We start from the raw sequence: 72,089 nt of genomic DNA on the forward strand, positions 1-72,089 counted from the left end.
GATATTTTTCCTGCAAAAAGAATACCCAAGTGAAGCGAGAATAATCATCCACAATAACTAGACAGTACTTACTCCCGCCGATGCTTATGTAAGCGATCGAGCCGAATAGGTCCATGTGTAGGAGCTCCAGTGGCCTGTCACTAGTCATGATGTTCTTGTGTGGATGATGATATCCAACTTGCTTTCCTGCTTGGCATGCACTACAAATTCTGTCTTTCTCAAAATGAACATTTGTTAGTCCCAAAATGTGCTCTCCCTTTAGAAGCTTATGAAGATTCTTCATCCCAACGTGGGCTAGTCGGCGATGCCAGAGCCAACCCATATTAGTCTTAGCAATTAAGCATGTGTCGAGTTCAGCTCTATCAAAATCTACCAAGTATAGCTGACCCTCTAACACACCCTTAAATGCTATTGAATCATCACTTCTTCTAAAGACAGTGACACCTACATCAGTAAAGAGACAGTTGTAGCCCATTTGACATAATTGAGATACAGAAAGCAAATTGTAATCTAAAGAATCTACAAGAAAAACATTGGAAATAGTATGGTCAGGTGATATAGCAATTTTACCCAATTCTTTGACCAAACCTTGATTTCCATCCCCGAATGTGATAGCTCGTTGGGGATCTTGGTTTTTCTCATATGAGGAGAACATCTTCTTCTCCCCTGTCATGTGGTTTGTGCAACCGCTGTCGAGTATCCAACTTGAGCCCCCGGATGCATAAACCTACAAAACAATTTTAGTTCTTGACTTTAGGTACCCAAATGGTTTTGGGTCCTTTGGCATTAGAAACAAGAACTTTGGGTACCCAAACACAAGTCTTGGAGCCCTTGTGTTCGCCCCCAACAAACTTGGCAACTACTTTGCCGGATTTGTTAGTCAAAACATAAGATGCATCAAAAGTTTTAAATGAAATGCTATGATCATTTGATGCAATAGGAGTTTTTTTTCTAGGCAATTTGGCACGGGTTGGTTGCCTAGAGCTAGATGTCTCACCCTTATACATAAAAGCATGGTTAGGGCCAGAGTGAGACTTCCTAGAATGAGTTCTTCTAATTTTGCTCTCGGGATAACCGGCAGGGTACAAAATGTAACCCTCGTTATCCTGAGGCATGGGAGCCTTGCCCTTAACAAAGTTAGACAAGTTCTTAGGAGGGGCATTAAGTTTGACATTGTCTCCCCTTTGGAAGCCAATGCCATCCTTGATGTCAGGGCGTCTCCCATTATAGAGCATACTTCTAGCAAATTTAAACTTTTCATTTTCTAAGTTATGCTCGGCAATTTTAGCATCTAACATTGCTATATGATCATTTTGTTGTTTAATTAAAGCCATGTGATCATGAATAGCATTGATATCAACATCTCTACATCTAGTGCAAATAGAAGTGTGCTCAACAGTAGATGTAGAGGATTTGCAAGAATTAAGTTCAACAATCTTAGCACGCAAAATATCATTGTTATCTCTAAGATTGGAAATTGTAACATTGCAAACATCAAGATCTTTAGCCTTAGCAATCAAATTTTCATTTTCTACTCTAAGGCTAGCAAGAGAATCGTTCAATTCCTTAATCTTAGCAAGCAAATCATCATTATCATTTCTAAGATTGGGAATTGAAGCATCACAAACATGAGAATCAACCTTAGCAATTAATCTAGCATTTTCATTTCTAAGGTTATCAATAATCTCACGGCAGGTGCTTAGCTCACTAGACAATTTTTCACATTTTTCAACTTGTAGAGCATAAGCATTTTTGACCTTAACATGCTTTTTGTTTTCCTTAATAAGGAAGTCCTCTTGAGAGTCCAAGAGATCATCCTTCTCATGAATAGCACTAATCAATTCATTTAATTTTTCCTTTTGTTGCATGTTTAGGTCGGCAAAAAGGGTACGCAAATTATTTTCCTCATCACTAGCATTATCATCACTAGAGGATTCATATTTAGTGGAGGATTTAGATTTAACCTTCTTCCTTTTGTCGTCCTTTGCCATGAGGCACTTGTGGCCGACGTTGGGGAAGAGGAGTCCCTTGGTGACGGCGATGTTGGCGGCGTCCTCGTCGTCAGAGGATGAGTCGGTGGAGCTCTCGTCCGAGTCCCACTCCCGGCAAACATGGGCATTGCCGCCCTTCTTCTTGTAGTACCTCTTCTTTTCTCTCCTCTTTCCCTTCTTGTCGTTGCCCCTGTCACTGTCACTAGATATAGGACATTTTGCAATGAAATGACCGGGCTTACCACACTTGTAGCAAACCTTCTTGGAACGGGATTTGTAGTCCTTCCCCTTCCGTTGCTTGAGGATTTGGCAAAAGCTTTTGATGATTAAAGCCATCTCCTCATTGTCAAGCTTGGAGGCGTCAATTGGTTGTCTACTCGGTGTAGACTCCTCCTTCTTCTCCTCCGTCGCCTTAAATGCCACCGGTTGTGCTTCGGACGTGGAGGGTTCGTCAAGCTCGTTGATCTTCTTTGAGCCCTTGATCATACATTCAAAGCTCACAAAATTCCTGATAACTTCCTCGGGGGTCATTAGTGTGTATCTAGGATTCCACGAATTAATTGAACTTGAGTGGGGTTAAGGAAAATGAGAGATCTTAGAATAACCTTAACCACCTCGTGGTCATCCCATTTCTTGCTCCCGAGGTTGCGTACTTGGTTCACCAAGGTTTTGAGCCGGTTGTACATATCTTGTGGCTCCTCCCCTTGGCGAAGACGGAAGCGACCGAGCTCCCCCTCGATCGTTTCCCGCTTGGTGATCTTGGTGAGTTCATCACCCTCGTGCGCGGTCTTGAGTAGGTCCCAAATCTCCTTTGCATTCTTCAACCCTTGCACCTTGTTGTATTCCTCCTTGCTTAGAGAGGCAAGGAGTATGGTTGTAGCTTGAGAGTTGAAGTGCTCGATTTGGGCCACTTCGTCTGTATCGTAGTCTTCATCCCCTACGGATGGTACCTGTGCTCCAAACTCAACAACATTCCATATACTTTTGTGGAGTGAGGTTAGATGAGATTTCATTAAATCACTCCACCTAGCATAATCTTCGCCATCAAAGGTTGGCGGTTTGTGAAAGTCGCCTAGAGGGGGGGTGGATAGGCGAACCTGAAAATTAAAACTTTATCCCCCTACTAGATCCCTTGATTAGTGGTTAGAACAAGATATATAATTACCGGAGTATAAAAACTAAGTCCTTGCTTGCAAAGAGTATTGCTTTCAAATAATGCGGAATTGATAAATCAACACTACTAATAAGCTTATGAGATTAAGGCAAGAAGGCTTAGGCAAGAAGAGCAATAACACAAGTTCTCTCTTGCAATGTGTTGCCTCACTAAATGAGAATCTAACTTAAGGCAACACCAAATAAGTTTAGCAAAGAATAGTGCAAGTAAAAACTTAGAAAGGGAGAGAACAAACAAATCACAAGAATAAGCACACAAGACACGGGTGATTTGTTTTACCGAGGTTCAGCCCTCGAAGGCCTAGTCCCCGTTGAGGAGTCCACTCAAGGACGGGTCTTTTTCAACCCTTTCCCTCTCTTCACCGATCACATAAGGATCGGCGAGCTCTTCTTCTTCTCAAGGATCACTCTCGATCCCACAAGGACCACCACACTCTTTGGTGTCTCTTGCTAGCTTTTACAAGCCTCCAAAACTTTGGAGGAAGTTCGATGGGAGTCAATACTCCACGCGCAAATGAACACAAGGATGAAGCACACACTATCTCTCAATGTATCTCACAAGGCACTAGGGCTAAACTCAATTGAGTAGCTCTCAATTGCTCGCTCTCTCTTTTGTGGCACTTGTGTTGGTTGTAGTGGGCTAGATCTTGTGTATAGGATGTATCAATGAATATAGGTGGTTGGGAGGGCTTGAGTATGTCAACTAGATGACTTGGAATGTTGCTTGGACTCCCACACTTTGAAGTGGCCGGTTGGGGTGGTATTTATAGCCACCAACCACATTTGTAGCCGTTGGAGAACCTGCTGGCGATGGGCGCACCGGACATGTCCGGTGCGCCAGCCACGTCATCCTATCCGTTGAGATTGGAGCTGGTCGACCGTTGGAGGCTTTGTCCTCATGTGGCACCGGACAGTCCGGTGCAGCACCGGACAGTCCGGTGCCCCTCTGACTTCTGCTCTGACACTCTGAATTCAACTGTACACTTTGCAGAGTCGACCGTTGCGCGTAGATGACCGTTGCTCCGCTGGCACACCGGACAGTCCGGTGCACACCGGACAGTCCGGTGAATTTTAGCGGAGCGACCTCCCACTTTCCCGAAGCTGGCCAGTTCAGAGCTGCTTCACTCTGGAGCACCGGACACTGTCCGGTGGTGCACCGGACAGTCCGGTGAATTATAGTGGGCTGCGCCTGAGAAACCCGAAGGTGGAGAGTTTGAAGGCAATCCTCCCTGGTGCACCGGACACTGTCCGGTGGCACACCGGACAGTCCGGTGCGCCATACCAGGGAGCACTTCGGTTTCTCTTTGCTCCTTTCTTTTGAACCTTGTCTTGTTCTTTTTATTGGTTTTGAGTTGAATCTTTGGCACCTGTAGAACATGTAATCTAGAGCAAACTAATTAGTCCAATTGTTTGTGTTGGACATTCAACCACCAAAATCATTTAGGAAAAGGTTTAAAGCCTATTTCCCTTTCAATCTCCCCCTTTTTGGTGATTGATGCCAACACAAACCAAAGCAAATATATAAGAGAATAATTGAACTAGTTTGCATAGGATAGGTGCAAAGATTGCTTGGAATTAAACCAATATTTATTTCATAAAATATGCATGTATGCTTTTCTTTGTTTTTGACATTTTGGACCATGCTTGCACCTCAAGTTTTGTTTTTGCAAATGTTTTGGAAATTCTTTTTCAAAGTCTTTTGTAAATAGTCAAAGGTAAATGAATCATAAGATTTGGAAATTTCTCCCCTTGTTTCAAATGCTTTTCCTTTGACTAAACAAAACTCCCCCTAGATTAAATCCTCCTCTTAGAGTTCAAGAGGGTTTGACTAAACAAAACTCCCCCTTTTGAACACAATAAGATACCAATTTGAAATTTTCAATTGAACTCATTTTAAAATTAGGGTGGTGGTGCGGTCCTTTTGCTTTGGGCTAATACTCTCTCCCCCTTTGGCATGAATCGCCAAAAACGGAGTCATCAGAGCCCATTCTATAAGTTGTCTTCCCCTTTGGTAAATAATATATGAGTGAAAGATTATACCAATGTGGAGAGATAGTATGGAGTGATGGCGAAGGGTAGATAATACCAATAGAGTTGAGTGGAAGCCTTGTCTTCGCCGAAGACTCCATTTCCCTTTCAATCTACGACTTAGCATAGTAATATACTTGGAAACATATTAGTCGTAGTCATGGTACGGGAATAATAGGATATATGCATTTGTACCAAAATGAAAGAGATATGATCAAGAGATATGTCAATTAAGCATGATCATAGTTCTATATAATATAGATTTCTCCCCCTAAATATGTGCCTTGAGAGGAATACATATTTTGGCCTTAAATGCCAAGTGCACATAATTAGGTTAATGAGAATAAGTCTATATCATAGAGAAAGTGAAGTGCATTGTGTCATAGTATATGTGTGATGCTCAAGACAATTTATGCACTTATGAAAGCATGTTGCAAACATTTTAAGCATTTTCCTTTAAAGATTTCAAAGAGACTTAAGGACCATCCACCTTTGGAACAAAGGTAGCTTATCCTCGTTACAAGGTTAAGCTTTAAGCTCTTTGACAATAGAACCACTTCATCTAGTTTTAGCAAAGATGCAATAATGCATGAGTGAAATTTTAAGAGGTTAAACTAGGTATGAAGCAGAGATAAATGCAAAGGACATGCTTTCTCTTCCTTTTATACAAGATATGCAAAGAGTGTATATAAGAGGAAGATTTTAGGTACATATGTGAATGATAGGAATAAGTTTTACCCGTTTTGTACCTTTACTTGTAGACGCTCTCTTCATTGTGCTTTTGTCCTTAGTCTTGTTTGCTTAAGACATATGCTCAATGACAATGTGTGAAAATATTTTGCACAAGAGAGAGTTCTTACAACTAGTGATCCTTTTCTAAGTCATGGTTAACATATATTAAGTGGATCACAAATTGTATAAATGAATCATGAATTCTCCTTTTAACTTAGTGCATATCAAGAGAGGTATCGATTGGAAAGAATATGAGGCACTAAGTGTCATTTGATGTTATTCTATGATCAAACAAACAATGGATGCGATCAAGAGAGTAACATATAGGAATTAAGCTTAATATAGGAGAATCCAATAAGCATGCTACTTTAGAAATGAGAGCAACAATCCTTGATAAAAGCAACATTATTTTAACAAGATGGATTGATGTGTAGTAGCATACTTCATGAGAAACACTATTCTCATGCAAGAGACTATATGAAATTACTAAGATAAAGCAATAGTCTCAACATAATCAAAATATAAGAATGAACTCCCCCTAAAGATATGCATCAAGAAATTGAAAGAATTGATTTTGATGCATTCACCTTTAAAGACACAAAGAGAGACCCATTACACACCTTGATCGAGGCTTATAAAATTTGCAATAATCAACTTAAGCCTAGTAATTCCATAATGAAAAGGATTTGGAATGCTTACAACCACACCATCGATTGTTGTGAAGACCTTATTGTCCAAGTAGGTGTTATTGTCCTTGATGTTCTTCCTTTTTCATTTGAGTGTCCTCCCTTTGTAGTTGTCTCTTTTTCCTTCCAAGCTCATTGAAAATACTCAAGAGAGATGTTAATAGCACAAGGGAGCATATGATGAAAGATGATTATTTTAGATAATTAACATACATGATTCATCATCCACAAGTCACACAGACAAGAAGTAAAATCCTTAACATTTGTGCTCAAACATAGGATTTTGCTTCTTCATATTGAATTTTATTAATTATTACTTAAAAGCAAGTCAATATGAGAACATTTATAGCAAAGGTATGAAATAGATTCTAATGGATAAGTGCATTTATGAGAATGTGATTGAATGCACATCAAGACAAATTTAGTACTCCAAAGAATCTATTTTTCAAGAATGATAATTTAGAGAGAATAACCATTGAAGGGAACTATATTAAAGAGATGAGTTCCCATACCTTTGCTTTTACCTTTCTTCCTTTTTGGTGAAGAGTACCTTTTGAGGCTTGTGGCTTTAACCTTGCACTTTCTCTCTTGTAGATTTTCATAAGTAGACTCAAGAGAAATGTTAAAAGCAGCACAAGCACTAGTTTCCCTTTTTGTAATCATTTTGATAAGGAATGAAAAGTGGATTACTAAAGCATGGAAACTTTATAATATGAACTAGATTATTCCAATAAGTATGCTAAGTGTTAACTCATAAAACAAGCATGGTTAAATTCTTGATATTATGGGAATAAATCTAATCCATAACATGGAGAGCGATAAATGAAGAAGAATCCTATCCAATTTAAGCAATAAAACATACAACATAAATTATTGGATTGATTTTTCTTGACATGATAAATTACGCATCCCCAAAGAGAAATTTATTCCTATAAGTGAGACTACTTAAGTTACTTAGATAAAAACATTAGTCTCACTTTTCTAGTTATAGAGAGAATTTTCCTTTTATAAGTGTCCTAAGTATTTGAATTCCTTACATGACACTTTATTCTTTTAAGAATATGAAATATCTCTCTATATCTAGAACAAGGCAATAATAGAATAATTAGTGTAAACCTTGCCATGGGAAATAGCAACAATTTTAAAGCATGTAGATTGTCATAATATGGAAATGAAGAATATGCAATCTACCATATGGGAGGAATTTCTTCAAAGAATGGTGACATAAATTTAAAAGCATCTTAAGTGCTTCCTTTTTCTATGTGACTACACAAGACACATAAGAAATGATAATTCAAGATACTTGCACTTAAAAGCATAAGTGTTACCATCCTTTGACAGTCCTCCATGTTGTAGGCCTTGATTTTCCGCACATGATGATTCTTCAATTCCTACAACATCAATATCTTCCCCGAGATGATATGGGTTTTGGATACAATAAATTGAAGTAACCTTGGGTCAATCTTGAATATGTAGATCATTTGAAGATTGATAGCTCGAGTTGATAAGAATTGAATTAACTCCCTCAAGCGCCCCAAGGCTTGATACCATCTCCTTCTCCTACAAAGCTTGTCAAGCATATTTTGGTACCCATCGCTTGATGGGTCCGTTAAGGTTAGTAAACAAAGATCTAGGAACCCAAATGTCCTTTGCGCTAGCGCTTGGTAAACTCGTTACCTTTCTAGCACAAGTTACAATCTTGGGTTGCCTAGTTATATATGAATCAAATGACAAGTTAGGAGTGGGATTTTTACCAATGGGACAATCTTTGCATTGATGTCCCTTCTTCCGGCATGTGTAGCATAGGCGTTTTCCAAGTTTTGAAGATTTCTTCTTTCCTTGTTTGTTGCTTGCTACATGGTTAGTAAAAACTTTCTTTTCTAACATCATGCCTTTTTGTTTTAAATAGGGACAAGATTTAACTAAGTGTCCCTTCTTTGAGCATTTAAAACAAAGTCTATTATCCTTGTTAATAATCAAGCCATTTTTAATGTAGGGACATGACCTAATCAAGTGTCCCTCTTCAAAGCATTCACTACACTTCTTATTTTTCTTAGTGTGAAGTGTGGCTTGATTATTACCTTGGATGTTACCTTTTGTGGAGGCGAGGTTGAGGCTTTTGGAGGAGGTATTGAATTTCATCTTTTGTTTCTTCCTCTTGGCAATCCTCAAGTCCTTGACATTTTCTTAAAGGGATGTAGTGCACGCCACGGTTGTTCCCGTCTCAAGCTTCTTCACCATGTGATCACGGTTATCTTGAGAAGGTCGAGCAATGCACTTCCCTTTAAGTTGTGTCAAGCTCATCTTTAGCCTCTCATTTTCTTCTTTGAGCTTTTGATAGGTATCATCATTTGTTCCTACAAATTCTAGCTCAAAAGAAGATTTGCTTGTCGACGGACAACAAGCATTAGCACATGGTAATATAGTATCAATATGAACACATGTGCAAGAGTGAGGTTGTTGGAATTTTAAGTTTTCTATCACAACCTCATGAGCAATGTTTAATATGATATGATCATCCATAAGATTTTCATGAGAGCATAGGAGCATATCATATTTTCCTTGAAAAGCTAGATTTTCAACTTTTAGCTTTTCTACTTGGTCCTTAAGCAAGGTATTCCCATTTACTAATTGAGCGATACAATGTAAAGCGTTATCTTGCTCAATTGAAATAGTTTCATACCTTTGAACCAAATCAACATGAGAGCACTTTAGCTCCTCATGTTCTTTAGTCAACTCGTCAAAGTGTAGCATTTTCATGGAGAGAATATCTTCTAGCCTTTGACGAGCTTCGCTTTGCTCTCTCGCTCTTTCTAGAAGATTGAGTATGACCGCCTTATCTTCTTGGCTTAGGCGAGCGTAGAGTTGCACAACACTCCTTTCTTCCTCCTCATCCTCATTTGTGCTTCCGCTATCATTTTCATTAGCCACACAACACATGTGGGAATCAAAATGGAAAGACAAACCTTTTGGAGAGGTGGATTCATCGTTTGGTCTCCATCGTTCATTTTCCTCTTCCTCCTTGCAAGGGTTAGTATCACAAGTACCAAAGGAAGTAGAAGCACAAAATGGACTATCATAATAGGACTCATCAAATTTGCTTCTAATTCTAGTCCAAATATCATGCGCATCATGGATTGATTCGTCATAATTTGATATGAAGGCACGATAATCTTCTTTACTAAGAGAATTAGTCAAGATGTCAAAAGCTAGATAGTTTAAGCGATAACATCTTTGATCCTCCTCGGAATTAATTTCTCCATTGAAATTAGAGGAAAAAATACTCTTGTCTATAATTTGTTCTAATCGTGGATCTATGGTCCTAAAAGCATTTATCACACTAGCGGACCATGAGTCATAATTAGAACAATCATCAAATAATATTTCAAGAGTTACCTCCTTTTGAGTTACGTTCGATGGAGGAGTCTTCTTGTTCTTTTGGGATCTTCTACGAGCCATCACTTCGAGTTGTTAGACTCAAGATGAAGTGCCTAGCTCTGATACCAATTGAAAGTCGCCTAGAGGGGGGGTGGATAGGCGAACCTGAAAATTAAAACTTTATCCCCCTACTAGATCCCTTGATTAGTGGTTAGAACAAGATATATAATTACCGGAGTATAAAAACTAAGTCCTTGCTTGCAAAGAGTATTGCTTTCAAATAATGCGGAATTGATAAATCAACACTACTAATAAGCTTATGAGATTAAGGCAAGAAGGCTTAGGCAAGAAGAGCAATAACACAAGTTCTCTCTTGCAATGTGTTGCCTCACTAAATGAGAATCTAACTTAAGGCAACACCAAATAAGTTTAGCAAAGAATAGTGCAAGTAAAAACTTAGAAAGGGAGAGAACAAACAAATCACAAGAATAAGCACACAAGACACGGGTGATTTGTTTTACCGAGGTTCAGCCCTCGAAGGCCTAGTCCCCGTTGAGGAGTCCACTCAAGGACGGGTCTTTTTCAACCCTTTCCCTCTCTTCACCGATCACACAAGGATCGGCGAGCTCTTCTTCTTCTCAAGGATCACTCTCGATCCCACAAGGACCACCACACTCTTTGGTGTCTCTTGCTAGCTTTTACAAGCCTCCAAAACTTTGGAGGAAGTTCGATGGGAGTCAATACTCCACGCGCAAATGAACACAAGGATGAAGCACACACTATCTCTCAATGTATCTCACAAGGCACTAGGGCTAAACTCAATTGAGTAGCTCTCAATTGCTCGCTCTCTCTTTTGTGGCACTTGTGTTGGTTGTAGTGGGCTAGATCTTGTGTATAGGATGTATCAATGAATATAGGTGGTTGGGAGGGCTTGAGTATGTCAACTAGATGACTTGGAATGTTGCTTGGACTCCCACACTTTGAAGTGGCCGGTTGGGGTGGTATTTATAGCCACCAACCACATTTGTAGCCGTTGGAGAACCTGCTGGCGATGGGCGCACCGGACAGTCTGGTGCACACCGGACATGTCCGGTGCGCCAGCCACGTCATCCTATCCGTTGAGATTGGAGCTGGTCGACCGTTGGAGGCTTTGTCCTCATGTGGCACCGGACAGTCCGGTGCAGCACCGGACAGTCCGGTGCCCCTCTGACTTCTGCTCTGACACTCTGAATTCAACTGTACACTTTGCAGAGTCGACCGTTGCGCGTAGATGACCGTTGCTCCGCTGGCACACCGGACAGTCCGGTGCACACCGGACAGTCCGGTGAATTTTAGCGGAGCGACCTCCCACTTTCCCGAAGCTGGCCAGTTCAGAGCTGCTTCACTCTGGAGCACCGGACACTGTCCGGTGGTGCACCGGACAGTCCGGTGAATTATAGTGGGCTGCGCCTGAGAAACCCGAAGGTGGAGAGTTTGAAGGCAATCCTCCCTGGTGCACCGGACACTGTCCGGTGGCACACCGGACAGTCCGGTGCGCCATACCAGGGAGCACTTCGGTTTCTCTTTGCTCCTTTCTTTTGAACCTTGTCTTGTTCTTTTTATTGGTTTTGAGTTGAATCTTTGGCACCTGTAGAACATGTAATCTAGAGCAAACTAATTAGTCCAATTGTTTGTGTTGGACATTCAACCACCAAAATCATTTAGGAAAAGGTTTAAAGCCTATTTCCCTTTCAGTTTGCCTAATGGAACGGAAAGCAATGGAGTAGGCCTAATGTACGAGGACGGCGCATCGGAGTCGGAGGTCGATGTTGATGAAGTGTCGGTCTCGTAGTAGACCACTTTCCTCATCCTCTTGTGCTTGTCGCCTTTCCGATGCGACTTGTGAGAAGAAGATTTTTCCTTTTTTTCTTTGTGGTGAGAAGAGGAAGATCTTTTCTCCTTCCGTTTGGAGGAGTCCTTCTTCTTCTCCTTCCTCTTGGTGCGGGACTCTTCCGATGAAGTGCTCCCTTGGCTCGTAGTGGGCTTGTCGTCGGTCTCCATCTCCCTCTTGGTGTGATCTCCCGACATCACTTCGAGCGGTTAGGCTCTAATGAAGCACCGGGCTCTGATACCAATTGATAGTCGCCTAGAGGGGGGTGAATAGGGCGAAACTGAAATTCTCAAAAATAATCACAACTACAAGTCGGGTTAGCGTTAGAAATATAATAGAGTCCACGAGAGAGAGTGCAAAACAAATCGCAAGCGAATAATGAAGTGAGACACGCGGATTTGTTTTACCGAGGTTCGGTTCTCTCAAACCTACTCCCCGTTGAGGAGGCCACAAAGGCCGGGTCTCTTTCAACCCTTACCCTCTCTCAAACGGTCCCTCGGACCGAATGAGCTTTCTCTTCTCAATCACTTGGAACACAAAGTTCCCACAAGGACCACCACAAGTTTGGTGTCTCTTGCCTCAATTACAAGTGAGTTTGATCGCAATGAAAGAATCAAGAAAGAAGAAAGCAATCCAAGCGCAAGAGCTCAAATGAACACTACAAATCACTCTCTCTAGTCACTAAGGCTTTGTGTGGAGTTGTGAGAGGATTTGATCTCTTTTGGTGTGCTTTGTAATGAATGCTAGCTCTTGTATAGTGGTTGGAAGCTGGAAAACTTGGATGCAATGAATGGTGGGTGGTTGGGGGTATTTATAGCCCCAACCACCAAACTAGCCGTTTGGTGAGGCTGTCTGTTCGATGGCGCACCGGACAGTCCGGTGCACACCGGACATGTCCGGTGCGACAGCCACGTCACCAAAGCCGTTGGGTTCCGACCGTTGGAGTTCTGACTTCTGGGCCCGCCTTGATGTCCGGTGGCGCACCGGACATGTACTGTAGAGTGTCCGGTGCGCCAGTATGGGCGTGCCTGACCTCTGCGCACGCAGCGCGCGCATTTAATGCGTCGCAGGTAGCCGTTGGCGCCGAAATAGCCGTTGCCCCGCTGTTACACCGGACAGTCCGGTGTACACCGGACAGTCCGGTGAATTATAGCGGAGCAGCTGAGATGAATTCCCGAGGCTGGCGAGTTCCGGAGGCCGCTCTTCCTTGGAGCACCGGACATGTCCGGTGTACACCGGATAGTCCGGTGAATTATAGCGGAGTTGCCTCTGGAATTTCCCGAAGGTGACGAGTTTGAAGTCGGGGTACTCTGGTGCACCGGACATGTCCGGTGGCACACCGGACAGTCCGGTACGCCAGACCAGAGGTGCCTTCGGTTGTCCCTTTGCTCTTTGGTTGAACCCAATACTTTGTCTTTTTATTGGCTGAGTGTGAACCTTTAGCACCTGTATAATCTTATGCACTAGAGCAAACTAGTTAGTCCAAATATTTGTGTTGGGCAATTCAACCACCAAAAATAATTAGGGACTAGGTGCAAGCCTAATTCCCTTTCAAGGATGCCCAATCAATCAATGATGAAATTTTGTTAGCTCATAGTTCAACGCTTAGTTAATAAATTTCTTTCTTTATTTGATTGTTTGTTTGTATCGAGCTATCATCATCTTTTTAGTAGGCAATTATGAGCACAACACTTATCATGTTATTAGTTTTTTTAGTTGTCCTAACAATTCTTTGGGTTCTGTATGGCAGGAATAGAAGGGGACCCTATTAACAGTTCTTCTGGAATAGAAGCGGGAGTAGTATTGTCTGTGTTATAGTGGACCCGATTTCGTCCAGTGGTGTTGCCAGTATTTAGAAGCATGTGCAATGTAATGAATCTGGGCAGATGTTGCGTGTGTCTTTTGTACTCTTTGCTTTACATGTGAAATGTAATGAAGTTGTAGGACAATATAAATTAGGTTGCATAAAGGGGTCCTTGTCCATTGCACGCCAGTAATATGAAGGGTTTGCTATCTGACTGCTTAGAGTCAAATGTCTGTGCAATTGGAAATGAAGTCACACGCAGTGCATCGCTCCCACACAAGTGTGGATTAGAATGTGGATTCTAGCGCGCTAGAACAAAGAGGTCAGACTTATTTTGAACTCATATCTTTCTTTGCCTTTTAGTTAAGATAAGATATAATATTTGTTCTTACCATCCTGGTGAAGCTTCTCACTTCACCAAATGAAGATGTCCTTAAACAAGCATGTTAGGAAACAAATTATCACAATTTGAATTGCACACATATTTCATGTTATTAGTGTGAATTTGTGAGATATTGATGTTGATAATATATATGTTGTTCGTTTTCCTGTAATCATTATGCACTAACATTTATAGAATAACTTATATGACGTCGCAACGCACGGGCACATATAAGTTATAGTGGTATTATATGTAACCGTTGCAATGCATAGGCACTCACCTAGTCCTCAATATGCCCATCAGAAAGTCCACTACACAATGTAACTTACATGTCTTCACTTATTCTGATGCTCATCTTTACATACGTACCTCTACTCATATTTTTATTCTAGGTCTCGTCGGAGGTCGCAAAAAATAGGAATTTTAACGCGGTCGGAACCGATTTTCAAATTAGAAAACAATTTTGGGATTTTAATCAGATTATCCTTATCGGAGAAATGGTCCTGGGTGCCTAGACCCATCGGTCAATGAGCGCGCTAAGTAAAGAGCCCTGGTCGCTGGGACCGTTAGTGGATCGGAATAGGCAGATACGCTAGTCCTGGAAGGACCCGCCCCCTGGTCAAACCTCGCGGTACCAAGCCTAGGACCGAGCGTGGCGAAGCCAGGCAAGGGAGGACGGGCGTGTCGGAAGGGAACCACTCGAGTGGATCGATCCCCGTGCTCGGCCTCGGACTGACCCCGCCATAAATGGCTGGCCGCATTAACCACGCCTGGGCACCTAGCCATAGCGTGGCCGTCGGTCCGCTTCCCACTCATGACCTACGAACCCATCGGTCCACATAGCACCACTTATGACCTACGATCCCTCGGACTGTGGCGCATTAATAGCCCGCTCGCCCTCGGATTGTGGCGCACTTATGGCCTATCGGACTAGACTTGCAGACCTCTCGCATGGCACTATACGACGGACTACACCGAGCCCCAGGCTACGGAAGCCAGGGGTCGGCGTAGCCGGAATGATGGTGTCTAGGACCATCGTCGCCCCCATGATAAATATGCGGCAGCCATGGACCCAGCGAGTACGCATGGACTCACCCGAGGTAAAACACTGGTTTTACCCTTGTCTTACGGCTCCTTCCAAGGGGACACCCTCCGAAGCCCAGAACGTGCACAATAAATTTACTTGTCAAAGCGAGGTACGAATCATCGATAGATGACACGCCAAATAGAGGACTTGCGCGTTCCACGGCGAGATTCTCCAAGCTCCGGATGGTTGGACATGATGGTGAAATAGCATGGACTCTCGTAGCAACCGAACGCTTCGAGAACTCTAGCAATGACCTCGACAACAAAGAAACGATGAATAGAGCCCCATAAATCCCGACTCCCCTGACGAACGAGTCGCTTGACATCATTTTTCTGTTTTTTAAGAAAAAAGACATACTTGCAAATATGTTGATTACTTTTACCTTTTATCAAGAGCAGTATAATAATTGACAAATTGACGTGATTTGCGGTGCGCATGAGAAAGGCTATGCTTAGTTGTCTTGCTCTAACCGCTCATCTAGCCTCACTAAGCAAATGCTAGTATTGCCAACGTAGACTACCTCACCCTGCAAAGCCATAAAAAATCCTGTTTTCACGGCAGACAAGAGAGAACCAAATGACAGCCACTGTTTAACTCCTTGTTGAGCTAGACGACGCGAGGGTGAAGTTGGAAGGTACTCGAAACCCGAATAGTCGATGGGTTTTATTTGATATGTAGACGAGTATGAGATAGTTTCTATATTCACGAATATATTATTGGACAACAACCTCTACCCGTTGGATAGATGGATACGAGTACGGATGGGTACTATCCATACCCACACACCCGTGGATAAAATATACTAGTATCATTTCATTATTATTATCTAATAAAGTTAGTTAAAATAGAACCCTTCTTTTGCTATTGTTTATTTTATCTATCAAATTATGTAATCGTATATGTTGGATCTTTTATGGGCTTGACCCATTTATTGAATAAACTCTATGGTATGTAATGGTGGAGAATACCAATAGTACCATATTGGAAGTCCAGGGGTCTTTTGGCTTGACTTATATGGTGGGAATTATTCCACTTAATTTGAGAAGTCAAGAAATGGACAAGGGTGTGCCACACGCGCGCGCCGCCGCCGGTCGGGCCGGGCCGGGCGTGGCGTGGCGCTTTTTGAGCAAATTTTAACTCATTGTATTCCATATGGAATAAGAGGAGAAGAAAAGCATTCCACGACCCCCGAGGGGCCCTCTCAAAAAGGGAACTATTCCTTAAATTTACTTTTTTTATTTATTTTTATTCGTTTTTTGAACCCCAACAAAAGTGGATTCAAAGTTACTTCAATTATCCTTTTCTTTTAAGTTCTTCTTGTAAAGTTCCATGCTTGCTGTTTGGTCAAGAAAATTAGACCTAATCCAACAAACAAGACAAGGATTGATTACGAATCTTGATTCTTCAAAGAATATATTCCGTTTCTTTCATAACGGATTATCCGCTATTCGATTTTCTATTTATTAGATATTATTTTATGCGGCGTGGCGTGGCAGGGCAGGCAGGCAGGCAGGCGGTTGCCTGTCTCTTCGTCAGCTGCATGCGAGACTCTTGTCCTTCAGCTTCCCTCTGCGAGAGGTTAAGTAGAGGAGAACCCCTGGCACTTGGTACACGAGAACAGAACCATTTCAGAGTCACAGTCCAGCCGCAAGTGAGGGTGCTCGGGGGATCGGCAATTAGGTTTTTGGGGAGCGTCTACGCGACTGCCCAACGTCCGTCGTTGTCTTCTTCACTGGTTCCTGGCGTCTTCATCTGGTACGGATAGCAAGAGAAGTTGGACAAGGATCAGGATCCTCGGAGCACATGAGAGAGTATGATCAATTCAGTTCGTTACTGTTTTACATTCTGCATATTATTTATATTCATCTCTATTGTTTCGTATGTAGCTCTGTTTTGTCATATTATAATAGGTTATATCTGTCTGTTATAATTTTACAGTCATTCTGTTTATTTTGCTATCTGTTTATTTTCAGTTGTTCCGTAATAATTCATGAACCATGTTTATATACTTATTATATTTATATGATTCATATGCTTTATGTTCTCTTGATCCATATTGGTATGGGTCAATTTGAGATCATGATTTCTATGTTTAATTATCTTTTATATTTCATCATCATAATGTTAATTTATGAAATTAAAATGATATGAAAAATGCCTATAATTCTAACAATATATTTTGTTATATTTTAACTTAAACTTATTTTTGTGCATTTATTTGACATTTTTTTAGATCGTATTTTTAGAAGTTGAGATTTTTTTAGCGGGTACGGGTTACTTAATGGGTAAAATTACCCACGCCGGTACAAATATTGATGATATTTTATACGGCAAATATATATAGTTAACCTGACGGATATGATTTCTTATAATAGATATGAGCACGGGGTATGAAATGCTATAACAGTTGCCATCTTTAGATAGATAGCAAACGTGTGGTATCCGCATAGTCCCTTTCGTGGCCGCCAATCTTTCCCGTAGACCGACTAGACACTTGCTTGACCTCGTCTAAAACAAGGGAAGGAAAGAAAAAAACCAGAAACCAGTCTGGCTTACACGCGGGCCTCACGGATGGACGGTCCCACTGTCATTGAGAATCGCAAGTAAGTTTCTCGTCCCAGCCCAAGTCTCTTGTTCATAGACTTGGATCCGTGACGGTCCCACTGTCACGGATGCCCTTGTTCACTCGACTAGGATTCTAAAGTCTAATTTAAATAATCTGATCAAATAACTGTAATACATATAAATATAGCTTGGAGCAAATCTTTCAGCCACCCGATCCCCAACCGCCCGGCCCGACATTCCCTCCAACCGCCGCTGCGGCTGCGCCGCCCACCGCCGACAGGCGACAGCATCGACAGGCGCAGCAGTCAACAGGAACCGAGCCATGGCGAGCGCGGATCTGCTGCGGAGGGAGGAGGAGTTCTACTCCTCCCTGTTTGATTCCGCCAAAGGTAACGCTAACGCCCTTCCCGCCGCTCCCGCGGATGGCGATGCGGGTTTCGCCCCCCTTGGCCCTTGCTGAAACTGTGGCCTGTGGAAGCAGGCGATGGCGCCAGGTCGCGCTCACAGCTGATCGAGAGGAAGATCGAGGCCCTGGAGGACATGGCCACCAGGGTGAGGATGCTCGTCTTTGCCTTCTGTACCTCTTGCCACACTTTTTCTTTCTTTTTTTCTTCTCTGGTGCATGGTCGAGTCAAGAATTTCCCTGCATCTCCTTTGATGACAAACGAAAACAAAAACTAGGATCACGCAAAACTGCACCCATTAAGTTTTGCAGGCTTCAATGTGATGGAATGTAACACGAAACAATTTGTGCTGTCTATGCTAGGGGTCGTCCGTCTGTTGATGGGGGTTTACACATTTGCAATGTTTTTGTATACACAGGTCAGTAACCGGAGATCGCGGAAGTGGTTTAACGACCGTTTGCTGATTGAACTCGTCCCGCGTCTTTACGTTGAAGAGATCAAAGGCCTATTCGCTCCTCCGCCGTGGGGTAAACACCAGATGCCGCTCTGGTTTACTGAATGCGATTTCACTAACCTGGCAATAATCTTCGCTGTCGTACCTACATCGTTTTAGATTGATTCATTCATGTATACATGTGCTAGAAAAGATCCACAGTTTGTTGTCAGAAACATAGATATGTATTCTCTTGTAACCATGCCCTTTTTAAAACATTCATAATTGACTACAGCGCTGAATTTTTTTTTGGAGTCAGGATATTCTCATTGTACTTTCACTATTTGTTGCAGAACTGTTACATTGCTTCATGCAATGGTGTACCAGAAAAGCTATAAACTATGTTGACATTTGATAGAAACATAGAGACTATCTTCTCTTAAGCGTGCCCATTCTGAACTTCCGCAAGGATTACAATCCTAAAATTTTGTTTAGCCGAAGCTTATGTTTGCTGCTCTTCAATCATCAATTATATGTTTTCATCAAATTCTTGTGCGGAAGTGCTCTTCCATTAATCAATGGGCATCACATGCATGGTATTTCCCTGTGTATGCTTTGGAAAAGCTCATGTCTTCTATATTATAATGATTATGCAGGTGAGCAAGTGCCCTTGTCAGCATTCTACAGGGCAAATGTTGGTGAATGGGATTCCTTCAGGAGCATTGACATGGATGCTGAGGTAGGTAGATGTTAATATGCCTGTCTTCCTAGCCACATTTTGTTCTTCATTGTCCACAGTATAATTTAGTGAGTGAAATGTAGTGATGTACAACAAGACAGGAGATTTGTACATCATGGTGCATTAGTTTATGGATCGGTCGTACTTACAAGTTTTCTTTCTTATTTGTAGGCAAGATTGATGCAGCATATGAAAAAATCATTGGAAAAACCCAGGAATCATGTCGATGAAGGGGAATCGATTGCGCTGAATGCTTGGCATCGAATAGATCGACACACTAGAGAAGCAATAAAGAGAAATTTCCTTCCTGATCTGCTTGGAATATATGAAGTACTGCCTTCTTTTCTCAAGTTTTTTTTTTTTTGAGACAACCTTCTTTCCTCAAGTTTTGACCTCTATTTACCGAAATGATTATAATGGATCATGGCTAATTAGTTTTTCTTGTAAAGAAGACATCAGAGTTCTTTGATTATGTATCTGTATGTATGTATGTATCTACTATCTAAGAACATGTAGATAATTTATTGGCACTACATCGAGTTTTCTTTCCCTCTTATTAGAAGTACGATCTTCTTAATTTCATTTATGCCACTTGTACCAGCTTCTCAGTTCCTCACGTCACCTTGCTTCTGCCTTTTTCATGTTTGCAGGAACGCGTTAGGGCCTTCATTGAAGACGCTAGTGACAAAGATGCTCTTGTGCTGAATGTTCAGGACCCATTTCAGAGACTACTGCTCCACGGTGTTTGTGAGGTGAGTATGCTGCCAAGCCGAAGAAAATCCAACAGCTTCATCTGGGAGACCATGGTTTCCCGCTTAAGAAAAGCTGCAGTGCTGATCATGGCTTCGTCTGTATGCAGTTCTACAACGTGAGCTCGACAACCACCAGCAGTGTGAGAGAAGATGGGAGGCCTTGGAAGGCAACCACCATCAAGAAGAGGCAGGGCACCGGCGTTCCCTCTAGAATCACACTAGTTAGCTTTCTGAGAATGAAGAAGAATGGATCGCAGTAACGTTAGTTAGCGTTCAAGAATACAACAAAATTGCTTTAGATTCCGTTTAGGCTGTTGCAAGACAAGTGAGTGGTCACTGGCAATGTGTTCTTATATCGCATCAGCCTGCTGGCTACGGTTTGGAACTTCCTGACAGAAAGTAGAAACTTCCGGTTCTACAATCTTTGTGCGGGAACTTACCTCAACACATCGCAAATGAGTCATTTTCTTCGATACAACCCGATAATTCAACTAATTAACTCATCCCAACTCGCGCCATAGCTAGAGATTCAACTATAATAACTTGCCCCAACTCGCGCCATAACCATTGGGTTAAACCCATTACCTAAACCCATGTAAGACCTTTGAAAGATTTTATGTACACTAGAGTGGATTCGTTAGTGTGTTTGGATTGAAACAAACACCGAAACATTTCACTAGCTGATTCATGAATGGGTTTAAATTGTCTAGATATCTAAAGCCGGATCCACATGTGAGCCTCACTTTAGAAGTCAGACCCTAAAATTAAAGCCTCAAGTTTAAACCTTAATTTTTTCACAAAATCAATTGAATTTTGTTGGAAATAGCTAAGAATAATAATATACTAATTTGCGTGTGACAGTGTAGCTAGATCTACGTGTAGACCCTACCTTAGAAGTCGGACCCTAAAATTAAAACATCGTGTTCACACTTTAAAATTGTCACAAAATTAATAGATTTTTTGGAAATAAGTAACCATGATAAACCTGCTAATTTACATGTAACAATGTAGCTAGTTCCACGTGTAGGTCTCATCTTAGAAGCCAAACACTAAAAATAAAACATCACGTTCACACTTTAAAAATTTCACAAAATTATATATTTTTTGGAAATGAGTAAGAACGATAATATGCTAATTTGTGTGTAGCAGTGTAACTGGATCCATATGTAGGTCCTACCTTAGAAGTCGGGTCCTAACATTAAAATCTACTGTTCACACCTTAAAATCTTTACAAAATCAATTAAACTTTGTTAGAAATAGCAAAGAACCAAAGAATGATAATCGACTAATTTGTGTGAAAAGATGTAGCTAGAACCACAACTCCACTTTAAAAAACACGACCTTAAAATCAAAACCTTGCATTTGCTTCTTAAATTTTTTACGAAATTAACCAAGGTTTATTAGAAATGCCTTAGTTTGACATTCAATTAAACTGTATGAAATCTAAAAGATCCACACATAGACCATAGCTTAAAAGCTGTGCTCGGTTACAATTCTAGCATGGGGTGAGGGGCATATCTGATAACCCATTTCAACCGACTTCTTAGCAAACCTGCACAAATCCGTCTCATTTGGCTCTAAAATATATTTCCACCCATCCAAACAACACATGTATTGATACCCACACATAAAACCCATTACAATCCAAGCCATTAGTAGGCCTATGGGGATCTGGTGTGGAACTATTTTAGGAAATAAATTTAGACATTTTTGTTTTGTTTTGATGAAAGCTAGTAATGTTTAATAGAGTAAGTTATAGAAGTTTGACCGAACACGAATGATTTGCGAAAGGAATGGGCCAGTATTGTCACTTAAACAACGTTACAAAACTGCTAGAAGTGTAGTAGTAGTTTTACATTGTTGAAGGTAAACACAACAAATCCAAATCCTTTGAGGATTATTGTTATTATTTATAACTCTGCTACAAGTAGATTGTTTATGTACATCTGGATCGAGCAGAGGGCAACATTTTTTCACACATGGCTCCACTAGAGACGGAGGCAACATTTTTATGAGTAACTTTTCGAGCAACTAGATTCCTAGATAGTCAAGCTGCCACAAAAATCTAGATATCGAGAGCTTGTGTGCGGAAGAAGACGAAGGATTCTACACGGTTTAGGGTTTAGAAAGCGACGGATTCCTCGTATAGCGACGAATTCTACGTTCGCAATGATTTAGATGATTTTCAAAGAAGCGTGTTAAAAAGAGAAGCGCCGCCAGAAACTGAAACCGATTCTGACAGAAAAAATCTAGCCAGAAGCAAAAACAAACAAGCCCTAGTCGCATGTTGTATTATTTTTATAAATATTGTGTTATAGTTGTTGCACAACCCAACAGCTAAGCTAAAAGGCTTAGCTAGATATCTTAAACACCGGTAAAAAGCACCTTGATACCTGGTTTAAATACTCTCGTATTCATCTCAACACATGTGGCCTGAGATGAATATGAGTGTCCAAACAAGATCTAGAGGTGGAGGCTAGGGAGTATTTATAACACGCTCAAACAAAACTAGTTGTTGCCCTGCTACATACACATGCTGGACTGGTCCTGTATGCACCGTAGTTCCTGTTAGCTACGGAAAAGTTCCCACCCTGAAAATGTTGGCAAAATGTATCAATCTAATTGAGGTACCACTGCTCGAAAATTCCTTAAACCAATCCAGTATCGCCACCCACAACAAACTCTGTTAAAATCTCGTGGCACTCTCAAAAACCTCGTATGGATTGAACTTCAGCACTTATAGACAATCATGTTGCATCTCTCTTAATAGTACGGCATACCTATCAGCTCAAGTTTAGATGAAAACTGAATTCAAATCTCTTGAGTTATACTCCATTGATCAACGCCATAACTTTCAATCTTCATCATACAGGATGCCAACATATTCATCTTGATTGTAGCTTGAGCATAGCCATCTTGATCATGTGATTTGATCCAATTCAATCCATATGAATTAATCTAATGGCATGAAATCAGTTTCTTCAAATGATCCAACAATGATTTAATCCTCCTCACAATATAACTTCTTCTAACTTGAATAGTGAAAAACTAAATGCAAGCACTTTCTTCTTCACCACAACCATGTCCTTCGTTTCTATATGCCCAAGCCGTCGCTTTTCCTTTATCTTCACTTGGTCCCCACGGAAGCCATTTCCTTGCTACCATCACCCTTTCAAGCCATTCCAAGTCATATGAGTTTTTAATCGATATTAATCATACATTGAAATCCATATAGTGAAAACCATTTTCATCAATATTGATTTTCTTGAGCGAGCTCTCTAAATAAGACCATTACATATGCAAGACATCATGTCTCCTATAACCAACTCAAATATACTTACTCTCATTTGACACTTAAATATCCCATGATATACAAGCCATTTCATTTGCATTGATATCTTTTGCTTCAACTAGATTGTCTTCACAATAATAAATCAGTTTGGCTTTTCATTTCACCATAATCTAAAACATCATTAAGGTTGCCTTTATAATTGAACCTTTGATATACATTAAATGATACAAACATCTCATATTAAGTGTATGTAATATAATCAGTTACCTGTTCAACACTTAACAAACTTATTAGTCCTTTAATTGTGTTATTATTCAATCATCTAAAACCAACTAAATAGCTAGATGCACTTGCATAAGATAACTTTTTAATCCTTTTCACCCAACTTTTGACTTGTTTTGACCATTTTGCACATGTGTTCATTTGAATTATCACCTCATTCTCTGGAAGCTCAATATACCTGGAAGCTCAGTAGCTCTGGCACCCAGTGGCGGAGGGTGACTTTTAGATTTCATATTTCCTAGCACCAATACAGGTCTCATCCTCATTGTTGCCCGGCAATGGGTGAGATATTGCGGCTGAGCAGCTGCCATAATTGTCCACAGTTTACTGTATTTCTACAAGGGTCTGCACTTGAGAACTCTACTACTGAGTACAAAAGGCTAGGTAGGCATGGTGACAAAATAGACCACATATCTGTGTATAGTGAATTCCTTTTCAGGACCATTAGGTTCACTCCATGGAAAATGATTTGGCAGTCTTGGCCCCTCTAAAGGCGCAAGATTTTCATTTGGTTTAAGGTCGTGAATTACTGTTGGACTGCTGATAGGCTATCAAAGCTGGAACACTACCACATCCAACAGCATGTCCACTTTGTGATAAGCCCCAAAAATCATTAACTATATGCTGATTTCATGCGTGGTCACAATTCACAAGGGAAGTCTAGTGGTTCACTGTTTTTCAGAAATTTGGTTTGCATACACCTCCCACCAGAACAGGATGTTAATTCTTTCTCAGGATCGTGAAATGAAGGGTTTAGGCAAGGAGCACCAGGGAGGCATCAACACTTTTGCTCATTTTCGGCGTTTGGGAAATCTGTAAACACCACCGTAACAATGGCATTTTTAACAATGTTAGCACTAGTGCGGCCTCAGTTGTGCAGATGGTGGAGGGAACCCTTTGGTATTCATCTGGATCCTCCAGCGTCCGAACCCTCTTCTAGGGTCAGTGTTTTTAATATTGGTTGTTTCTTTTGCTCATGTGTAGCGCACATGTAACAGTAGTCCTAGAGTGCATGAGTTCTGGGTGTGTTGTGTCTGTGGGGTTGTAGCATTTGGTACTCTTTCTTCCTAATGAAAATAACAGGCACCTCTCCAGCATCGTTCGAGGAAAAAAATACATGGGATACACTTGATAGAACATCACAGGAAGTCAATAATAATGATCATTCATGGATCATCACATCATACTATTGGGACACTTCAACAGATAATAGCACATAAAGGTCACATTGTTTATGCAGTCAAAATGAGAAGAAAGCATCTGCATAAGCATTGTTTGCACTTTTTGGCTACATAGTTCTTATAACGCTTAGATAATACCAGCTAACCTGGCATCTCATTTTGCATCCCAATCCTTCAGCTTCTTACTTCCCTTTGGTTTAGCAATAGGTGCATTCATGCCTGCCATTTTTGCATTATACTTTGCTCGCAGAGGCCCATTTGTTGACCATCTGGAAAACAAGCCATTAAAAAATTATTCAGACTCAGTACAGATGTTTTCATGTTAGAAAAGAACAAAATACAGCACCCTAAAAAGTGTTTGAAGCAATTCAATTGACACATACTACCTCATTTCTCGAATATTTGTCGTCCGCTAGTTCATTTTTGAACTAAAACGTGACAAATAAAAAAGAACGGAGGGAGTATGTACTAAGCTTTGAGGTTTTGACAAATTAGCAGATCAAAGAACTGCAGTCAAATTCTGCCTCAAAAGCTACAATGGCTACGTCAGGGCCTCCATTGGACTTCCTATTTAAAAGCATCATTTTTCTTTTGCCTTGAGAGTCAAACTAGAAATGAAAGCACTTGCAAGAAAATTAAACAAGCCAACTGAATAATATCACGAGAGTAAATAATGATGCAACAGGCATGTGTACTTACGGTGCATTCCAATCTGTAGTGTCTTCATTAACAAGATGCGTCCATTTCGTCCTGCCGCTGCGCCCGAAATGTTTAACTTGCATGACCTTGGGCAGGATGCTCTTATCCATCTTATCTTCTCCAGTGGGCTCAGAGAAATCACGGGTGTAGATATCCTCTTTACCCGCTGACTGGATAACATCATCAGCACCTTCCTGGAAGAAGGCGCCTTTGTGGTAATACTTCTGCATAAACTTCCACTTCTGTTTCGTCTGACGAAGCGGCTTCGGATTCTTCCGCTCCCATTCGCGACGCTCCTCCTCGGTCATATTCCTGACTTTCTCGATCTCCTCCTTCTCCTTCAACCTCGCATCTCTTTCCTCCCTGTCCCTCTTAATCCTTGCTATTTCTCTGTTTTTCCACGACTCGTACTCCTCTGCTTCGTTCAACTCGTCGTCTGTATCGACATCCTCGATGTTGGCCTCTTCGTTCAGTGCCTTCTCGATGTGCTCCTCCTTTCTAATCTCTTCGACCACAATCTGTCTAGTCTCGATCTTCCTAGCCTCCAGCCTCTTCTTGACCAGCTCCTCAAGCTGCCGTTCCTCCTCCTCCAGCCGTTCGCGCTCCGCGATGGTGTCTCTCTGTGACTTTGGTATGAAAACGGGCTTCACCATGGCCATTCCCATCTGCTCATCCTCAGAGTCTGTCTCGTACTCAGATTCCTCCTCAGACTCCTCGGCCTCCACCGGTTCCTCCTCTTCCTGAGGAAGCAGCTCTTCCTGCTCCCTCAGCAGCTGCCTTGCCCTTATTCTCCTCCTCCTCTCCTCTTGGGCCTCCTCATCCTCCTCGTCGGCGTCAGCCTCCTGCCTCTCGTTCTCCTCCTCCGCGGTTGACACGATCTCCGCCTGCCGTATGCGGCGGTGATCCGCCCTCAGCTCCTCCTTATTCTCCGCGCGGGTCTCCGCGAGCCGGCGGAGCCGGCGGTCATCCTTGGCGGGAACATCGCCGTCCTCGTCCCTGGGGAACGCCTTGTCGAGGGAGACCCGTGCCGTCCTGAGGTCGACGTCCTCATCGACGTCATCGGCCCACTCAGGCGCCTTCCCCGGCCAGTACCGTTTGACCTTGGTCTGACCAATCTTTCCACGGAGCTTGTCGCGCACCGCGATGGCCGCGTCGCTCACGCCGGCCGCCACGGACATGGCTGCAGCTGCTCACCGGTTCTCCACCCACTGCGTTCCGGTCAGCCTGCAGAATTGCACAAAATCTCGTGATGCGGCACAGGAGCTGGGGCGGATCCACAATGGCACTTGGGTGCGTCTATCTGGGTCAGATTCCAATTCGGACAGGAGACCAAGGGTGGGGGGTGCTCGGTTCCGGACGGCGGAAAGGGACAGTAAGGAACGGGGATGAAAGGGGAAGGGACGAGGCGTACCTGGTGGAAACTCGTCGCCGCCGAAGACCTGGGAAGTGATAACGGGCCGCGCCGCTCGCCCAGCCGTCGCCGCCAGGAGAGAAGGGCACGAGCGAGAACCGGAGAAGAAGGAGGCCACGGGAGATTTTATTATTATTATTATTATTAAAAATGTTATTTGTTTAGTCGGTGAACGGGGAGAAGAAGAGCAAAGCTAAGCCGAACCGGAACGGGCCCAAGTTTACGGGCTGTCCGAAACTTTCCACAAAATACAGCAGCCCAACAGGCCAGCCCACGGAAATATGTTTAGAAGGAAGAATATGTTTAGAAGGAAGAAGACAAAAATAGCTGCGACAACCACACATTTGCCGCATTAAAAAATACATTCGACACAAGCTTTTCCAAACTTGTAGAGTAGTGGCCAAAACCAAACAGTAGCCACACACACATGCTACTCAGTTTGCCGGTGTATGCAGATGCTTTGAAATATTTTGCCACGAAATGTTTGTTTCCTTATCTAACTTGCCACATTTTATCTAACTTTTTTTTATTAAGATTAGTTCTTCAATTTGGATGGTTAAACTTAAGCAAAGTGTGACGTAGTTAGCCACGAACCAAATAGACCCTTAAATCTCTTGGTCGGAGGACCGAGGAGACCATGAAGCTGCCAGAATGCATGGCGAGTGGTTGTCTCTAGTGAAAGGCCTATGCGTTCGGTTCTTCGGTTCGGTTCCTCGGTTTTTATAAAATTCATTATCAAGAAATTAGAATCGAAATACACCAACAAGTCAGATAGAGTCCAGAATTTCAGTTTTTGGTTCGGTCACTGTTGGTCACTTGTTCTCAAATGTTGTGAATCAAGAACAAGGCAACACAATTGTTAAAGATTAGGGACCTTCGTCTTCTGAAGCATTGTCTTCATATGGGCATAATGGTCATTAGACGAAGGTCAAGAAGAACATACCTTCATTATTTAACACACAAATAGGAATACATAAAGATGAAGACAGAGACTGTGTCTCATTAATTCATTTATATTTATATTTCATAGAACATCTATGAATATAAACAGGATTAACGTTACATTGATACCTTCGGCTTGCTCGAAGGTGTGGATGCGGGAGAGTGAATACAATCTAGCGTGAACAGTACGGTGCTACTGTTCATCTATTTATATGCATGGGACGCAGCCCAGACGAAATTACATTCATGTCCCTGACATTTATCTATTACCATAACACCAAATATTAAGGACTGAGTAGTCTTTGTCCCCTTTTCAGTCATCATCATACTTGGTCTTCATCATTACACCAAAACCGAAGCTCCTCGGTTTCAGCTTCGTCGTCCATTCTTATGACCTTCAGGTTTCATCTTCGCCTTGCTATGTGTCGGCGTTTCGAGACCGGGGGGTCCCTAGGCCGACGAGTGAATGTCGCCGCGTGCCCCAGCCCAGATGGGTCGAGCGCGCGGCCGAGCGCGAAGGGGGGAAGCGAGGTGGCCGGAGACCAGCGTGAGAGAGGTGGGAATCCCGCGGCCTTCGTGTTCGTCCCGCGCCCAGGTCGGGTGCGCTTGCAGTAGGGGGTTACAAGCGTCCACGCGGGAGAGGGAGCGAGCGGCCTCACGCGAGCGCCTGTCTCGTCCTCGTCCCCGCGCGGCCAACCCTCTCTAAGAGGGCCCTGGTCCTTCCTTTTATAGGCGTAAGGAGAGGATCCAGGTGTACAATGGGGGGTGTAGCAGAGTGCTACGTGTCTAGCGGAGGAGAGCTAGTACCCTAAGTACATGCCGTCGTGGCAGCCGGAGAGATTTTGGCACCCTGCTGGTGTGATGTCGTGGCCGTCGGAGGAGCGATGGAGCCTGGCGGAGGGACAGCTGTCGGAGCTGTTGAGTCCTTGCTGACGTCCTTTTGCTTCCGTAAGGGGGCTGAGAGCCGCCGTCGTCATAGAGTATGCGGGGCGCCATCATTGCCTATCTGGCGGAGCGAGCCAGATGGGACGCCGGTCTTGTTCCCTGTGGCCCGAGTCAGTTCGGGGTAGGGTGATGATGGCGCCTCCTGTTGTCGTGGCTGGTCTGCGCCCTAGGTTGGGCGACGTGGAAGCTCCTCCGAAGCCGAGGTCGAGTCTGTCTTCCGTGGCCGAGGTCGAGTCCGAGCCCCTGGTTTGGGCGAGGCAGAGATCGCCGGCTGATGCCGGGCGGAGTCCGAGCCCTGGGGTCGGGCGAAGCGGAGTTCATCGTCTTCTGGGGCCGAGCCCGAGTCCGAGCCCTGGGTCAGGCGGAGCGGAGTTTGTCGTCTGATGCCGGGGTGGAGTCCGAGCCTTGGGGTCGGGCGAAGCGGAGTTCGTCGTCTTCTGGGGCCGAGCCCGAGTCCGAGCCCTGGGTCGGGCGGAGCGGAGTTCGCCGTCTTCCGGGGCTTAGCCCGAGTCCGAGCCCTGGGTCGGGCGGAGAGGAGTTCGCCGTCTTCCGGGGCTTAGCCCGAGTCCGAGCCCTGGGTCGGGCGGAGCGGAGTTCGCCGTCTTCCGGGGCTTAGCCCGAGTCCGAGCCCTGGGTCGGGCGGAGCGGAGTTTCCTATGGTGCCTGCGGCCGGGCCTGACTGCCTGTCAGCCTCACTCTGTCAAGTGGCACCGCAGTCGGAGCGGCGCAGGCGGCGCTGTCTTTCTGCCAGGCCGGTCAGGGGAGCGGCGAAGTGACGGCGGTCACTTTGGCTCTGGGGGGCGCGCGTCAGGATAAAGGTGTCAGACCACCTTTGCATTAAATGCTCCTGCGACTTGGTTGGTCGGTGCGGCAATTTGGTCAGGGTTGCTTCTTGGCGAAGACAGGGCCTCGGGCGAGCCGGGAACACGTTCGCCGCTGGAGGGGGGCCTCGGGCGAGACGGAGATCCTCTGGGGTCGGCTGCCCTTGTCCGAGGCCAGGCTCGGTCGAGGCGTGATCGAGTCCCTCGTATGGACTGATCCCTGACTTAATCGCACCCATCAGGCCTTTGCAGCTTTATGCTGATGGGGGTTACCAGCTGAGAATTAGGAGCCTTGAGGGTACCCCTAATTATGGTCCCCGACAGTAGCCCCCGAGCCTCGAAGGGAGTGTTAGCACTCGCTTGGAGGCTTTCGTCGCACTTTTTTGCAAGGGGACCGGCCTTTCTCGGTTGCGTTTTGTTCCGGTGGGTGCGCGCGAGCGCACCCGCCGGGTGTAGCCCCCGAGGCCTCGGAGGAGTGGTTTCACTCCTCCGAGGTCTTAATGCCTCGCGTAATGCTTCGGCTGGTCTGGTCGTCCCTCATGCGAGCTGGCCGTAGCCCGGGTGCACGGTCGGGTCCCAAGTTCTCGGGCTGGTATGTTGACGCTGTCAACGGTTCGGCCGGAGCCGGGTTTGCGAGAGCAGCCCCCGAGCCTCTACACAGGGCGAGAGGGCGATCAGGGACAGACTCGACTTTTTTACATACACCCCTACGTCGCCTTTCCGCAAGGAGGAGGGGGGGAAAGCGCCATGTTGCCCTCGATGGGCGCCGAACATGGTGTCTCCGGTGAGCTGCAAGCGGGTAATCTGAGTGGACGTCCGTGCCCCGTTCATTGGGGGTCGGCTAGGGGCCCAGAGGCACGCCCAAAAGTACCTGCGGGTGATCTGCCGGACCCGGTCCCCTGGCGACGGGGTCCGAGGGCTCGATGCCTCCCTCCGATGGGATTCCGTTACAAGATCGTTCCCGCTGGTCTCAGAAATGTCCTAGGGTACCTCGGGAGCGCAGGCCGAGCCTTGGTTATGTATCGAACGTACCCATGGTCATCCCTCGCTCGGCGTCTGAGGCGGCTGTGAACCCTTTGGGGGCCAGCCTTCGAACCCCTGATCAGTAATGGGCGCGGAGCCCGAGTAGCCTGAGGCGGCCGTTGAACCCTTCCGAGGGGCCGGCCTTCGAACCTCTGACTAGTAGTGGGTGTAGAGCCCACGCGATCTGAGGCGGCTGTCGAACCCTTCCGAGGGGCCAGCCTTCGAACCTTTGATCAGTAGGGAGGCTCGGAGCCTGGTTCCTTCACGGGGAAGGATCCTTTTCGGGATATCCCCCTTTCCCGGTCCCTGTTGCAAGAGAGAGAAAGAGGAAAAAAGGAAAAGGATACGAAATCGAATGACGTGGCGTACCTTTTTTGGCGCGGTCATTATGGCGAAGGCGAAGCGTCGTCCGCTTCTCCTGCTAGAGGCGCCGCCTGTCCCGCCGCAGAGTTAATGCGACGGGGCGAGTGGTTGGCGGGGCGGTCGTTGCGCGTGTGCGAGCCGTTCGAGGAACGGATCACGGGCGCGTTGTCTTCACGCCGTGAGAGAGGGTTCTCTCGCTGCCCCCGGACGGGACGTGAGCTTGGCTGACGACGTGGCCGCTGCTCCTGCCCGCCTGCCACCGCCATTACTGCCGGCCCATTTTTTGCCGCATTGACCGCCGCGCCAGGCTGGCGCTGCTGGGTCGTGCGCTGGGTCGCCTCGAGTCGCGGTATTGGTTCCGCAGTCGAGGAGGCGCGGTAGTGGCGCAAGTGGCGGTGCTGTTGCATGCACGAAGCATTCGGCGTGCCGGTTGCATGACGCGTGGGCCTGGGCCTCCATGCTGGGCGTGTTGGGAGTCGGAGAAGTGCGCCCACTTGGCGCGGTTGCATGCCGCCTGCATGGCTGCCCGCCCCTTTCGCCCGTTGGTCTGGGCAAAAGTGGAGAGTCGCTTGTAACCGCTGGGCGGTTGTACGCACCGCGCACGGCGGTTTGGCTTCTTCTGCTCTAAGCCGGCTTGCATGACGTGTGGGACCCAGCCCCCGCGCCGTAGGGGAGGACCTTGGAGTGTGTTGGAGAAGACTCAGCCCATGACGGCTGGGGACGCAAGTAGGGAGAGCTGCCTTTAAAAGGAGGGTGACCCCCTTGGAAGGCGACCATGTCTTCGCGCTCCCTTATGCATCGTGTCTTTCCACCTTCCAAGCCCCCGGATGGGGGATATCCACCGTCTTTCTGCCTCGTCGTTGGAGGAACGCAACTCCATGGGAGTTGGTACCTTTCAGCCATCGTTCAGCTTCAAGGATTTTCATCAGCCAGCCCGGCTGTACCCCCCCGCTGGCGGTCACCCAAGACGGTGACCACCAGCCCCTGGGTGGGGAGAAGCAAGCCGGGCTGCAAACTTGGTCCCACCCTCAGCTTCAAGGATGTTCATCATCCTCGCTGGGGTGGAGGCCAGGCTGAGCCGGAGCTCTACCTCCCGCGCGGGTTCGTGGGTCACCCTCTCCTGCGGCGTTCGAGGGAGAGGGCGCTCGCTGGCCCTGCGGGCGGGTCGGACTTTGACAACACGGGGCCGGTCGACGGCAGGCGTCGTCAGCCCCAGCGCGTCGGGCTCGTCAGCTTGGCCCCCGGTGCCCCCTCCTGCCGGAAGGCGGCTGCCGCGCCGTGTGCACGGGAGGACCGCCCAAGATGTCGTGCGCTGCTAGGGCGGCGTTCGTGTTCTGGGGCGGTCCTGCCTTTGCACCGGTACGGTGCCTCCGCGCGGAGGTCGGTGCCCTGCTCGTCTGGGAGGATCCGAGTGGGGATCTGCCAGCGGGCCGACGGCCCCTGCCGTCGGTGCCGAGGCGGAGGCGGCTCGAGAAGTCCCCGTCGCCGATGGGATCACCGCCACCATCCACGCTTCGGGCCTCCGGCCCTTTGTACTTGTCCTCGCCCCTCGAGCGTCGGCGTGGGCGAGGGCGGGGTTGCAGCGGCGTTCGCCCTGAGGCCATCGCCGCTGCAGTTCGGCCACCCGTAGAGGGGGTCGTTGTCGCTGCTGCTGGAGCGGGCGACGGTGAGCCGTCCGTCGGTCTTCTGTTGCTCCGCAGGCCCCCCATTGAGTGGGGTTGTTCGTACCTGCGGAGGTGGAACCGGAGTTCCGTTTGTAATGGCACTTTGAATGCCGGTGTTTTGTTCATTGTGGCTGTCGGGGCCTGAACATGTATGTATTTTTGGCACGGAGCCGTGTTTTTTCCTCATTTTCGAGCGCTAAGACTCGCCCGTTGGTTGTCTGAACCGCTTCACCAAGCGTGAGTCACCCCGTGTAAAGGTGACGAGTGAGGTATCCGTATCCCGGAGGCGTAGGAATCCCTCGGCTCGGTCGGCCTTGTTGTCCGAGGCTTCTCTAGCTTAGTTAAAGGAACCCCTCGGCTGCTCTCCGATGAGCCGAGGCCAGGGGTAGCGGTGTCGGCATGAACAGAGGCAGAGTTGGCTCGAGAAGAAAACCTGGTTGGCCGGAGCCTGGCCGGGCCGTCCGTTAGCGGGACCGACGCCGGAATTGTCCAGCCGAGGCCTCGGGTCGGGCTGACATCCTTGGAGGACAGCTGGCCAAGGCCCCGGGGTGACCGGCCGAGCCGCCTGCTCGGGCCGGATTCCCGGAGAAGACCCTGGCAGCGATGGCCCGGGCGTGGCGATGACGTCGTCCTTCAGAGTGGAGATCTTCGGACCACGTCGCCGTCTGAGGCTGGGTCGGACCTCGCCGAAGGTGTTGTCGATGCCGAGGGTGCTGCTGCTCCCTTCCAGCGTTAAGACTCGAGCCTGCAGGATCGGATTGTCTTGTAGCGTGTGTTTCCTGCGGCCGCCGAGGCCAAAACACACCCTCGCCGTGTTGTAAAGTTGCGTCTCTTTTCCTCTTGCTTCGAGTATCTGGACTTTTTTCTTGGTAACAGAAATGTTTGTGCGAGCGAGAGTTGCTTCTCGCGGAAGGTGATGAGTGAGGTATCCGTATCCCGGAGGCGTAGGAGTCCCTCGGCTCGGTCAGCCTTGCCGCTTACGCGCACTCTTACCCGTCCTTGGGGTTCTGTTACCGACGCAGTCGGGGAGGCTCGAAGAATCGCTCCGGCAGAAGAGCTTCCGAACGAGAAGACTTGTTCGGTCCGCGGGATCACTTATCCGAACGCGAGTTACTTATCGCAGAAGGTGATGAGTGAGGTATCCGTATCCCGGAGGCGTAGGAGTCCCTCGGCTCGGTCAGCCTTGGCTGCTTACGTGTACTCCGTCGTTTTCAGGGTCCGCTTTCGAAGTAGTCAAAAAGCACGAAAGACATTCTGGCAGAAAAGATCTTTTTTCGAGGAAAATTTCGACACAGAGGGGGTTCCCCCCCTTTTAGCCCCCGAGGGAGGGTCGGGCTTTGCCGGGGCGAGGCCGACCCTTCCTTGACGACTAAACTTTGCGTGGGTGCGAGGTATATGAACAACTTGAAAACATCTTAAGGGTAGAAGCGACGTAGCTGTTGGATGTTCCAAGCGTTGTTGTAGACCTTGCCTTGACTGTTGGCCAGCTTGTACGTTCCGGGCTTCAGAATTTTGGCGATGATGAACGGCCCCTCCCAGGGGGGCGTGAGCTTGTGCCACCCTCGGGCGTCTTGTCGCAGCCGAAGCACCAGGTCGCCCACCTGGAGGTCTCGGGACCGGACCCCTCGGGCGTGGTAGCATCGCAGGGACTGCTGGTACCGTGCCGAGTGTAGTAAGGCCTTGTCTCGAGCCTCCTCCAGCTGGTCCAGCGAGTCTTCTCGACTAGCTTGGTTGCTCTGGTCGGCATAGGCCCTTGTCCTCGGGGAGCCGTATTCCAGGTCTGCGGGCAAGACGGCCTCGGCCCCGTAGACTAGGAAGAACGGCGTGAAGCCCGTGGCTCGGCTCGGCGTTGTCCTCAGACTCCAGACCACCGAGGGGAGTTCCTTCATCCATCGCTTGCCGAACTTGTTGAAGTCGTTGTAGATCCGAGGCTTGAGCCCTTGTAGAATCATGCCGTTGGCACGCTCTACTTGCCCATTTGACATGGGATGAGCCACGGCGGCCCAGTCCACTCGGATGTGGTGATCCTCGCAGAAGTCCAGGAACTTTCTGCCGGTGAACTGGGTGCCGTTATCGGTGATGATGGAGTTCGGGACCCCGAAGCGATGGATGATGTTGGTGAAGAACGCCACCGCCTGCTCGGACCTGATGCTGTTCAAGGGTCGGACCTCGATCCACTTGGAGAATTTGTCGATGGCGAGCAGCAGGTGCGTGTAGCCCCCGGGTGCCTTCTGCAAGGGGCCGACGAGATCCAGACCCCACACAGCGAAAGGCCAGGTGATGGGTATCGTCTGCAGAGCCTGAGTGGGCAGGTGGGTCTGCCTTGCGTAGAACTGACACCCCTCGCAGGTGCGGACAATTTTAGTGGCGTCGGCCACCGCCGTCGGCCAGTAGAAGCCTTGTCGGAAAGCATTTCCGACAAGGGCTCGAGGCGCTGCATGATGGCCGCAAGCCCCCGAGTGTATCTCTCGCAGGAGTTCCTGACCTTCGGTGATGGAGATGCATCGCTGGAGGATGCCAGAGGGGCTGCGGTGGTAGAGCTCCCTCTTATCTCCCAGCAAGACGAACGACTTGGCGCGCCGCGCCAGTCGCCGAGCTTCGGCTCGGTCGGAGGGTAGCTCTCCTTGGTGGAGATATTGCAGGTACGGGGTCTGCCAGCTTTGATCAGGCGTGACCCCACTTCGCTCCCCCCCAACGTGCAGTGTCTCGCCCTCGGGGGCCGAGGGTACCTCGGACCGAACCGAGGGTGTCTCGAGCCGAGCCGAGGGTGCCTCGGACTGTGCCGAGGGTACCTCGGGCTGGGCCGAGGGTGCCTCGGGCAGAGCTGAGGGCGCCTAGGACTGTGCCGAGGGTACCTCGGGCTGGGCCGAGGGTGCCTCAGGCTCGGGCATGTCGTCGATCTTGACGGAGGGCTGACGCAGATCTTGGGAGAAGACGTCCAGAGGAACCGTTGTTCACCCCGAGGCTATTTTAGCCAGCTTGTCCGCAGTCTCGTTGTAGCGCCGAGCGATGTGGTTGAGCTCGAGCCCGTAGAACTTGTCTTCCAGGCGCCGAACCTCATCGCAGTAGGCCTCCATCTTCGGGTCGCGGCAGTGGGAGTTCTTCCTAACTTGGTCGATGACGAGCTGCGAGTCACCGCGAGCGTCGAGGCGTCGGACCCCTAGCTCGATGGCGATCCGCAACCCGTTGACTAGAGCCTCATACTCGGCCACATTGTTGGACGCCGGGAAATGGAGGCGTAGCACGTAGCGTAGGTGCTTCCCGAGGGACGAGATGAAGAGTAGGCCTGCGCCAGCTCCCGTCTTCATCAATGACCCGTCGAAAAACATGGTCCAGAGCTCCGGTTGGATCGGAGCCGTTGGTAGCTGGGTGTCGACCCATTCAGCTACGAAGTCGCCAAGACCTGGGACTTGATGGCCTTCCGAGGAGCGAACGAGATTGTCTCGCCCAAGATTTCCACCGCCCACTTTGCAATCCTACCCGAGGCCTCTCGGCACTGGATGATCTCCCCCAGGGGGAAGGATGACACCACAGTTACCGGATGAGACTCGAAGTAGTGTCACAGCTTCCGCCACGTTAGGATCACCGCGTACAGCAGCTTCTGAACTTGTGGGTAGCGGATCTTGGTTTCGGACAGTACCTCGCTGACGAAGTAGACTGGCCTCTGAACGGGCAATGCATGCCCCTCTTCTTGCCTCTCGACCACAATCGCGGCGCTAACCACCTGAGTGGTCGCGGCGACGTAGACCAAGAGGGCTTCTCCGGCAGCTGGGGGTACCAAGATAGGCGCCTTCGTGAGGAGCGCCTTCAGGTTCCCGAGGGCTTCCTCAGCCTCAGGGGTCCAAGTGAAGCACTCGGCCTTCCTTAAGAGGCGGTACAGAGGTAGACCTCTTTCGCCGAGGCGTGAGATGAAGCGACTCAGAGCCGCGAGGCATCCCATGACCCTCTGCACGCCTTTTAAGTCCTTGATGGGCCCCATGCTGGTGATGGCTGCGATCTTCTCCGGGTTGGCTTCGATGCCCCGCTCGGAGACGATGAACCCCAAGAGCATGCCTCGGGGCACCCCGAAAACACACTTTTCGGGATTGAGCTTGACGCCCTTCGCCTTGAGACATCGGAATGTCACTTCAAGGTCGGAAAGGAGGTCAGAGGCTTTCCTCGTCTTGACTACGATGTCATCGACGTAGGCCTCGACCGTGCGGCCAATGTGTTCGCCGAACACGTGGTTCATGCACCGCTGGTACGTCGCGCCCGCATTCCTCAAGCCGAACGGCATGGTGACATAGCAGTACATGCCGAAGGGTGTGATGAAAGAAGTCGCGAGCTGGTCGGACTCTTTCATCCTAATTTGGTGATACCCCGAGTAGGCATCGAGGAAAGACAGGGTTTCGCACCCAGCAGTGGAATCCATGATTTGGTCGATGCGAGGCAGAGGGTAGGGAACCTTCGGACATGCTTTGTTGAGACCAGTGTAGTCTACACACATCCGCCATTTCCCCCCTTTCTTTCTCACAAGCACAGGGTTGGCAAGCCATTCGGGATGGAATACCTCCTTGATGAACCCTGCCGCCATTAGCTTGTGGATCTCCTCGCCTATGGCTCTGCGCTTCTCCTCGTCGAATCGGCGCAGAGGCTGCTTGACAGGTCGGGCTCCAGTTCGGATGTCCAGTGAGTGCTCGGCGACATCCCTCGGTATGCCGGGCATGTCCGAGGGACTCCACGCAAAGACGTCGGCGTTCGCACGGAGAAAGTCGACGAGCACTGCTTCCTATTTGGGACCAAGCTCGGAGCCGATCCGGACTTGCTTGGAGGCGTCACTGCTGGGGTCGAGGGGGACGGACTTAACCGTATCCGCTGGCTCAAAGTTGCCGGCATGACGCTTCACGTCTGGCACCTCCTTCGAGAGGCTCTCCAGGTCGGCGATGAGGGCCTCGGACTCGGCGAGGGCCTCGGCGTACTCCACGCACTCCACGTCGCATTCGAACGCGTGTTTGTACGTGGGGCCGACGGTGATGACCCCGTTGGGGCCCGGCATCTTGAGCTTCAGGTAGGTGTAGTTGGGGACGACCATGAACTTCGCGTAGCATGGCCTCCCCAGTACCGCGTGGTAGGTTCCTCGGAACCCAACCACCTCGAACGTCAGGGTCTCCCTTCGGAAGTTGGAGGGTGTTCCGAAGCAGACGGGAAGGTCGAGCTGTCCGAGGGGCTGGACGCCCCTCCCGGGAATGATCCCATGGAAGGGCGCAGCGCCTGCCCGGACGGAGGACAGATCGACACGCAGGAGCCCGAGGGTCTCGGCGTAGATGATGTTGAGGCTGCTGCCTCCGTCCATGAGGACCTTGGTGAGCCTGACGTCGCCGATGATGGGGTCGACGACGAGCGGGTATTTCCCCGGGCTCGGCACATGGTTGGGTGATCGTCTCGGTCGAAGGTGATGGGCTTGTCGGACCAGTCTAGATAGACTGGCGCCGCCACCTTCACCGAGCAGACCTCCCGTGCGCTCTTGCTTGCGGTGCCAAGCCGAGGCATGCGCCTCTTGCCCACCGTAGATCATGAAGCAGTCGCGGACCTCGAGGAACTCTCCTGCTTGGTGATCTTCCTTCTTATCGTCGTTGCGGGCCCTGCCACCCTCCGCGGGTGGCCTGGCCCTGTGGAAGTGGCGCCGAAGCATGACGCACTCCTCAAGGGTGTGCTTGACGGGCCCCTGGTGATAGGGGCACGACTCCTTGAGCATCTTGTCGAAGAGGTTGGCACCTCCGGGGGGCTTCCGAGGGTTCTTGTACTCGGCGGCAGCGACAAGGTCCGTGTCGGCGGCGTCGCGTTTCGCTTGCGACTTCTTCTTGCCCTTCTTCTTGGCGCCGCACTGAGTTGACGCCTCGGGGGCATCTTCCGAAGGGCGGCCCTGGGGCTGCTTGTCCTTCCGGAAGATAGCCTCGACCGCCTCCTGGCCGGAGGCGAACTTGGTGGCGATGTCCATCAGCTCGCTCGCCCTGGTGGGGGTCTTGCGACACAGCTTGCTCACTAGGTCGCGACAGGTGGTGCCAGCGAGGAACGCGCCGATGACATCCGAGTCGGTGATGTTGGGCAGCTCGGTGCGCTGCTTCGAGAATCGCCGGATGTAGTCCCGGAGAGACTCTCCCGGCTGCTGTCGGCAGCTTCGAAGGTCCCAGGAATTCCTAGGGCACACGTATGTACCCTGGAAATTCCCGGCAAAAGCTTGGACCAGATCGTCCCAGTTGGAGATCTGCCCCGGAGGCAGGTGCTCTAACCAGGCGCGAGCGGTGTCGGAGAGGAACAGGGGGAGGTTGCGGATGATGAGGTTGTCATCGTCCGTTCCACCCAGTTGACAGGCCAGACGGTAGTCCGCGAGCCACAGTTCCGGTCTCGTCTCCCCGAGTACTTTGTGATAGTAGTCGGGGGTCAGAACCGGGTCGGGAACGGCGCCCGTCGTATGGCTCGGCTGAAGGCCTGCGGACCGGGTGGCTCGGGCGAGGGACTCCGATCCTCCCCGCTGTCGTAGCGTCCCCCACGCCTGGGGTGGTAGCCTCGGCGCACCCTCTCGTTGAGGTGGGCCCGACGGTCGCGGTGATGGTGCTCGTTGCCGAGGCGACCCGGGGCCGCAGGCGCTATGTTGCGTGTGCGCCCGGGGCAGACCGAGGCTTCCCGCATGAATCGGGAAGTCGAGGCATGAGGTTCCGAGGGGTACCCCTGCCTTCGGGAGGCGGAGCTCTCGGCCCGTCGGACCGCGGCGCCTTCCAGGAGATTCTTGAGCTCTCCCTGGATTCACCGCCCCTCGGTGGTTGATGGCTCCGGCATCGCGCGAAGAAGCATTGCCGCTGCCGCCAGGTTCTGGCCGACCCCACTAGATGCGGGTGGCGGCCTGAACCTGACGTCGTCGGCGATGCGGTGCTGGAGGCCCTGGGGCAGATGACGTATTTCTCCGGCCGGAGGTTGGCCCGCCCATGCCTGCCCGACGTCCCGACGGATCGGCTCAAGCGCTCCTGCTCCCTCGTCGAGCCTGGCCTGTACCCCGCGGATTTGCTCGAGCTGTGGGTCATGGCCCCCTGCCTGAACGGGGACCACAGCTAGCTCCCGTGGGATGTCAACGCGAGGCACCGGCCTAGGGAGATCACCGTCCTCTGGCATGCCGAGATGGTTGCCTTTGGAGGGACCCCCAGATCGACGTGGAAGCATTCGCGACTTGGGCCGCAGTCCTCGTCGCCGAGGCTACGGCTACCGTCGGAACAGTCGGAAAGGCAGTAGTCGCATGCGGTCATGAAGTCCCGCATGGCACTGGGGTTGCCAAGTCCAGAGAAATCCCAACAGACGCTGGGCTCGTCGTCTTCCTCGGACCCAGAGGGCCCGTAGGTCGAGACGTCCGTTAGCCGGTCCCAAGGTGACCGCATACGAAACCTTAGAGGGCTTGGACTCGCCTCTACGTGAGCACCCGCCAAAGCGAAGCCGCTAGGCGGGTCGAGGCTGAATCCGAAAGACGTGGGATGGGAATCGGTTGGTACCTTTTGGTCGACGGGCGGCGATGAGGTCACGTCGGGGACTGACTGCGCCGTCGTCTCAGGTACAAGGGTGACGTCCAGCAAGCCTTTCGCGAGCGCGCTGGCATCGTCCGTTTGCCCGGAATCGGCACGTTGCGGGGAGACGGCGCTCGTCTTCGTCTCAAGCGCGGGGTCGATGCCCGGTGCGCCACCCGTTGGGGTGCTGGTGCCGTCGACTCGCTCGATAGCCGACGAGGCGCTGCCTCCTGTTTGGCCTTGGTTGCCCCGCCTCCTCCTCCGTCGGCGGGGGAGAGGACGAGGTGAGCTCGAATGTTGTTCTTCCACCACGCGGGGAAGACGTCGTCGATTCCGCCGCCGGCGGGCGGGCTGCCGGCCGCCATTGTCGTTGACGCACGGCGGTGGAAGGAGTATCATGTCGTAGCTGCCGTCAAGGGACATGAACTCAAGACTCCCAAAACGGAGCACCGTCCCGGGTTGGAGAGGTTGCTGGAGACTGCCCATCTGGAGCTTGACAGGAAGTTGTTCGTCAACACGCAGCAGGCCCCTACCTGGCGCGCCAACTGTCGGCGTTTCGAGACCGGGGGGTCCCTAGGCCGACGAGTGAATGTCGCCGCATGCCCCAGCCCAGATGGGTCGAGCGCGAGGCCGAGCGCGAAGGGGGGAAGCGAGGTGGCCGGAGACCGGCGTGAGAGAGGTGGGAATCCCGCGGCCTTCGTGTTCGTCCCGCGCCTAGGTCGGGTGCGCTTGCAGTAGGGGGTTACAAGCGTCCACGCGGGAGAGGGAGCGAGCGGCCTCACGCGAGCGCCTGTCTCGTCCTCGTCCCCGCGCGGCCAACCCTCTCTAAGAGGGCCCTGGTCCTTCCTTTTATAGGCGTAAGGAGAGGATCCAGGTGTGAGAGCACCTAGAGGGGGGTGAATAGGTGATCCTGTGAAACTTAAACTTATAGCCACAAAAACTTGTTAAGTGTTAGCACAATAATCGCCAAGTGGCTAGAGAGGAGTTTCAACAAAACACAATACCACAAGAGATCAAACACAGAGATGACACCGTAGTTTATCCCGTGGTTCGGCCAAGTACAAAACTTGCCTACTCCACGTTGTGGCGTCCCAACGGACGAGAGTTGCACTCAACTCCTCTCAAGTGATCCAATGATCAACTTGAATACCACAGTGTTATGCTTTTCTTTTCTTATCGCGTTCGCGAGGAATCTCCACAACTTGGAGTCTCTCGCCCTTACACTTGAAGTTCACAAAGAAACACGGAGTAAGGGAGGGTAGCAACACACACAAATCCACAGCAAAATGCGCACACACACGGCCAAGAATCGAGCTCAAAAAACTATCTCAAAGTTCTCACTAGAACGGAGCTCGAATCACTAAGAATGACAAACGAATGCGCAAAGACTGAGTGTGGATGATCAAGAATGCTCTAAGGTTGCTTGGTGTTCTCCTCCATGCGCCTAGGGGTCCCTTTTATAGCCCCAAGGCAGCTAGGAGCCGTTGAGAGCAATTCTGGAAGGCCATTCTTGCCTTCTGTCATCGGGTGCACCGGACAGTCCGGTGCACACCGGACAGTGTCCGGTGCCCGATTTCCTTCCTTAAATGGCGAAGCCGACCGTTGGCGGCCTTGGAGCCGTTGGCGCACCGGACATGTCCGGTGCACACCGGACAGTCCGGTGCCCCCTTCCGACCGTTGGCCCGGCCACGTGTCGCGCGCAGATTCCGCGGCCGACCGTTGGCTCACCGGACAGTCCGGTGAATTTTAGCCGTACGTCGTCGGTGAATTCTCGAGAGCGGCCACTTCACGCCGAGTCAGCCTGGCGCACCGGACACTGTCCGGTGCACCACCGGACACTGTCCGGTGCACCACCGGACAGTCCGGTGCTCCCAGACTCAGCAGATTCTTGGCTGCTCGAGCCAAGACATTTCCAATTGGATTTATCCTGTTTCCAGCACTTAGACACAATACATTAGTCCACAAAACAATGTACTAAGTCTGAGAAACATACCTTTATCCTTGATTTGTACTTTGTCCACCTCTTTACACTTAGGCACTTGTGTTGGGCACTAAACCACCAAAATACTTAGAAATGGCCCAAGGGCACATTTCCCTTTCAATCTCCCCCTTTTGGTGATTTATGCCAACACAACATAAAGCAAGTAGAACAAATACAAAATCATTTCAGACAAGAACTCAAAATTGTTTTGGTTCAATTTTGACATATATGGATCACTCTATGCCACCACTTGGTTTGTTTTTGCAAATCAAACTCAAATCTCTACCTCTAAGTCGAACACACATGTTGAAGCATAAAGAGAGTCATTTCAAAAGAGATTGATCAAAGATTTCAAAAACTCCCCCCTATTTCCCATAATCAACACTTCTCCCCACAAGAGGCCAACTTTTGACAAAACAAAAAGCTCTATTTTACTATTTTCAAAATTTCTCAAGTGGTAGCTGATCCATTTATTGCTTTGGCCTTTATTTTCTCCCCCTTTGGCATCAAGCACCAAAACGGGATCAATCTTGGCCCTATAACCCCATTGCCTCACCAAAATCTTCAATTAAGAGCAAATGGCAATAAGAGTTCATGAGATGAACTTGGAAAAGTTACCCTCTCATCGGAGTGCAGTGGAAGTCTTTCATGGTCCAAGTCCACCTTTTCCCTTTCAAACCTCCTTTGAGACTAAAACAAGCAAACTCAAGCACATGGTTAGTCTCAAAGGGTCAAGTTGTAACATATCTCCCCCTAAACATGTGCACCATTTTGCAACAGACTTGTGAGGTCCAGGGAGTGTTTGTACAACTTGAGCACCATTATTAAGCAACAAAATGCAGAAGGAACATGATCAAAAGCATAAACACATGTATGCTACAATTCAATCCAAGTTCCACGAATCTAAGACATTTAGCTCACTACGCAGCCTGCAAAAGGTCTTCTCATCTAGAGGCTTGGTAAAGATATCGGCTAGCTGGTTCTCGGTGCTAACATGAAACACTTCGATATCTCCCTTTTGCTGGTGGTCTTTCAAAAAGTGATGCCGGATGTCTATGTGCTTTGTGCGGCTGTGTTCAACAGGATTTTCCGCCATGCGGATAGCACTCTCATTATCACATAGGAGTGGGACTTTGCTCATATTGTAGCCAAAGTCCCGAAGGGTTTGCCTCATCCAAAGTAGTTGCGCGCAACACTGCCCTGCGGCAACATACTCGGCCTCAACGGTGGATAGGGCAACGGAGGTTTGTTTCTTAGAGTTCCACGACACCAGGGACCTTCCTAAGAATTGGCACGTCCCTGATGTACTCTTCCTATCGACCTTACATCCAGCATAGTCGGAATCTGAGTATCCAACCAAGTCAAAGGTAGACCCCTTTGGATACTAGAGCCCGGAGCAAGGCGTAGCAACCAAATATCTAAGAATTCGCTTCACCGCCACTAAGTGACACTCCTTAGGATCGGATTGAAATCTAGCACACATGCATACGCTAAGCATAATATCCGGTCTACTAGCACATAAATAAAGTAAAGACCCTATCATTGACCGGTATGCTTTTTGATCAACGGACTTACCTCCTTTGTTGAGGTCGGTGTGTCCGTCGATCCCCATCGGAGTCTTTGCGGGCTTGGCGTCCTTCATCCCAAACCGCTTCAGCAAGTCTTGCGTGTACTTCGTTTGAGAGATGAAGGTGCCATCCTTGAGTTGCTTCACTTGGAACCCAAGGAAGTAGTTCAACTCGCCCATCATAGACATCTCGAATTTCTGCGTCATCACCCTGCTAAACTCTTCACAAGACTTTTTATTAGTAGAACCAAATATTATGTCATCGACATAAATTTGGCACACAAAAAGATCACCGTCACAAGTCTTAGTGAAAAGAGTTGGATCGGCTTTCCCAACCTGGAAAGCATTAGCAATTAAGAAGTCTCTAAGGCATTCATACCATGCTCTTGGGGCTTGCTTAAGTCCATAGAGCGCCTTAGAGAGCTTACACACGTGGTCGGGGTACCGTTCATCCTCGAAGCTAGGGGGTTGCTCCACGTACACCTCCTCCTTGATTGGCCCATTGAGGAAAGCGCTCTTCAAATCCATTTGGTACAACCTGAAAGAATGGTGAGCGGCATATGCTAGCAAGATACGAATTGACTCTAGCCTAGCCACAGGAGCAAAAGTCTCCTCAAAGTCCAAACCTGCGACTTGGGCATAACCTTTTGCCACAAGTCGAGCCTTGTTCCTCGTCACCACTCCGTGCTCGTCTTGTTTGTTGCGGAACACCCACTTGGTTCCCACAACATTTTGCTTAGGACAAGGCACCAGTGTCCAAACTTCATTGCGCTTGAAGTTGTTGAGTTCCTCCTGCATGGCCAATACCCAATCCGGATCTAGCAAGGCCTCCTCTACCCTGAAAGGCTCAATAGAAGAGACAAAGGAGTAATGCTCACAAAAATTAACTAATCGAGATCGAGTAGTTACTCCCTTGCTAATGTCACCCAAAATTTGGTCGACGGGATGATCCCTTTGAATCACCGCTCGAACTTGGGTTGGAGGTGCCGGTTGCGCTTCTTCCTCCATCACGTGATCATCTTGTGCTCCCCCTTGATCATACGCCTCCTTTTGATGAACCTGTTCATCGTCTTGAGTTGGGGGATGCACCGTTGTTGAGGAAGAAGGTTGATCTTGCTCCAATTGTTCCTGTGGTCGCACATCACCAATCACCATGGTTCGTATAGCGGCCGTCGGAACATCTTCTTCATCTACATCATCAAGATCAACAACTTGCTCTCTTGGAGAGCCATTAGTCTCATCAAATACAACGTCGCTAGAGACTTCAACCAACCCCGATGATTTGTTGAAGACTCTATACGCCTTTGTATTTGAGTCATAACCTAACAAAAACCCTTCTACAGCTTTGGGAGCAAATTTAGAATTTCTACCCTTCTTCACTAGAATGTAGCACCTGCTCCCAAATACACGAAAGTAAGATACATTGGGTTTGTTACCGGTTAGAAGCTCATACGAAGTCTTCTTGAGGAGGCGATGAAGGTAGACCCTATTGATGGCGTGGCAAGCCGTGTTCACGGCTTCCGACCAAAAACGCTCGGGGGTCTTGAATTCTCCAAGCATCGTCCTCGCCATATCGATTAGCGTCCTGTTCTTCCTCTCTACCACACCGTTTTGCTGTGGTGTGTAGGGAGCGGAGAACTCGTGCTTGATCCCTTCCTCCTCAAGGAACTCCTCCACTTGGAAGTTCTTGAATTCGGACCCGTTGTCGCTCCTTATCTTCTTCACCTTGAGCTCAAACTCATTTTGAGCTCTCCTGAGGAAGCGCTTGAGGGTCCCTTGGGTTTCAGATTTATCCTGCAAAAGGAACACCCAAGTGAAGCGGGAAAAGTCATCAACAATAACTAAACCATACTTACTTCCTCCTATGCTTAGATAGGCGACGGGTCCGAAGAGGTCCATATGTAGTAGCTCCAGGGGTCTTGAAGTGGTCATCACATTCTTGCTGTGATGCGCTCCACCCACTTGTTTACCTGCTTGACAAGCTGCACAAGGTCTATCTTTTTCGAATTGCACGTTAGTCAAACCTATCACGTGTTCTCCCTTTAGAAGCTTGTGCAGGTTCTTCATCCCCACATGTGCTAAGCGGCGATGCCACAGCCAGCCCATGCTAGTCTTAGCAATTAAGCATGCATCTAGACCGGCCTCCTCTTTTGCAAAGTCAACTAAGTAAAGTTTGCCGTCTAATACACCCTTAAAAGCTAGTGAACCATCACTTCTTCTAAAGACAGACACATCTACATTTGTAAATAGACAGTTATATCCCATATTGCATAACTGACTAACAGATAACAAATTATATCCAAGAGACTCAACTAAAAACACATTAGAGATAGAGTGCTCATTAGATATTGCAATTTTACCTAACCCTTTTACCTTGCCTTGATTCCCATCACCGAATATTATTGAATCTTGGGAATCCTTATTCTTGACGTAGGAGGTGAACATCTTCTTCTCCCCCGTCATATGGTTTGTGCATCCGCTGTCAATAATCCAGCTTGAACCCCCGGATGCATAAACCTGCAAGGCAAATTTAGGCTTGGGTCTTAGGTACCTAACTCATGTTGGGTCCTACAAGGTTAGCACAAATATCCTTAGGGGCCCAAATGCAAGTTTTGTCTCCCTTGCATCTTGCCCCTAATTTTCTAGCAACTATCTTCCTATCCTTTCTACAAATAGCAAAGGAGGCATTTAAAACATGATATATTGTAGAAGGTTCATTTACTTTCCTAGGAATATTAACAACATTTCTCCTAGGCAAATTATGAACAGCATTTCTCCTACCAACATTTCTATCATGCACATAAGAAGAACTAGAAGCAAACATGGCATGAGAATCAAAGGTATTATATGCATTACAACTCCTATAAGCATTTCTAGATTGTCTCCTATCATGGTACATAAAAGCATGGTTCTTTTGCACACTACTAGCCATAGGGGCCTTTCCTTTCTCCTTGGCGGAGATGGGGGCCTTATGGCTTGTCAAGTTCTTGGCTTCCCTCTTGTAGCCAAGTCCATCCTTAATTGAGGGGTGTCTACCAATCGTGTAGGCATCCCTTGCAAATTTTAGCTTGTCAAATTCATTCTTGCTAGTCTTAAGTTGGGCATTAAGACTAGCTAATTCCTCATTTAATTTATAAATTGAAACTAAATGATCACTACAAGCATCAATGTCAAAATCTTTACACCTATTACAAGTTTCAACAATTTCTACACAAGAATTAGATTTACTAGCTACTTCTAGTTTAGCATTTAAATCATCATTAACACTTTTTAACTTAGCAATAGTTTCATGACAAGAAGATAATTCACTAGAGAGCATCTCATTCCTCTTAATTTCTAGAGCAAGAGATTTCTGAGCTTCTACAAATTTATCATGTTCTTCATACAACAAATCCTCTTGCTTTTCTAACAGTATATTCCTATCATTCAAGGCATCAATCAATTCATTAATTTTGTCTACCTTAGTTCTATCTAATCCCATGAATAAACATGAGTAATCTATCTCATCATCATCACTAGACTCATCCTCACTTGAAGAAGCATAAGTACTAGTATTAGGAGTGCTTACTTTCTTCTCCCTTGCCATGAGGCAAGTGTGACGCTCGTTTGGGAAGAGGAATGACTTGTTGAAAGCAGTGGCGGCGAGTCCCTCATTGTCGGAGTCGGACGAGGAGCAGTCCGAATCCCACTCCTTGCCAAGATGAGCCTCGCCCTTTGCCTTCTTATAGTTCTTCTTTTTTTCTCTCTTGTTCCCTTGATCCTGATCACTATCATTGTCGGGACAGTTAGCAATAAAATGACCAAGCTTACCGCATTTGAAGCATGAGCGCTTCCCCTTGGCTTTGGTCTTGCTTGGCTGTCCCTTGCGGCCTTTAAGCACCGTCTTGAATCTTTTGATGATGAGAGCCATCTCTTCATCATTAAGTCCGGCCGCCTCAATCTGTGCCACCTTGCTAGGTAGCGCCTCCTTGCTTTGTGTTGCCTTGAGAGCAAGGGGTTGCGGCTCGTTGATCGGACCATTCAAGGCGTCGTCCACGTACCTCGCCTCCTTGATCATCATTCGCCCGCTAACGAATTTCCCTAGAACTTCTTCGGGCGACATCTTGGTGTACCTGGGATTTTCACGAATATTGTTCACCAAATGAGGATCAATAACGGTAAATGACCTTAGCATTAGGCGGACGACGTCGTGGTCCGTCCATCGCGTGCTCCCGTAGCTCCTTATTTTGTTGATAAGGTTCTTGAGCCGATTGTATGTTTGTGTCGGCTCCTCGCCCCTTATCATCGCGAACCGTCCAAGCTCGCCTTCCACCAACTCCATTTTGGTGAGCAAGGTGACGTCGTTTCCCTCATGAGAGATCTTGAGGGTGTCCCAGATCTGCTTGGCATTGTCCAGGCCGCTCACCTTGTGATACTCGTCCCTGCACAAAGAGGCTAGCAACACAGTAGTAGCTTGGGCATTTTTATGAATCTGTTCATTAATAAACACAGGACTATCCGAGCTATCAAATTTCATTCCACTTTCCACAATCTCCCAAATGCTTGGATGGAGAGAAAACAGGTGAGTACGCATTTTGTGGCTCCAAAATCCGTAGTCCTCTCCATCAAAGTGAGGGGGCTTGCCAAGTGGAATGGGGAGCAATTGAGCATTTGAACTATGCGGGATGTGTGAATAATCGAAAGAAAAGTTTGAGTTAACCGTCTTTCGTCTATCGTAATTGTCGTCATCCTTTTGGGAGGAGGAAGATTCGTCGCTGTCGTAGTAGACAATTTCCTTGATGCGCCTTGTCTTCTTCTTCCTCCCGTCTTTTCTTTTGTGGCCCGAGCCTGAGTCGGTGGGCTTGTCATCATTGAGCTCGTTGACGAAGGTCTCCTTGTCGTTGATCACCATCCCCTTGCCCTTAGGATCCATCTCTTCAGGCGGTTAGTCCCTTTCTTGAAGAGAACGGCTTTGATACCAATTGAGAGCACCTAGAGGGGGGGGTGAATAGGTGATCCTGTGAAACTTAAACTTATAGCCACAAAAACTTGTTAAGTGTTAGCACAATAATCGCCAAGTGGCTAGAGAGGAGTTTCAACAAAACACAATACCACAAGAGATCAAACACAGAGATGACACCGTAGTTTATCCCGTGGTTCGGCCAAGTACAAAACTTGCCTACTCCACGTTGTGGCGTCCTAACGGACGAGAGTTGCACTCAACTCCTCTCAAGTGATCCAATGATCAACTTGAATACCACAGTGTTATGCTTTTCTTTTCTTATCGCGTTCGCGAGGAATCTCCACAACTTGGAGTCTCTCGCCCTTACACTTGAAGTTCACAAAGAAACACGGAGTAAGGGAGGGTAGCAACACACACAAATCCACAGCAAAATGCGCACACACACGGCCAAGAATCGAGCTCAAAAAACTATCTCAAAGTTCTCACTAGAACGGAGCTCGAATCACTGAGAATGACAAACGAATGCGCAAAGACTGAGTGTGGATGATCAAGAATGCTCTAAGGTTGCTTGGTGTTCTCCTCCATGTGCCTAGGGGTCCCTTTTATAGCCCCAAGGCAGCTAGGAGCCGTTGAGAGCAATTCTGGTAGGCCATTCTTGCCTTCTGTCGTCGGGTGCACCGGACAGTCCGGTGCACACCGGACAGTGTCCGGTGCCCGATTTCCTTCCTTAAATGGCGAAGCCGACCGTTGGCGGCCTTGGAGCCGTTGGCGCACTGGACATGTCCGGTGCACACCGGACAGTCCGGTGCCCCCTTCCGATCGTTGGCCCGGCCACGTGTCGCGCGCAGATTCCGCGGCCGACCGTTGGCCTGGCCGACCGTTGGCTCACCGGACAGTCCGGTGCACACCGGACAGTCCGATGAATTTTAGCCGTACGTCGTCGGCGAATTCCCAAGAGCGGCCACTTCACGCCGAGTCAGCCTGGCGCACCGGACACTGTCCGGTGCACCATTGGACACTGTCCGGTGCACCACCGGACAGTCCGGTGCTCCCAGACTCAGTAGATTCTTGGCTGCTCGAGCCAAGACATTTCCAATTGGATTTATCCTGTTTCCAGCACTTAGACACAATACATTAGTCCACAAAACAATGTACTAAGTCTGAGAAACATACCTTTATCCTTGATTTGTACTTTGTCCACCTCTTTACACTTAGGCACTTGTGTTGGGCACTAAACCGCCAAAATACTTAGAAATGGCCCAAGGGCACATTTCCCTTTCAAGGTGTACAATGGGGGGTGTAGTAGAGTGCTACGTGTCTAGCGGAGGAGAGCTAGTGCCCTAAGTACATGCCGTCGTGGCAGCCGGAGAGATTTTGGCACCCTGCTGGTGTGATGTCGTGGCCGTCGGAGGAGCGATGGAGCCTGGCGGAGGGACAGCTGTCGGAGCTGTTGAGTCCTTGCTGACGTCCTTTTGCTTCCGTATGGGGGCTGAGAGCCGCCGTCGTCACAGAGTATGCGGGGCGCCATCATTGCCTATCTGGCGGAGCGAGCCAGATGGGACGCCGGTCTTGTTCCTCGTGGCCCGAGTCAGTTCGGGGTAGGGTGATGATGGCACCTCCTGTTGTCGTGGCTGGTCTGCGCCCTAGGTTGGGCGACGTGGAAGCTCCTCCGAAGCCGAGGTCGAGTCTGTCTTCCGTGGCCGAGGTCGAGTCCGAGCCCCTGGTTCGGGCGAGGCGGAGATCGTCGGCTGATGCCGGGGCGGAGTCTGAGCCCTGGGGTCGGGCGAAGCGGAGTTCGTCGTCTTCTGGGGCCGAGCCCGAGTCCGAGCCCTGGGTCGGGCGGAGCGGAGTTCGTCGTCTGATGCCGGGGTGGAGTCCGAGCCCTGGGGTCGGGCGAAGCGGAGTTCGTCGTCTTCTGGGGCCGAGCCCGAGTCCGAGCCCTGGGTCGGGCGGAGCGGAGTTCGCCGTCTTCTAGGGCTTAGCCCGAGTCTGAGCCCTGGGTCGGGCGGAGCGGAGTTCGCCGTCTTCCGGGGCTTAGCCCGAGTCCGAGCCCTAGGTCGGGTGGAGCGGAGTTTCCTATGGTACCTGCGGCCGGGCCTGACTGCCTGTCAGCCTCACTCTGTCAAGTGGCACCGCAGTCGGAGCGGCGCAGGCGGCGCTGTCTTTCTACCAGGCCGGTCAGGGGAGCGGCGAAGTGACGGCGGTCACTTCGGCTCTGGGGGGCGCGCGTCAGGATAAAGGTGTCAGACCACCTTTGCATTAAATGCTCCTGCGACTTGGTCGGTCGGTGCGGCGATTTGGTCAGGGTTGCTTCTTGGCGAAGACAGGGCCTCGGGCGAGCCGGGAACACGTTCGCCGCTGGAGGGGGGCCTCGGGCGAGACGGAGATCCTCCGGGGTCGGCTGCCCTTGTCCGAGGCCAGGCTCGGTCGAGGCGTGATCGAGTCCCTCGTATGGACTGATCCCTGACTTAATCGCACCCATCAGGCCTTTGCAGCTTTATGCTGATGGGGGTTACCAGCTGAGAATTAGGAGCCTTGAGGGTACCCCTAATTATGGTCCCCGACACTATGTAAAAGAAACCTTCATCCCGAGACCGAAGCCCCCTGTAATAATCCATATTATACTGAAAACATATGGTCAGTTACGTTTTTGAGGACCTTCGGAGGAAAAAGGCCTCCAACAGTAGCCCCTCGTAGTATTGATTTGTTTCTTTGTAACAAATTTAGACTACGACGTGAACGAAGACCTTTAGCCGAAGGTCCAAAAAAACACATTCTCTTCATTAGAATAGCGAATCACACTGGAATGCGGGACCCATCGATCTGTGGGGTTCTGAGTATATATAGAGGCCTGTGTCGTGAGTATTTTCACGCTATCTCAGCTGATTGCGTTGTGTTTTCCATTTTAACTTGCTTTGGTTTCTCGAGCTCGATTAATTTTTGAGCTTCGGCATCAACGCAGCCTTCGTCTAAATGGCTGGAGAGAAGAAGATCACTGACCCTGCGTTGGCCGATTTTTACGAAGCCATGGAGAGGACAAACGCAGAAAAGATCGCCAATGATATGCTAGCTAGGTTGTCTGAGGATTCTAGCGACAGTGAGAGTTTTGATGTAGAGAGCGAGAACGAAGGGGTCAAAGATCGGCCATGGAGACTGTCACACCCGGGTTTCGGGGCACCAAGACCCGGGCGCGAACATAACCACCAGGTGTGCTGGGACCAAGTCTCACACATATGATGAATCATGGCACAGGATCGAAAGTCACATCTTTACTATATAATAGGAGTTTTGTACAAAATAAATAAATAATTACAATATAAGGAGACAACGGTCCAGCAACCCAAAGTTGACTGGGAGACGACGGCCTAGACCTCTCACGAACTCGTCACAGCATCCTTCATGCGCCTCATCATGTGGTACCTGTTCTTGACCTGTGGGGGTGTGAGACAGCAAGAGTGAGCTCACATACGTTCATCGCTCAACAAGTTGTGGGGAATAATGTGCATGAACTCGCCAAAGGTGGGAGCTCACGTGAAGTGTAAGGCTTACCAAAGAGGATGGTTAGAGCTGAGCATTGCTTTTAGAGTTGGTCAAAATTTTATTAGCAATTACTAAGTATAAGTAAATACCAACCCAATTAAGTAGCAGAACAAAAGTAACAACCTCACCTGCGATGCAATGCATATGACAAATTGAGTTTAAGTTCCATAATTTAATCATGTGAGTGTCCGAGCTGCTCATGACCGTGAGCACGGCTAGTATACCAGTTTTACACTCTGCAGAGGTTGCGCATCTTTACCCACAAGTCATGTTACATATCTGCCAAGAGACGGCCAATCCCATACACCTCTACCGAGGAGGCGAGGCAGGGTAACACTACGAGGCCTTTACAAAGTTTCACTAGCTTCAGAAAACCCGCTACAGTTTATAGAAAGCTCCAGTGCATGAGTCCCTCGACTGGCCGCCATCGCAGCAAAATCAACCAAGGACCTCGCTACACTGACCACTCCCCAACTGCCCTTGCCCCTTTCGGGTAAGGTAATCATCCACTAGCTTTCCTAGTTAATCAGCCAAGGGCGTCCATAAACCCTTGTGGTAGCACTGTTTTCCCGGGTGGTTATCCATGTTCCAATTAACATAATGATCTTATCATGAACAATAATTAACAAACTGATAACAAAGTATAATCATGAATAAAATGTATCTCTATACCCAAAACCACATAAAGCAATAGCAGGTACTACCCAAAGATTCAGTGGTGAACAAGGTATAAAGATAGTCAAACTGGGGTAACCTATTAGGTCCCATCAAAATTAACCTATGCAGATCATTATGATTAATTAGAACATGAGTGGGTAAAAAGAAGCGATCAAGGGCACAACTTGCCTGACACTTGAGATTCCAGGTACCAACTTGCTCTTCAGTTGACACGTGTCCTCACTGCTAAACGTAGCAATACAGACAAACATGTATAGGCAAAATTAACATCACACCAAAATAAGAATAAACTATGTAATAATAGTCTACGTGTTGCTACGAGATCGAGGGTTCGAGAATCGCTAAATTCGGAGCTACGGTTAAGAAGTTATGGTTTTCCGAAGTTCCACGTGGTTAAATATAGCATAGAATAAGTGCAACATTTTAACCTATATTTCATGACAAAACAAAGTTAACAGATGATAATAAATATTATTGTGAGACTAATGCAACTAGAATGGATCAAAATGGAGTTAAGACGTAAAAGTTATGGGTTAAACAAGTTTTAGGTTATTTTTAATATTTATTTTGCACTTAAATAAGACTCCAGGGGTATTATTGCAATTCCCAGGGACCTATCTGTAACTTGTTTCAAACTGTGCGGGGATGGCGGGTTTATTTTAAGGGAAGGCGGGGTCTTTTTTGCAAAGTGGCGGCCGAGGGGTACAGCCAAGCCCCAACCGCCCGATCAAGTTTCAAGGGTCGAGATTAGAAGCCGAAGGGGTACACGATTTCCGCCGATGGATTCGTGACCAATGGCTCGGATTCAATTTACACGAGATCAAACCCTAGGCGTTGGATACTCGATCAACGGTCCACGGTGATTGCTTCCCCAGATCTAATCCCATCCACTCAATTTAAATCAGACGATGATCGCATCATCTTCTCTCTCACGCGCTCCAGCCATTCTTCCCTCTCTCATCTCACGCGGTGCCTGCTCCAGCGGAGCCAATCCACCCGACGACGCAGGCGGGCCATCGCCCAGCTTTGTTGTTCTCCTCTGCTACCGCCGACGTGAGCAGAAACTGCGCTTAGCGAAGCGAACTACAAGGACTTGGTCTTACCGGTGATTGAGACATAGGCCGGCCGAGCGACGGTGCACCTTCATCACCGCCGGCGAGGTTCTGCTTCTTCGTCTCCGTGATGTCGCGGACGATTCCCCCCATGGTGGTCGCGGTGGAAGCCATGGCTTGCGGTGGATAGACAGAAGGGCCTGCATAGCAAGATTCTTATAACCAGCGGCGGAGTCCGATCGGGTGAAGCAAAGCCGTGGCAACCATGGCCAAAATCCAGCGCGATTTGTTGAGATTTCAGTCCGTGTTCGCGAACAAGGCGGAGAAGCCAGATCTGACTAGTGGCCCTGATGTGTAGCGCACGAGGAGATCGGCCAAATCCTAACAGACGTGATGGTTCTAGCGTTTGTGGTGCTCGGCAGTCGGCAGGTGCTCGTCCATTCACAGGAGCCCGCCATGCGCACGACTTCGATCCGTGTCTGGGTTTGGGTGGAAGGAGAAGATGGATCCGAGCATGGGGGTCCACCTGTAAGCGAAACAGCAGGAGAGACAAGAGAGGGGGAGACTGGCACACTGGCCCATCTGTCGGCGCGCAAGTGAGAGGCAGTGGTGGCAACGTGACTGGGCTGGTGCGGGGCGAAGGGAGCTGGGCGCGCGGCTGACACCAGGGGCCACCTGACAGTGTTGCGGTGGAAAAAGAAAACAGGAGGGGGAAAGTGGGCTGGCACGGGTGAAGTTGGGCTGCGCGGTTTCAGGTAAAAGGGGGAAAACGGGCTGGGGCAAGAATTGGCCCAGTAACAGGTTATTCTTTTTCCTTTTTATTTTAATCTATTTTCACCCTTTCAAATTTCATATTCCTACTCAATTCATAATTTGAATTCAAATTAGTTTATAGGTTCCACACAGGAATCAACTATGATCCAATTTATGAATATAAACGCCACTATTTTCGATGTTAGTATTTTTCCTCCTCCCCTTTATTTAATTCCAATAATAAGTGTCTTCATTCCAATTTCCTTTCTCATTTCAATCCTAAGTTTGATTCTGAATTTCAAGCATATATTTGATGCATCAAACAGAAATCACAGCATGACAATGCAAATATAAATTATATATTTATTTATATTTGTTCCTTTGTCCATGCAAAAAAACATATAATTCAATAAGGCATGATTTATGTAAAATATCTCACCATATTATTTAGTTGGGAAAATAGTTCAAATACATAGCCAAAATTTATATTAACTTTTTATTTAACTTTAGGAGAATATTTCAATTGATAGACTTATTAGAAATACACTTTTAAATTGTAAATCTTTAGTAAAATTTTATCAAATACCAAAATAGGATTTTAGGGTGTTACAAATTCTACCCCCTTAACAGAAATCTCGTCCTCGAGATTTTGTAAGAAAGAGGGTGCAACAAGTTGGTTTCTCGAGCTCGATTAATTTTTGAGCTTCGGCATCAACGCAGCCTTCGTCTAAATGGCTGGAGAGAAGAAGATCACTGACCCTGCGTTGGCCGATTTTTACGAAGCCATGGAGAGGACAAACGCAGAAAAGATCGCCAATGATATGCTAGCTAGGTTGTCTGAGGATTCTAGCGACAGTGAGAGTTTTGATGTAGAGAGCGAGAACGAAGGGGTCAAAGATCGGCCATGGAGACTGTCACACCCGGGTTTCGGGGCACCAAGACCCGGGCGCGAACATAACCACCAGGTGTGCTGGGACCAAGTCTCACACATATGATGAATCATGGCACAGGATCGAAAGTCACATCTTTACTATATAATAGGAGTTTTGTACAAAATAAATAAATAATTACAATATAAGGAGACAACGGTCCAGCAACCCAAAGTTGACTGGGAGACGACGGCCTAGACCTCTCACGAACTCGTCACAGCATCCTTCATGCGCCTCATCATGTGGTACCTGTTCTTGACCTGTGGGGGGTGTGAGACAGCAAGAGTGAGCTCACATACGTTCATCGCTCAACAAGTTGTGGGGAATAATGTGCATGAACTCGCCAAAGGTGGGAGCTCACGTGAAGTGTAAGGCTTACCAAAGAGGATGGTTAGAGCTGAGCATTGCTTTTAGAGTTGGTCAAAATTTTATTAGCAATTACTAAGTATAAGTAAATACCAACCCAATTAAGTAGTAGAACAAAAGTAACAACCTCACCTGCGATGCAATGCATATGACAAATTGAGTTTAAGTTCCATAATTTAATCATGTGAGTGTCCGAGCTGCTCATGACCGTGAGCACGGCTAGTATACCAGTTTTACACTCTGTAGAGGTTGCGCATCTTTACCCACAAGTCATGTTACCCATCTGCCAAGAGACGGCCAATCCCATACACCTCTACCGAGGAGGCGAGGCAGGGTAACACTACGAGGCCTTTACAAAGTTTCACTAGCTTCAGAAAACCCGCTACAGTTTATAGAAAGCTCCAGTGCATGAGTCCCTCGACTGGCCGCCATCGCAGCAAAATCAACCAAGGACCTCGCTACACTGACCACTCCCCAACTGCCCTTGCCCCTTTCGGGTAAGGTAATCATCCACTAGCTTTCCTAGTTAATCAGCCAAGGGCGTCCATAAACCCTTGTGGTAGCACTGTTTTCCCGGGTGGTTATCCATGTTCCAATTAACATAATGATCTTATCATGAACAATAATTAACAAACTGATAACAAAGTATAATCATGAATAAAATGTATCTCTATACCCAAAACCACATAAAGCAATAGCAGGTACTACCCAAAGATTCAGTGGTGAACAAGGTATAAAGATAGTCAAACTGGGGTAACCTATTAGGTCCCATCAAAATTAACCTATGCAGATCATTATGATTAATTAGAACATGAGTGGGTAAAAAGAAGCGATCAAGGGCACAACTTGCCTGACACTTGAGATTCCAGGTACCAACTTGCTCTTCAGTTGACACGTGTCCTCACTGCTAAACGTAGCAATACAGACAAACATGTATAGGCAAAATTAACATCACACCAAAATAAGAATAAACTATGTAATAATAGTCTACGTGTTGCTACGAGATCGAGGGTTCGAGAATCGCTAAATTCGGAGCTACGGTTAAGAAGTTATGGTTTTCCGAAGTTCCACGTGGTTAAATATAGCATAGAATAAGTGCAACAATTTAACCTATATTTCATGACAAAACAAAGTTAACAGATGATAATAAATATTATTGTGAGACTAATGCAACTAGAATGGATCAAAATGGAGTTAAGACGTAAAAGTTATGGGTTAAACAAGTTTTAGGTTATTTTTAATATTTATTTTGCACTTAAATAAGACTCCAGGGGTATTATTGCAATTCCCAGGGACCTATCTGTAACTTGTTTCAAACTGTGCGGGGATGGCGGGTTTATTTTAAGGGAAGGCGGGGTCTTTTTTGCAAAGTGGCGGCCGAGGGGTACAGCCAAGCCCCAACCGCCCGATCAAGTTTCAAGGGTCGAGATTAGAAGCCGAAGGGGTACACGATTTTCGCCGATGGATTCGTGACCAATGGCTCGGATTCAATTTACACGAGATCAAACCCTAGGCGTTGGATACTCGATCAACGGTCCACGGTGATTGCTTCCCCAGATCTAATCCCATCCACTCAATTTAAATCAGACGATGATCGCATCATCTTCTCTCTCACGCGCTCCAGCCATTCTTCCCTCTCTCATCTCACGCGGTGCCTGCTCCAGCGGAGCCAATCCACCCGACGACGCAGGCGGGCCATCGCCCATCTTTGTTGTTCTCCTCTGCTACCGCCGACGTGAGCAGAAACTGCGCTTAGCGAAGCGAACTACAAGGACTTGGTCTTACCGGTGATTGAGACATAGGCCGGCCGAGCGACGGTGCACCTTCATCACCGCCGGCGAGGTTCTGCTTCTTCGTCTCCGTGATGTCGCGGACGATTCCCCCCATGGTGGTCGCGGTGGAAGCCATGGCTTGCGGTGGATAGACAGAAGGGCCTGCATAGCAAGATTCTTATAACCAGCGGCGGAGTCCGATCGGGTGAAGCAAAGCCGTGGCAACCATGGCCAAAATCCAGCGCGATTTGTTGAGATTTCAGTCCGTGTTCGCGAACAAGGCGGAGAAGCCAGATCTGACTAGTGGCCCTGATGTGTAGCGCACGAGGAGATCGGCCAAATCCTAACAGACGTGATGGTTCTAGCGTTTGTGGTGCTCGGCAGTCGGCAGGTGCTCGTCCATTCACAGGAGCCCGCCATGCGCACGACTTCGATCCGTGTCTGGGTTTGGGTGGAAGGAGAAGATGGATCCGAGCATGGGGGTCCACCTGTAAGCGAAACAGCAGGAGAGACAAGAGAGGGGGAGACTGGCACACTGGCCCATCTGTCGGCGCGCAAGTGAGAGGCAGTGGTGGCAACGTGACTGGGCTGGTGCGGGGCGAAGGGAGCTGGGCGCGCGGCTGACACCAGGGGCCACCTGACAGTGTCGCGGTGGAAAAAGAAAACAGGAGGGGGAAAGTGGGCTGGCACGGGTGAAGTTGGGCTGCGCGGTATCAGGTAAAAGGGGGAAAACGGGCTGGGGCAAGAATTGGCCCAGTAACAGGTTATTCTTTTTCCTTTTTATTTTAATCTATTTTCACCCTTTCAAATTTCATATTCCTACTCAATTCATAATTTGAATTCAAATTAGTTTATAGGTTCCACACAGGAATCAACTATGATCCAATTTATGAATATAAACGCCACTATTTTCGATGTTAGTATTTTTCCTCCTCCCCTTTATTTAATTCCAATAATAAGTGTCTTCATTCCAATTTCCTTTCTCATTTCAATCCTAAGTTTGATTCTGAATTTCAAGCATATATTTGATGCATCAAACAGAAATCACAGCATGACAATGCAAATATAAATTATATATTTATTTATATTTGTTCCTTTGTCCATGCAAAAAAACATATAATTCAATAAGGCATGATTTATGTAAAATATCTCACCATAATATTTAGTTGGGAAAATAGTTCAAATACATAGCCAAAATTTATATTAACTTTTTATTTAACTTTAGGAGAATATTTCAATTGATAGACTTATTAGAAATACACTTTTAAATTGTAAATCTTTAGTAAAATTTTATCAAATACCAAAATAGGATTTTAGGGTGTTACAAATTCTACCCCCCTTAACAGAAATCTCGTCCTCGAGATTTTGTAAGAAAGAGGGTGCAACAAGTTTGGTTTGTAATCTATGTTTCAATTTCTAAGGGATTTTAATACCAGACGACTCTTTTTTGTCCAAGTTTATAATACAAATTACCAGGTGATTACGAAAACATGGGTATATATATGTATATCCATTTTATTATGTAGGATAAAAGATGGATAGGTTAAGGCAAGAAAGATTATGACAAGGAAAAGTCTTCATCCGAAATGTTTAAGTCTTGTTTCATCTCGAGATTCGCCTTGACTATTATATCCTTCCTTGTTGAGGTCAATCTTCTTTTCAGACCTTGGTGTCTTCATTCGAGTCATGAACATGTAGTTGAGACAAACTTGTAGGTAAACCAAGTAGTTTAGTCGGCAGGGCAGTTGGCTTAGTAGATGACTTAAGTTAGATGAGAATGGTAGAATCAGAGTTAGTTGTTTTGTTCCGAGGTTGGGCTATATATAGTTCATACAAGTGCCTATGTAGGTTAGGTTGTTGTTCATGGCCGAGTCGATCTAGGGCACCAATTTTGGATTAAAACATGTTTATATGAGTGGGGTCTAATCTATTTTACCAGTATTATCTAACATGTTTATCCATTAGATTCGATCTGATCTGATTAGATAGGATCAAGATCAAATTGGTATAACCATATTAGACTAGATAAGATCTACTTAAATTAATTTGGACTAGATCATGGTTGTTACACTAGGATAAGCAAAGTGGTTAGGATAAGATAGAATCTTTTAAGATGAGATAGATCCATTAAACTAGGTATATGTTTTAATAGGGATAAACTAAGTTATCTAGTTACCTAATAATCATTTTTTTAAAATATATGTAGATGCGATTGTGGACCTTACTCCACAACTCACCATACTCAATCAAAGAATCAAATCAAGCAGTCATCATAAGAACAAACACTCAAGCATATAAATATAAAAAATAGTTTTGTTTTTGTTCCTAAGATTAGGTCTCCTATTCCTAAGTGTCACTTTAGGTACAGGATTTCAAAGTGTGAAATCCCCATTTGTCTTTAGAGTGAAAAGGTAAGAGTAATCAGAGTAAGCAAAAATAGATGAGAAAAGATTAAGAAAAGTTTAGAAAAGAATCAGAGTAGCAAAGGTAAGTAAGTATTGGTTGTCCAGTTCTATCTAGGTTTCGTCCTACAGTCAACATTCCTTTGATACCACTTCTGTCACACCCGGGTTTCGGGGCACCAAGACCCGGGCGCGAACATAACCACCAGGTGTGCTGGGACCAAGTCTCACACATATGATGAATCATGGCACAAGATCGAAAGTCACATCTTTACTATATAATAGGAGTTTTGTACAAAATAATTAAATAATTACATTATAAGGAGACAACGGTCCAGCAACCCAAAGTTGACTGGGAGACGACGACCTAGACCTCTCACGAACTCGTCACAGCATCCTTCATGCGCCTCATCCTGTGGTACCTGTTCTTGACCTGTGGGGGGTGTGAGACAGCAAGAGTGAGCTCACATACGTTCATCGCTCAACAAGTTGTAGGGAATAATGTGCATGAACTCGCCAAAGGTGGGAGCTCACGTGAAGCGTAAGGCTTACCAAAGAGGATGGTTAGAGCTGAGCATTGCTTTTAGAGTTGGTCAAAATTTTATTAGCAATTACTAAGTATAAGTAAATACCAACCCAATTAAGTAGTAGAACAAAAGTAACAACCTCACCTGCGATGCAATGCATATGACAAATTGAGTTTAAGTTCCATAATTTAATCATGTGAGTGTCCGAGCTGCTCATGACCGTGAGCACGACTAATATACCAGTTTTACACTCTACAGAGGTTGCGCATCTTTACCCACAAGTCATGTTACCCATCTGCCAAGAGACGGCCAATCCCATACACCTCTACCGAGGAGGCGAGGCAGGGTAACACTACGAGGCCTTTACAAAGTTCCACTAGCTTCAGAAAACTCGCTACAGTTTATAGAAAGCTCCAGTGCAGGAGTCCCTCGACTGGCCGCCATCGCAGCAAAATCAACCAAGGACCTCGCTACACTGACCACTCCCCAACTGCCCTTGCCCCTTTCGGGTAAGGTAATCATCCACTAGCTTTCCTAGTTAATCAGCCAAGGGCGTCCATAAACCCTTGTGGTAGCATTGTTTTCCCGGGTGGTTCTCCATGTTCCAATTAACATAATGATCTTATCATGAACAATAATTAACAAACTGATAACAAAGTATAATCATGAATAAAATGTATCTCTATACCCAAAACCACATAAAGCAATAGCAGGTACTACCCAAAGATTCAGTGGTGAACAAGGTATAAAGATAGTCAAACTGGGGTAACCTATTGGGTCCCATCAAAATTAACCTATGCAGATCATTATGATTAATTAGAACATGAGTGGGTAAAAAGAAGTGATCAAGGGCACAACTTGCCTGGCACTTGAGATTCCAGGTACCAACTTGCTCTTCAGTTGACACGTGTCCTCACTGCTAAACGTAGCAATACAGACAAACATGTATAGGCAAAATTAACATCACACCAAACATAAGAATAAACTATGTTATAATAGTCTACGTGTTGCTACGAGATCGAGGGTTCGAGAATCGCTAAATTCGGAGCTACGGTTAAGAAGTTATGGTTTTCCGAAGTTCCACGTGGTTAAATATAGCATAGAATAAGTGCAACATTTTAACCTATATTTCATGACAAAACAAAGTTAACAGATGATAATAAATATTATTGTGAGACTAATGCAACTAGAATGGATCAAAATGGAGTTAAGACGTAAAAGTTATGGGTTAAACAAGTTTTAGGTTATTTTTAATATTTATTTTGCACTTAAATAAGACTCCAGGGGTATTATTGCAATTCCCAGGGACCTATCTGTAACTTGTTTCAAACTGTGCGGGGATGGCGGGTTTATTTTAAGGGAAGGCGGGGTCTCTTTTGCAAAGTGGCGGCCGAGGGGTACAGCCAAGCCCCAACCGCCCGATCAAGTTTCAAGGGTCGAGATTAGAAGCCGAAGGGGTACACGATTTCCGCTGATGGGTTCGTGACCAATGGCTCGGATTCAATTTACACGAGATCAAACCCTAGGCGTTGGATACTCGATCAACGGTCCACGGTGATTGCTTCCCCAGATCTAATCCCATCCACTCAATCTAAATCGGACGATGATCGCATCATCTTCTCTCTCACGCGCTCCAGCCATTCTTCCCTCTCTCATCTCACGCGGTGCCTGCTCCAGCGGAGCCCATCCACCCGACGACGCAGGCGGGCCATCGCCCAGCTTTGTTGTTCTCCTCTGCTACCGCCGACGTGAGCAAAAACTGCGCTTAGCAAAGCGAACTACAAGAACTTGGTCTTACCGGTGATTGAGACATAGGCCGGCCGAGCGACGGTGCACCTTCATCACCGCCGGCGAGGTTCTGCTTCTTCGTCTCCATGATGTCGCAGACGATTCCCCCCATGGTGGTCGCGATGGAAGCCATGGCTTGCGGTGGATAGACAGAAGGGCCTGCATAGCAAGATTCTTATAACCAGCGGCGGAGTCCGATCGGGTGAAGCAAAGCCGCGGCAACCATGGCCAAAATCCAGCGTGATTTGTTGAGATTTCAGTCCGTGTTCGCGAACAAGGCGGAGAAGCGAGATCTGACTAGTGGCCCTGATGTGTAGCGCACGAGGAGATCGGCCAAATCCTAACAGACGTGATGATTCTAGCGTTTGTGGTGCTCGGCAGTCGGCAGGTGCTCGTCCATTCACAGGAGCCCGCCATGCGCACGGCTTCGATCCGTGTCTGGGTTTGGGTGGAAGGAGAAGATGGATCCGAGCATGGGGGTCCACCTGTAAGCGAAACAGCAGGAGAGACAAGAGAGAGGGAGACTGGCACACTGGCCCATCTGTCGGCGCGCAAGTGAGAGGCAGTGGTGGCAACGTGACTGGGCTGGTGCGGGGCGAAGGGAGCTGGGCGCGCGGCTGACACCAGGGGCCACCTGATAGTGTCGCGGTGGAAAAAGAAAACGGGAGGGGGAAAGTGGGCTGGCACGGGTGAAGTTGGGTCGCGTGGTATCAGGTAAAAAGGGGGAAAACGGGCTGGGGCAAGAATTGGCCCAGTAACAGGTTATTCTTTTTCCTTTTTATTTTAATCTATTTTCACCCTTTCAAATTTCATATTCCTACTCAATTCATAATTTGAATTCAAATTAGTTTATAGGTTCCACACAGGAATCAACTATGATCCAATTTATGAATATAAACGCCACTATTTTCGATGTTAGTATTTTTCCTCCTCCCCTTTATTTAATTCCAATAATAAGTGTCTTCATTCCAATTTCCTTTCTCATTTCAATCCTAAGTTTGATTCTGAATTTCAAGCATATATTTGATGCATCAAACAAAAATCACAGCATGACAATGCAAATATAAATTATATATTTATTTATATTTATTCCTTTGTCCATGCAAAAAAACATATAATTCAATAAGGCATGATTTATGTAAAATATCTCACCATATTATTTAGTTGGGAAAATAGTTCAAATACATAGCCAAAATTTATATTAACTTTTTATTTAACTTTAGGAGAATATTTCAATTGATAGACTTATTAGAAATACACTTTTAAATTGTAAATCTTTAGTAAAATTTTATCAAATACCAAAATAGGATTTTAGGGTGTTACAGAGACCTAGCCACGTTGTTTTTAGAAAATCCACCATCAAGCAAGGCCAGATTGAATCAATGAAGGGGAAATACTTTCATGATGTATCTATAGTGAGGGTTGGGGGGAGGATACAGTCCCCCTGCCAGGAAGCGATGAAGTGGTAGTCTTCAAGATCTTCATGAAGGCTCGGCTTCTATTCCTGCTTCACAAGATGTTAGTTGAAGTTTTGAAAACATTTGAGATATACCTTCATCAGATTACCCCCGAAGCTCTCATCAAAGTGGGGGTCTTCATATGGGCCATGAGGAGCCAAGGACTAGAGCCAGATGCAAGATGCTTTTGCAATATTCATGAGCTGTCTTATGAGACGAAGGCTACCGGAAAAGAGCAGTATCACAACAACTTTGGTTGTTACAGCTTCATTCCTCGATCTGAAGCGAGTTATCAAGTGCCCACGTTTTGGAAGAGGTGGTCGGGGTCCTATATGCAGGAATGGTTTTACGTAAAGAATAACCTAAGTTAGGGGGAGGATGTGAGAGGGATTATTCAACACCCTATATGGTCTCGCTTCGGCATTAGGAGGTCAGTCTCTGCACTTGGGAATGATGTGCAAGCATGCCAGACGGCTTTTAATACAACGTGCACCTATATTGGCTCAAGAGACTTGGTTCAAGAGCATATTGCATATAAAGTATGGCCTCTTGCGAGTGATTGGGAAATGCCGAATGAGGCCGCTGCTGGCTCCAATAAGGGTGGCCTGGTTTATCTAAAGTACACATTTAGGTTCAGGGGTCAGTTTGACGAGCCAAATGATGACTGGTTGGATGTCGTAGAAGCAACGAGCGATGAGATGTTTGGGGCATATTCGAAGGCAGAAGACGAAGCAATGATAACTGCCTTTGGCACTCGTGACAAGAAGAGATTGAATAGCATATTTGATGTTATTGGGTTTGTGTACCCAGACTATTGTTATCCCTCGCGAAGGCAAGGGAAAAAGAGGAAAGCTACTACCTCGGTGACTTCTAGCGCGTCGAAGTCAAAAAAGGTTAAAGTTTTGATGCGTCGACCCAGACGCATTGAGACGACCAACGTGCCAAAGCTAATTGAGGGGTCCGCTCCTATTTTTGAGCCAAGTCGCTCTATGCCTGTCGTAGCTAGAACAAATGTGATTCAGGAGACGAAAGTGGAGAAAACAGCAAAGCAGTTGAATGCACTGAGTCCACCACACAATATAGAATTGTCGAAGTTGTCAAACATCCCCGCAACAACTCCAAGAAAAAGGAGAATGACTAGTGTGCTGGATGTTGTAATGGAGTATGTGAAAACATCAACTTCTGCTTTTGCCAAAGCACCTAGTGTGGGGGACAGATATCCCTCGGGTCCACTAGAAGGCTAGAAGGCCTCTCGAAAGGCTTTGGGCCCATTACTTCGCAAGGCCATCCCTTCGTGGGCCAGGGGAGGAACCGCTGGCGGAATGGATTGACGCAAGATGGGATAGACTCGAGCCCAGATGGCTCACTTGGTTTAAGCATTATCCACAACATTGATCCGATTCTCCCGCGCAGCGCCCCCAGACGTTGGAACTAAATGAGGATAAGTCGGCATAATTATAGGAAGATAAGTTCGGTTGGTTCACTATTACTTAGGTGCACATTGTTATCATACCCGCATGTAACACCCCACGGTTGAGTATATAAGGCCTAGGGGGCACCCCATCAAAAGACAGGTCACTCATTAGCCATCTACTCCATTATCTATCATTCTTCATACTAGAGAATCCCCCTGTAACCCACCACATAAAGATCCACACCAGAAAGTAGGGTGTTACGCCTCTCTAAGCGGCCCGAACCTGTATAAAATTGTCTATCGTCTCTCGTGCGCCTAGCACAAACCATCGAGCTACAGTCGGTAACATCGTCCTACCCAAAAGCACCTCGAGGGGTAACCCCGGGTGCGCGGTCGGGTCCCAAACACCGACAGCTGGCGCGCCAGGTAGGGGGGTGTCGCTGATCCAAGCTAGCTCGATGGCCATCATTTTCCAACACAAGATTGCCCTCCGACCTGGATCCGTGTTCTGCTTCGGAACCATCTCATCCGTGGCAGACGAAGAAGGAATTCTGCATCATATAGCGGATCCACCAGAGAAGAAGCCTTCCTCGAAAATCTCCGAAAAAGCCAGAATGAACCAGTAGAGAGCACAACCTCCAGCACCCCGGGCGAAGACTACCTCCTGCAAGCCAGGACCAGAGAATTCATTTACCCGGAGAACCCCATTGTCCACCTCATCCACGGAGATATGAACACGAATTACAAGGAAAAAAAAGAAGCAAACGAGATAAAGGCCCGTCAAGCTGCTCTTCTGGCACCTTCACCCTCAAAGGAGAACAGAGAGAAGCTTGTCGTCACGGCAACTCCATTCTACCCTAACATCCTCTTCATCGGGGGAAGAGTGGAATTGTCCCCCATCTTCGATGACGAGCCAACCATGCCTGGGGAAGAACCTCCTCAGCAAGAAGCTCGCCGACGGAGGAACCAACGCCGGAATGTTCGGCGACATCATGAAGCCGGAGAACGAGACCTGGCACAGCCTGTATCTCGAGATGAGATCTTGGAGGTGGGAGAAACTCCTGATGAACGAGTCTTCAGGGAAAGGAGGAATTCCCGCCGACGTGATCGTCGGCAAGCTCAAGAGCAAGCCGAGCAGGAGGTGAGACAACGCCGAGAGAATCCTCTCTTCGGACGAAACCTGAACCCCGACTTCGCTCGAGCCATGAACACACTGAGCGAGGTCGGTGGAGTGTTGGCTCGGATAGCTGATGGCCTCCCCCGGACTCCAGACGCCGAGGGCTATCGATGGCTGCTCACTTGGACAACTTATCATCTTCTGCCTCTCGCTCATCCTCCGAGCGATCTACGACACGCCATCAATAGTCGGCGAGATGCGCGGAGCTCCATCAATGCTTCACGCGAACGACGACATGAGAACGAGATCTGGCGCCGAGAAGAGTATGATCGGGATCATGGCATCCCTGCATGAAGTCAGGCCACTAGAGTTGAGTCGGCAACGGCTTCAACTGGTGGCACAACCCGGGGATGGTCGAGACAGCATGTCGGCAACTCCACTCCCCGGGACCAACATCACAATCGTCGACAGGAGGACACGTGTGGAGTATCTGCGCTCACTCCACGTCTTAGGGCCATTCAATGGCCCCAAACTTCAAGGTCTCCAACGTTGACAAATATGAGTCCAAGCAGGACCCAGGAGACTGGTTGGTCGTCTATACCACTGCTGCCCGGGCCGCTGGGCAACTGAAGATGTGATGACTGCGTACTTACCCATCGTCCTCGGGCAAGATGCACTGCAATGACTACGACACCTACCCCGACACTGCATCGACGATTGGAGCGACTTCAGTCGACGTTTTATCGCCAACTTCCAATCCCTCTCCGACAAGCCGGTGCAGCCATGGGACCTAAAATCCATCAGGCGCCGAGGGGATGAGACTCTTCGGTCGTATCTCAAAAGGTTTCAGACCATGAGAAATTGTATTCCCAAGGTCACTGAAGCGGCAGTGATCGAGGACTTCTACCAGGGATCTAATGACTCGGCCTTCGTTCGAGCCATACAACAAAAGGCGCCGACCACTTCCGAACAGCTGTTCAGGGAGGCGGACCTCTACATCACCACCGATGAGCGTGCCCAGGACCTCATCGGGGGAACGAAGCCTGCTCCATCTGCACCACAGCGCGACGCGAACCAGCAGACCGACAAGCGCTGGGAGAAGAGGCCTCGTGAAGAAGTCCATGTTGTTGGACCACCCGTCTCTCGTGCCCGAGGGGCACCCCGCGGAGGCGAACGAACATTGGACAACATCCTCGACGCCCAATGCCCGTACCACAAAGATATGTGTCACACCCTCCGGAACTACAGAGATTTCAAGCACTCCGTCGGGAATGGCCACCCCTTCCAACCTCTACCACCTCCCCCACCACGAGGAGGACCCGGAGAACCTTGACAACCTCAGCAGCAGGAAGGGGGAGGAGGCGGAGCGTTCCCGCGTGTCGATGGAGAAGTCAACGTCATCTTCGGTGGACACGGGTCATAAGAGAACACAAGGCAGCAGAAGCTCAATGATCGACAGATACTAGTGGCAGCCACCAGTGCTCCCGCCCCGTATCGGTGGTCAGAACACCCGATCACCTTTACTCGGGCGGATCAATGGTTCAACTTCGATCATCCGGGCAAGTACTCGCTCCTCGTTGATCCGGTGATCCGAGAGAGAAGGGTAAAGAAGGTGTTGGTGGACGAGGGAAGCAACATCAACGTCACCTTCCCTCAGGCACTCTTAGGCTTGGGAGTCGCACTCAAAGAGCTCCACGAGTCAGAAACTCCTTTTTCGGCATTGTGCCGACTGAAGGAACGACATGAGAACGAGATCTGGCGCCGAGAAGAGTATGATCGGGATCATGGCATCCCTGCATGAAGTCAGGCCACTAGAGTTGAGTCGGCAACGGCTTCAACTGGTGGCACAACCCGGGGATGGTCGAGACAGCATGTCGGCAACTCCACTCCCCGGGACCAACATCACAATCGTCGACAGGAGGACACGTGTGGAGTATCTGCGCTCACTCCACGTCTTAGGGCCATTCAATGGCCCCCAAACTTCAAGGTCTCCAACGTTGACAAATATGAGTCCAAGCAGGACCCAGGAGACTGGTTGGTCGTCTATACCACTGCTGCCCGGGCCGCTGGGCAACTGAAGATGTGATGACTGCGTACTTACCCATCGTCCTCGGGCAAGATGCACTGCAATGACTACGACACCTACCCCGACACTGCATCGACGATTGGAGCGACTTCAGTCGACGTTTTATCGCCAACTTCCAATCCCTCTCCGACAAGCCGGTGCAGCCATGGGACCTAAAATCCATCAGGCGCCGAGGGGATGAGACTCTTCGGTCGTATCTCAAAAGGTTTCAGACCATGAGAAATTGTATTCCCAAGGTCGCTGAAGCGGCAGTGATCGAGGACTTCTACCAGGGATCTAATGACTCGGCCTTCGTTCGAGCCATACAACAAAAGGCGCCGACCACTTCCGAACAGCTGTTCAGGGAGGCGGACCTCTACATCACCACCGATGAGCGTGCCCAGGACCTCATCGGGGGAACGAAGCCTGCTCCATCTGCACCACAGCGCGACGCGAACCAGCAGACCGACAAGCGCTGGGAGAAGAGGCCTCGTGAAGAAGTCCATGTCGTTGGACCACCCGTCTCTCGTGCCCGAGGGGCACCCCGCGGAGGCGAACGAACATTGGACAACATCCTCGACGCCCAATGCCCGTACCACAAAGATATGTGTCACACCCTCCGGAACTACAGAGATTTCAAGCACTCCGTCGGGAATGGCCACCCCTTCCAACCTCTACCACCTCCCCCACCACGAGGAGGACCCGGAGAACCTTGACAACCTCAGCAGCAGGAAGGGGGAGGAGGCGGAGCGTTCCCGCGTGTCGATGGAGAAGTCAACGTCATCTTCGGTGGACACGGGTCATAAGAGAACACAAGGCAGCAGAAGCTCAATGATCGACAGATACTAGTGGCAGCCACCAGTGCTCCCGCCCCGTATCGGTGGTCAGAACACCCGATCACCTTTACTCGGGCGGATCAATGGCTCAACTTCGATCATCCGGGCAAGTACTCGCTCCTCGTTGATCCGGTGATCCGAGAGAGAAGGGTAAAGAAGGTGTTGGTGGACGAGGGAAGCAACATCAACGTCACCTTCCCTCAGGCACTCTTAGGCTTGGGAGTCGCACTCAAAGAGCTCCACGAGTCAGAAACTCCTTTTTCGGCATTGTGCCGACTGAAGGAGAATACCCGCTTGGCACATCTACATGCCTGTCACCTTTGGAACTCCAGAAAACTACAAAACCGAGTTCCTGAGGTTCGAGGTAGCAAGCTTCGACTGCAGATACAACGCCATCATCGGCAGACCAGGGTTGGCGAAATTCATGGCCATTCCACACTATTCGTACATGATATTGAAGATGTCGGGACCACAAGGAATCATCACTGTGCGTGCTGACTTCCAAAGCGCCACGGAATGTTTTCGAGTGGCCATTCAGGCGACCCTCACCACCAAACCATCGACGACTTCCTCCACACAGGCGAACTCAAAGCCTGAGGAAGACCTCGCGATACCTGCGAATGAAGCTCAAGCCATGACCTCTATGCGGCCGACTGAGGAGACGAAGAGAATCAACCTTGGGTTCGCTGATGAATGCAAGACTGGCATCATCAGCTCCAGCCTGGACGACAAATAGGAAGGCGCGCTTGTCCAATTTCTGCAAGATAACCGAGACGTATTCGCATGGCAGCCTGCAGATATGTCGGGAGTCCCGAGAGAACTGACCGAGCACAAACTGAAGGTATATCCCCAGGCAAGGCCGATCCGACAAAAGCTGCGTTATTTCACGCCTGACAAGAGAGAGGCTATTCGCGCCGAGATAGCTCGCTTAGTCGCAGCAGGGTCCATTAGAGAAGTACTACATCCTGAGTGGTTAGCAAATCCTGTTCTTGTACTAAAAAAGAATAAAGTGGATTGGCGCATGTGCGTCGACTATACAGATCTCAACAAACACTGTTCGAAGGATCCCTTCGGACTTCCTAGAATAGATCAGGTGGTAGATTCGACCGCCGGATGTTCTATATTGTCCTTCCTGGACTGCTACTCTGGATACCATCAGATCAGCCTGACAAAAGAAGATGAGGAAAAACATGCATTCATTACCCCGTTTGGAGCTTTCTGCTATACCTCCATGTCGTTTGGCCTCAAGAACGCTGGAGCGGCTTACCAGAGAGCTATTCAAACATGCTTAGCCGATCACTAGGGCAAGCGGGTAGAAGCTTATGTTGATGATGTGATGATTAAAACAGAAAACTCAGAAAACTTCATTGAAGATTTGTAGCTGGTCTTCAACAGCCTAAGGCGATACCGGTGGAAGCTCAATCCAGAAAAATGTGTCTTTGGAGTACCAGCAGGGAAGATGCTCGGATTCATTGTCAGCCACCGATGAATTGAAGCTAACCCAGAAAAAATCGAGGCTATCATGAGAATGGAAGCACCACGATCACAAAAGAAAGTGCAAAGGCTTACTGGATGCATGGTAGCCTTGAGCAGGTTCATATCAAGGCTAGGAGAAAAAGGCTTACCATTCTACAAATTGCTCAAGAAGGTGGAAAAATTCTAGTAGACCATAGAAGCACAAGAAGCTCTTGATGCACTAAAGAAGTTCTTGACCACACCACCAGTGCTAAAGTTGCCACGCCGAGCCATGCCAGATCAGCCGACGGAAGATCTGCTGTTATATATCTCCTGCACGACTCACGTGGTAAGCACCACGTTAGTAGCCGAGCGGGCAGAGGAAGGGCACGCATATCCAGTACAACATCCGGTCTACTTCATCAGTGAAGTTCTAGGGCCCTCTAAAAAGAAGTATCCTCAAGTTCAAAAACTATTGTAAGCAGTACTTCTAACTGGTCGTAAGCTCTATCACTACTTTGATGACCACAAAGTCATAGTAGTCACCGGATTTCCAATAGGGGATATTCTTAATAACAAAGAAGCCATCGGAAGAATAGCCAAGTGGGTCTGCGAGCTGGAAGCTCATGACATCGAATTTCGGCCTCGCACAACAATAAAGATTCAAGCACTGGTTGACTTCGTATTAGAATGGACCGAGCAGCAAGTACCTGACAACCCAGAGGCTACAGAAGTATGGCGAATGTATTTCGATGGCTCGCTGAAGCTACAGGGAGCAGGCGCAGGAATCCTCTTCATTGCCCCTGGAGGTGAACAACTCAAGTATGCTCTTCAGTTATCATTCCCAGCATCGAATAATGCGGCAGAATATGAGGCTCTGATACATGAGTTGAACATTGCCATATCACTGGGCATCAAGAGGTTGATGGTATACGGAGATTCACTGGTGGTCATAAGTCAGATAAATAAAGACTAGGATTGCTCGACTGATTCTATGGGCAAGTACTGTACAACCGTCTGAAAATTAGAAGACAAATTTGAAGGGCTGGAATTTCATCACGTGGAAAGAGATCGCAACACAGTAGCAGACGCGTTGTCGAAACTAGGATCCAGTCGGGCCCAGGTCCCACCCGGAGTTTTCGTCCAGGAAGTGTCACGCCCAAGCATTCCCTCAGATCAGGCGGAAGAGTGCAATGCTTTGAGCCAGCCAGAGTCAGACTCTAATGGCTAGAGAGAGCCTATCATCAGGTATATAAAGAATGAAGAAGAACT

General features: G+C 48.0%; 2 protein-coding genes across 2 annotated transcripts; one reads left to right on the top strand and one right to left on the bottom strand.

Moving 5' to 3' along the window:
- The first annotated feature begins 17,873 nt into the window (after nucleotides 1-17,873).
- Nucleotides 17,874-20,445, top strand: LOC100276056 (uncharacterized). Its single transcript, NM_001149939.1, is given in 7 exon segments — nucleotides 17,874-18,085; nucleotides 18,178-18,248; nucleotides 18,519-18,627; nucleotides 19,190-19,272; nucleotides 19,444-19,602; nucleotides 19,923-20,024; nucleotides 20,132-20,445. Coding segments are annotated over 7 exon segments (744 nt in total). The 5' UTR covers nucleotides 17,874-18,018; the 3' UTR covers nucleotides 20,285-20,445.
- Nucleotides 20,446-24,729: 4,284 nt separating this feature from the next.
- LOC103654338 (microfibrillar-associated protein 1) lies at nucleotides 24,730-27,053 on the bottom strand. Its single transcript, XM_008681178.4, has 3 exons — nucleotides 26,890-27,053; nucleotides 25,479-26,702; nucleotides 24,730-25,048 (listed from the first exon to the last, which is right to left on the bottom strand). Exons 2-3 carry the CDS (start codon nucleotides 26,654-26,656, stop codon nucleotides 24,934-24,936), a joined length of 1,293 nt encoding a protein of 430 aa, XP_008679400.1. The 5' UTR covers nucleotides 26,657-26,702; nucleotides 26,890-27,053; the 3' UTR covers nucleotides 24,730-24,933.
- Between the last annotated feature and the right edge of the window lie 45,036 nt (nucleotides 27,054-72,089).

The sequence above is a fragment of the Zea mays genome, chromosome 4, assembly GCF_902167145.1.
Source record: "Zea mays cultivar B73 chromosome 4, Zm-B73-REFERENCE-NAM-5.0, whole genome shotgun sequence".
NCBI lineage: Eukaryota > Viridiplantae > Streptophyta > Magnoliopsida > Poales > Poaceae > Zea > Zea mays.

Excerpts from the sequence above, each read along its gene's own strand:
- LOC103654338 (XM_008681178.4), bottom strand. The coding sequence starts at position 26,656 with ATGTCCGTGGCGGCCGGCGTGAGCGACGCGGCCATCGCGGTGCGCGAC. Across the intron at positions 25,049-25,478 it reads ACTACAGATTGGAATGCACC|ATGGTCAACAAATGGGCCTC; the intron begins GTAAGTACACAT and ends CTTGTTTTCCAG.